At 38.1% G+C, this 67,185-nt stretch overlaps 1 protein-coding gene across 1 annotated transcript; it reads right to left on the reverse strand.

Moving 5' to 3' along the window:
- Window positions 1-31,405: 31,405 nt before the first annotated feature.
- LOC122732257 (all-trans-retinol dehydrogenase [NAD(+)] ADH7-like) lies at window positions 31,406-60,660 on the reverse strand. Its single transcript, XM_043972342.1, has 9 exons — window positions 60,562-60,660; window positions 56,812-56,913; window positions 46,004-46,142; window positions 44,920-45,007; window positions 44,608-44,824; window positions 42,396-42,656; window positions 40,480-40,615; window positions 32,732-32,870; window positions 31,406-31,992 (listed from the first exon to the last, which is right to left on the reverse strand). The coding sequence occupies exons 1-9, from the start codon at window positions 60,658-60,660 to the stop codon at window positions 31,968-31,970; spliced, it is 1,206 nt and encodes a 401-aa protein (XP_043828277.1). The 3' UTR covers window positions 31,406-31,967.
- Between the last annotated feature and the right edge of the window lie 6,525 nt (window positions 60,661-67,185).

Below are 67,185 nucleotides of genomic sequence, written 5' to 3' on the forward strand. Positions count from 1 at the left end.
TTTATCATTTTCCTTTTTTGTCATATTAGCCAATCTGATAGGTGTCAGCTGGTACCTCAGAGTTGTTTTAATTTTAATTTCTCTAATCAATAGTGATTTAGACCATTTTTTCATATGGAAATAGATAGCTTTGATTTCTTCATCAGAAAACTGCCTGTTCATATCCTTGGACCATTTCTCAATTGGGGAATGACTTGGATTCTTATAAATTTGATTTAGTTCCCTATATATTTTAGAAATGAGGCCTTTATCAGGAGTACTGGCCATAAAAATTGTTTCCCAGCTTTCTGCATCCCTTCTAATTTTGGCTGCATTGCTTCTGTTTGTACAAAAACTTTATAATTTAATGTAATCAGAATCATCCATTTTGCATTTCATAATATTCTCTATCTCTTGTTTGGTCATAAACTGCTCTCCTTTCCAAAGACCTGAAAGGTAGACTATTCCTTCTTCTCCTAATTTACCTATGGTATCACCTCTTATGTCTAAATCATGTACCCATTTGGGCCTTATTTTAGTATAAGGTGTCAGATGTTAGTCTATGCCTAATTTCTGCCATACTATCTTCCAGTTTTCCCAGCAGTTTTTGTCAAATACTGAATTCCTATTTGAGAAGCTGGAGTCTTTGGGTTTATCAAACAGTACATTACTAAAGTCATTTACTACTGTGTCTCCCGTGCCTAGCCTATTCCATTGGTCCTCCACTCTCTTTTTTAGCCAGTACCAGATAGTTTTGATGACTGCTGCTTTATAGTAGAGCTCCAGATTTGATACAGCTAACCCACCTTCCTATGCATTTTTTTCATTATTTCCCTTGATATTCTTGACTTTTTGTTTTTCCAGATGAATTTTGTTATTATTTTTTTCTAGCTGTATAAAATAATTTTTAGGTAGTCTGATTGGTATGGCACTGAATAAGTAAATTAATTTAGGCAGTATTGTCATTTTTACTATATTAGCTCTGCCTATCCATGAGCAATTGATATCTTTCCAATTTTTTAGATCTGATTTGATTTATGTGAAAAGTGTTTGGTAATTGTGTTCATAGAGTTCCTAGGTTTGTCTTGGCAAGTAGACTCCCAAGTACATAATATTATCTACCATTACTTTAAATGGAATTTCTCTTTCTATCTCTTGCTGCTGGACTTTATTAGTCATGTATTGAAATGCTGATAATTTATGTGGATTTTGTTTTATATCCTGCTACTTTGCTAAAGTTGTTAATTGTTTCAAGTAATTTTTTAGTTGATTCTCTAGGATTCTTTAAGTATAATATATCATCTGCAAAGAGTGATAGTTTTGTTTCCTCCTTGCCTATTCTAATTCCTTTAATTCCCTTTTCTTCTCTGATTGCTAAAGCTAACATTTCTAGGACAATATTAAATAATAGAGGTGATAATGGACATCCCTGTTTCACCCCTGATCTTATTGGGAAGGCCTCTAATTTATCTCCATTACATATAATGCTTACTGATGGTTTTAGGTAGAGACTGCTTATTATTTTAAGGAAAGCTCCACTTATTCCTAAGCTCTCTAGTGTTTTTATTAGGAATGGGTGCTGTATTTTGTCAAAAGCTTTCTCTGCATCTATTGAGATAATCATATGATTTTGGGTGGTTTTCTTATTGATGTGGTTGATTATGTTAATAGTTTTCCTAATGTTGAACCAGTCCTGCATTCCTGGCATAAATCCCACCTGGTCATAGAGTATTATCCTGGTGATCACTTGCTGTAATATCCTTGCTATTATCTTATTTAAGATTTTAGCATCAATATTAATTAGGGAAATTGGTGTATAATTTTCTTTCTCTGTTTTTGCTTTGCCTGGTTTTGGTATCACCACCATATTTGTGTCATAAAACAAATTTCGTAGAACTCCTTCTTCACCTATTTTTCCAAATAATTTATATAATATTGGAATTAATTGTTCTTTAAATATTTGGTAGAATTCACCTGTAAACCCATCTGGCCCTGGGGATTTTTTCTTAGGGAGTTCATTGATGGCTTGCTCAATTTCTTTTTGTAATATGGGCTTATTTAAGGATTTTATTTCCTCTTCAGTTAACCTGGGCAGTTTCTATTTTTGTAAATATTTATCTATTTCATTTAGATTGTCAAATTTATTGGTATACAGTTGGGCAAAATAGTTCCTAATTATTGATTTAATTTTCACTTCATTGGTGGTAAGATCACCCCTTTCATTTTTGATACTGGTAATTTGTTTTTCTTCTTTCTTTTTTTTTTTTAATCGAATTAACCAGTGATTTATCTATTTTATTGGTTTTTTTTATAAAACCAGCTCTTAGTTTTACTGATTAATTCTATAATTTTCTTCCTCTCAGTTTTGTTAATTTCTACTTTAATTTTCAGGACTTCTAATTTAGTATTTAATTGGGGATTTCTAATTTGTTCTTTTTCTAGCTTTTTAAGTTGCATGCCCAATTCACTGATCTCCTCTTTCTCTTTTTTATTCATGTAAGCAGTAGTGTTATAAAATTTCCCCTAAGCACTGTTTTGGCTGCATCCCATAGATTTTGGTATGTTGTCTCTTTATTTTCATTCTCTTGGATAAAGTTATTGATTATTTCTGTGATTTGTTGTTTGACCCACTCATTCTTTAGAATGAAATTATTTAGTTCCTAATTGATTTTCAGTCTACCTTTCCATGGTTCTTTATTACATGTAATTTTTATTGCATCATAATCTGAGAAGAATGCATTTACTATTTCTGCCTTTCTGCATTTGACTCTGATGTTTTTGTGCCCTAATACATAGTCAATTTTTGAAAATGTGCCATGTACTGCTGAGAAAAAGGTATATTCCTTTCTATCCCCATTCAGTTTTCTCCAGACATCTATCATGTCTAACTTTTCTAGGATTCTATCCACCTCTTTCACTTCTTTCTTATTTATTTTATGGCTAGGTTTATCTAATTCTGAGAGGGGAAGATTCAGATCCCCCACTAGTATAATATTACTATTTCCTCTTGTAACTCATTTAACTTCTCCTCTAAGAATTTGGATGCTATACCACTTGGCGCACACATGTTTAATATTGATATTACTTCATTATCTATAGTACCTTTTTAGCAAGATGTAGTTTCCTTCCTTATCTCTTTTAATTAGATCTATTTTTGCCTTTGCTTTGTCTGAGATAAGGATTGCTACCCCTGCTTTTTTTTACTTTAGCTGAAGCATAATATATTCTGCTCCAGCCTTTTATCTTTACTCTGTGTGTTTCTCTCTGCTTCAAATGTCTTTCTTGGAAACAGCATATTGTAGGAATCTGGTTTTTAATCCACTCTGTAATTCACTTCCATTTTATGGGATAGTTCATCCAATTCACATTCACAGTTAAAATTATTAACTGTTTATTTCCCTCCATCTTCTTTTCCCCTTTGTACTCTTTTCCCCCCTTCTTTCCCCCTATTCCACTTAACCAGTGTTTTGCTTCTGACCACTGCCTCCCTCAATCTGCCTTCCCTTTTATCAGCTGTCCTTCTTTTCTTGCCCCTTTTCCCCCCCTTTTGCCCTCCCTTCTATCAATACCACCCTGTTTCCCCTTCCCCTTTTGTTTCCTTAAAGAGTAAGCTAAGTTTCTTTATACAAATGGGAGTGTATTTTATTTCCTCCCTGAACCAAATCTGATGAGAGTAAGGTTGCAACAATGCCCACCCCTTCCTTTTTCCCTCTGTTGTAATAGGTTCATTTTGTGCTTCTTCATATGATATAATTAACCCCATTCCACCTCCCTCTTCCTCTCCTCCCCCTAGTCTTCTTTTATTCTGCCCCTTAAGTTTCTTTATATCATCAAGTCAAAGTTGATTTAATAACAATACCTTTATAGAGATACAGATCTCAAGGGTTAAAAGTATTATCCTCCCTCATATGGACTCAAGCAGTTTAACATCATTGAACAACCTTTTCTCCCTTTGTTTACCTCTTTATATTTCTCTAAAGTCTTGTATTTGGAGATCAAATTTTCTATTCAGTTCTGATCTTTTTCTCAGGAAGCCTTTGAAGTCCCCTAGTTCATTAAATGTCCATCTTTTCCTCTGAAAGAGAATGATCAGTTTTGCTGGGTAGTTGATCATGGGTTGTAATCCAAGCTCCTTTGCCTTCCTGTATATCATATTCCAAGCCCTGCGATCCTTTAATATTGAAACTGCCAGGTCTTGTGGAATCCCGACTGTGGCTCCATGGTATTTAAATGGTTTCTTTCTGGCTGCTTGGAGTATTTTCTCCTTCACCTGATAATTCTGTAATTTGGCTACTATATTCCTTGAAGTGTTCCTTTTGGGGTCTCTTTCATGAGGTGTTCAGTGGATTCTTTCAATGATCATTTTATCCTCTGATTCTACAATTTCAGGGTAGTTCTCCATAATAATTTCCTGGAATATGGTGTCTAGACTCTTTTCTTGATCATGGCTTTCAGGTAGTCCAATAATTCTCAGATTATCTCTCCTGGACCTATTTTCCAGGTCAGTCATTTTTTCCAATGAGGTATTTCACATTTTCTTCTATTTTTTTAGTCTTTTGTTTCTGCTCATCGGATTCTTGTTGTCTCGTGAAGTTATCAGCTTCCATCTGCTCAATTTTAATTTTTAAAGCCTTATTTTCCACAGTAAGCTTTTGCACTTCTCTTTCTGTTTGGCCAATTTTTTTTTTTTTTTTTTTTTGGTGAGGCAATTGGGGTTAAGTGACTTGCCCAGGGTCACACAGCCAGTAAGTGTTAAGTGTCCTGAGGCGGATCCAACTCAGTCCTCCTGAATCCAGGGCTGGCGCTCTACTCACTGCGCCACCCTAGCTGCCCCTCTTATTTGGTTTTTAAAGCCTTTTTGAGCTCTTCACAGAAGGCTTTTTTGGTCTTGATACAAGATCATCTCCCTCTTGAGTCTTCACTTGTGGGTGTTTTGAGCAACTCATCTGCATTTGAATTTTGGTCTTCCACTTTCACCATAGAAGTGTCAATGGTAAGTGTCCTTTTTTGTTTCTTGCTCATGTTGTAGGCTATTTTTAAACTTATCAAGTTGAAGTCTGATCCTGGGGCACAGGGTTCACGGTTGCAAGCTTTTTACTGCTCTCAGCTGCCCCACTCTTGACTGCCCAACTCTCAGCTGCTCCACTCTCAGCTGTGTCAAGTTGCAACAGTGTTGAAGCTGCCCACTGAGCTGACCTATGCTGAGAGAGCTGCCCACTGAGCCCAGCTTTGCTGAGGTGAGCTGCCAGCTGGGATGAGTAGTGCTGAGCTACCCTCCCCTTTCACCCAGGTGAGACAGACCTTTTCTGAAGTCTTCTAAATTATCTCACGTAGCAGGATTTTGTCTCTCTTTTTGTAGGTTATGTAGTTCCAGAATCTGTTTAGAGGCTTGATTTAATGTTGTTTTTGAGGGAAATACAGGAAAGCTCAAAAAGTTCCTAGCTTCTCTCTGCCATCTTGGCTCTGCCCTCAGAAGTTCGCTCATCATTTCTTACAGTACAATAATATTCCATTATATCATATACCACAACTTGTTCAGCCATTGCTCAATTGATGGGCAACCCCCTCAATTTCTAATTCCTTGCCACCACAAAAAGAGCAGCTATAAATATTTTTGTACATTGTGGGTCCTTTTCCCTTTTTTATGATCTCTTTGGGAAAAAGGCCCTAAAGTGGTATTGCTGGGTCAAAGGGTATGCACAGCTTTAATAGCCCTTTGGGCATAGTTCTAAACTGCTCTCCAGAATGGTTGATCAGTTCACAGCTCCACCAACAATGCATTAGTGTTCCAATTTTTCCACAGCTTCTACATTCATTTATCATTTTCCTTTTTTGTCATATTAGCCAATCTGATAGGTGTCAGGTGGTACCTCAGAGTTGTTTTTAATTTCATTTCTTAATCAATAGTGATTTAGACCATTTTTTCATATGGAAATAGATAGCTTTGATTTCTTCCTCAGAAAACTGCCAGAACAGGCGATATTGTAAAGCCCTTAGGTTCCTGATCTCTGTTACGAACATTTAAAAAAGTACCCGTTATCACCTACACCTATCAGAGTGGCAAATATAACAAAAAAAGGAAATATTGCATGTTGGAGGGGATGTGGGAAAGCTGGGATACTAATACACTGTTGTAGAGTTGTGAAAAGATCAACAACCATTCTGGAGGGCAATTTGGAACTATTGCCAAAGGGCTATAGACTTGTGTGTACCCTTTGATCCAGCACTACCACTGCTAGGTTTATATTGCAAAGATATCCCCCAAAAGAGAAAAAGACAGATTTCTACAAAAATGTCTATAGCAGCTCTTTTTGGGGTGGCTAAGAATTGGAAATCAAAGGAATGCCTATCAATTGGGTAATGGCTAAACAAGCTGTGGTATATGATGGTGATGGAATATTATGCCATAAGAAATGACAAGCAGGATGATTTCAGAAAGATCTATCTACCTCCAAAGAAAGAACTGATATTGATTGAACACAGACTGAAGTGTTCTATTTTTCACTTTCTTTCATTTTTCTATTCAAATTTTCTCATACAAAATGACTAATATGGTAAGGTTTTACATAATTGCATATGTATAACCTATATCTGATTGCTTACCACCTTGGGGAGGGGGGAAGGGAAGGAGGGAAAGAGCAATAAAATTCAGAACTCAAAACTTTAAATAAAAATGTTTATTATATAAAAAAGTGCCTGTGGCCCATTATCTCCCCATTCAAATGTACTAACCTCTCCAATCTTCTCTATTTCTTTTACCTAAATATTTCTGTTTCTATTTAATAATCCACACTTGAAGTCTCAGAGAGGCCCCCAGCATGATATCTAATGATTAGTCAAGTTATTTTTCACTTTTACCCGATGGGCTCTTTTATCCTTGTCTGTAAATGAAGAGATGACCTCTTCATTTTGTTTTAACTCTAAAAATTCTGTGAATCTAGTCAATACTTTGTAACAAACATCAAAAAACCCAAACCGTTTCCAGGGCAAACAACAAAAAAACAACTATACTTTGAAATCCATGACAGAATGGGAGAAAAGGCAAAGTAAAGTAAGTGAAAATTTAGCCAACAATATTCTCCTAATTGTCTGTCCTCATTATCGAACCTCTGACATTCTTTGAGTTCAGTATATGGCAAAGTGAAGAATTTATGGCACCCTTGGCCTTGAGAAACTTACAAATTCAAATGTGTCAGAATTGCCCTCTTGACAGAAGGGTCCTGGTTACACTTCAGGAATCTCTGAGACTTAAATCTCCACCTAGATAATCTGGGAAATTGAGTATATAATATGCCCCAAGGGTAATCATCAGCTACTCCTTAGAGCCACATAGGCTTACCAACTTCAAAAACATAAATGGTTTTATTTCTTTTTACAAATCAATGAAATTTAAAGACTTGTATCAGAGCCCAAAGAATAAAAGCGAACTCAGGAACCTTCTCCTCTAAGAGACTTATATTGTCCTGTAACTCAGTCACTATCACCAGAAACTTCTTATCAGTGCTTCAGTTGCTGTCTTTCCTCATAGGTCTCCTGCAGCTCTCCTAAGCTTCCAGCAGATAAGGCCATTTCTTTACTGGTGAACAGTCCCCTGCTCCGAGTGCTTGGTTTTCATTTTATTCATTCATTAGCCTCTCTAGTTTGCCAGCTCTGTTGTCTTCCAGCAGATGGCACTGGTGTGACCAAATCTCTAACACTGGGTTGCACAAAAAGTTTTAAAATTTGACTTAACAGTCCAAAACCCTCTCACCCCCTTCATTATTCTGAAGTTTTCATTTTTACACAAGTTCCCGCAGTGCCAAACTTCAATAAGAAGGCTCTGGTGATTAGAATGATATAAGAGCTCTTATTCTTTTTGTGGTTGCTAAGATTGAAAATCAAAGCAATATCATCAAATGGGGAATGGCCTAAACAAGCTGTGGTATATGGTGGTGATGGAATATTATCTGTGCTATAAGAAATGACAAGGAGGATGATTTCAGAAAGGCCCTGGAAAGATTGTATGAACTAATGTATAGTGAAGTGAGCAGAACCAGGAGAATATTGTTTCAAGTGACAGCAATATTATTTGATAAAAGAATGTGAATGACAACTATTCTCAGCAACACAATGATCCAAGACAATCCCTAAGGACTAATGATGACGCATGCCTCTAAAGAAAGAACTTGTATTGATTGAATACACATTGAAGCATGCTATTTTTTTTTTTTTTTGGTGAAGCAGTGGGTTTAAGTGACTTGCCCAGGGTCACACAGACTAGTGTCACATGTCTGAGGCCAGATTTGAACTCAGGTCCTCCTGAATCCAAGGCGGTGCTTTATGCATTGGGCCCCTAGCTGCTCCCCAAGCATGCTATTTTTTACTTTCTCTTTCATTTTTTTTCTTTTATTCAAGTTTTCTCATATAAAATGGAATAATATGGTAATGTTGAACAGGTATAACCTATATGATTGCTTACTGCTCAGGGCAGGGGCTGGCGGGGAGGCAGGGAAGAAGGGATAGTATTTGGAAACTCAAAACTTTAAATAAAAATGTTTATTATTATAAAAATAAAAATAAAATAATGGTAAATTTAAAAAACCCAACTCTTTACATGTGTTTCATGGGTGAGTCTCTGCCTTTGACCCCCAGGTAGGTTTATAGTCAGTTATTACTTTTTGCTTCCTTTCTCCTTGAGCATCCAGGCAGTGTCTATCTTTATCTTGTTTGCACTTCTTCCTTTATTTCAAGGTTTCTGATACTCTCCCACTTTCTCCCCAATTGTCCTTATATCTTCCTACTTTTCAGATTATCTGGTAGCACAGTGAATTAAAACACTGGACCTGGAGACAAAAGACCTGAGTTCAAATATGGCCTCAGACACTTACTCTATGAACCCTGGGTGAAACACTTAACTTCTGTCGACTCAGTTCCTTCAACTATAAAATGAGGATCACAATAGCACCTATCTCACAGAGTTATTTTGAGGATCAAATGATGTTTTACTTCAAAAAGGCATCATACAAAATAAAGGTTGTCATATTGAAGCCTAAAGGGAAATCCACTTCAATGTTCAATAGTTTGTGAATTTCATTCATTTGGGTAGGAAACCAGTGCAGATGGCAACTCCTCCCCACCCATTTACGCATTCTCATCCTGTCTACTTCTCATTCCTTTAATTCTGTGAGTCCTGTCTACCCAATCCAGTCTACCTACTTGGTGCTCTGAAGGACCACGGAAATGTGAAATCTTTGTGCAGAGATGCATTGCTTTCCTTTGTGCCCCTCCATGGTTTGCACATAGTAAACACTTAATAAACGTTTGTTTACTTAGTTGAGTTAATAAGTTAATGTTTTATAAGTTTATAAGTTAATGTTTTAAAGAATTAAAAAACAACTATTTACTTGATTTAGCAGATGATGAGGAAATGGGAACTTAGCTCTGCTAGCAACTCGTCAATTTGAACTTGGCAGGATACTATATTTACATAAAGTTGGGACAGATGCTACATGCATGCCTATCCATGCTGTAGGACTTCACAATGGAAGGCAATGAGAGACACTGTGGTTCACTTAACTAGAGTGCTGGCCTCTCAGTCAAGAAGATTGGAGTTCAAATCCTACATCGGAAACATATGTTACCTGTGTGACTCCAGGCAAGTCACTTAACCCTCTTTGCCTCAGTTTCCTCATCTGTAAAAATAAATTGTAGAAGAAATAGCAAACTTCCCCAGTATCTTTGCCAAGAAAACCTCATATGGTGTCACAAAGATTTGGACACAACTGAACCAACTGAACACAACAATAACATGAGCTGGCTCCAGCATACTGGATATACCCCCCTCTTCTGATGACCCCCACTCTCATTTCATTCAGTTGGCTTCCAGTGTCAAGTCTTTGCTCAGAAAACAATGCAGAGACATTCTGAATAAAAAGGTGATGAATTTGATAATCTCTGTCAGTACATTTGAATCCATTAATTCAACAGATCTTAGCATTTGATATGTGGGAATACTTCAGTCACCTTTCCACGAATTTGTGACTATGGTAAAAATCTTTCATTTCTCTATTGCTGAGGATTCCTATATCTGTATCTCTATAATCCAGCCACCCAAGGGCATTCTGGACATTTCCACTTAGATATCCTGATGTCATCCAACCACAGGACAAAAACTAAGCAACAACAATAAAAGGAGCAACAACAACAAGGTATAAATAGAAAGAGCCCTAGAATAAATAGGACTTAGAAGACCTTGTTCCTAGTCTGATTATATTGCTAATTCACTTGGGTAAGAGTTTGGTGAAGAGTGATCTCTTTTTACTATCCCTCTCCTGTATATAACCTTTGTGTGAGAAGCTCCCTCCTGACACAAAAGATTCAGGTATACTTCTGTGACCTAACTCAGTCCTTTAAGTATTTAAGAAATAAAGCCTTCATCAGAGATACTTGTTGTGAAGATTATTTCTTAGCTTTCTGCTTTCCTTCTAATTTTGGTTGCATTGGTTTTGTTTGTGCAAAAGCTCTTTAATTTAAAATAATCAAAATTATCTATTTTACATTTTGTAATATTCTTTATGTCTTGTTCAGTGATGAAACTGTAACTCAATTAACTTCTTTAAGAATTTGGATGCTAGGGGCAGCTAGGTAGCACAGTGGACAAAGCACCAGCCCCGATTCAGGAGGACCTGAGTTCAAATCCAGCCTCAGACACTTGACACTTACTAGCTATGTGACCCTGGACAAATCACTTGACCTTCATTGCCCCACCAAAAAAAAAAAAATAATTTGGATGCTATACTACTCGGTGCATGTATGTTTAGTATTGATAATACTTCATTGTCTAGGGTACATTTTAGCAAGATGGAATTTCCTTCCTTATCTCTGTTAGTTAGGTCTATTTTTGCTTTTGCTTTGTCTGAGATCAGGATTGCTACCTCTGCTTTTTTTTTTTTAAACTTCAGCTGAGGGGCAGCTAGGTGGTGCAGTGGATAGAGCACCGGCCCTGGAGTCAGGAGTACCTGAGTTCAAATCCGGCCTCAGACACTTAACACTTACTAGCTGTGTGACCCTGGGCAAGTCACTTAACCCCAATTGCCTCACTAAATAAAACAAACAAATGAACAAACAAAAACAAAAAAAACTTTAGCTGAAACATAGTAGATTCTGCCCCAGCCCCTTCGTCTTCATTCTCTCTGTGTGTTCCTGCTTCACATGTGTTTCTTGTAAACAACATCATGTAGGATTCTGGGTTTTGTTCCCCTTCTGCTTTCTGCTTCCATTTTATGGGAGAGTTCATCCCATTCACATTCACAGTTATGATTACTAACCATGTATTTCCTTCCATCCTCTTAATCCTTCTTTTGTTTGTCCTCTCTCTACTTTCACTCTTTCCCTCCTTGACAGTGTTTGGCTTCTGTCTATCACCTCCCCAGATCTGCCCTCTCTTCTGTCATCTCCCCCACCACCACCTTTACTTAATCTTCTCCCCTTCTGCTTTCCTGTAGGGTAAGATATATTTCTACATTCAACTGATTGTGTATATTCTTCCCTCTTTGGGTCAATACTGATGAGAGTAAGATTCAAGTGATATCCATCCCCCCTCCTCCACTGTAATAGGTTTTTCACACTTCTTCATGTAAAATAATTTACCCCATTCTACCTCTCCCATCCTTCTGCACCCAGTGTGCAGTCTCATCCCTTATTTTTATGTTATTCCCTCAAATTCACCTTATACCAGTACCCTCTATCTATATTCTTTCTAGCTCTAGTATTAGTGATACAATTTTTAAGAATTACAAGTATGATCTTCCCATATAGGGATTTAAACCGTTCAACTCCATTGAGTACCTTAAGTTTTCTTTTTCCATTTTTACCTTTTTAGGTTTCTTTTGGTTCCTGACATTGGAGATCAATTTTTTTTTATTATTCAGTTCTGGTCTTCTCCTTATGAAAATTTGAAATCCTTCTATTTCAGTGAATGATTACTTTCTCCCATGAAGTAATATGGTTAATTTTGCTGGGGAGCTGATTCTTGGTTTTAGTCCTAGCTTCTTTGCCTTCTGGAACATCATGTTCCATGACCTCTGACCTTTAATGTTGTACCTGCTAAGTATTGTATAATTCTGATTGTGACTCCCTAATATGTAAATGGTTTCCATGAACTCAACGAATGAGTCCTCCAACTCATTGACTTTTTTGTGTGTGTGTGAGGCAATTGGGATTAAGTGACTTGCCCAGGGTCACACAGCAAGTTAGTGTTAAGTGTCTGAGGCTGGATTTGAACTCAGGTCCTCCTGAATCCAGGGCCAGTGCTCTATCTACTGCACCACCTAGCTGCCCAACTCATTGACTTTTAACTGGGAAAAGATCAATAACCTTTCACAATTCTTATCCCCCTCAACCTTGCAACATATTATGAGGCCATCAGTTCTTTATAATGAATAAAAGGGGACACAAGGTCAGAAAATAAGATAGCAAATAAGATGCAATTATACCCTATCCTTGAACCAAAATGTGACTATTGAGTTCATAAAGGGTCTTCTGATAATTTTTTTAATGCTTGGTGGTCTGGCACACATGGGCAGATTTTTATTTTTTGTTTTATTTTATTTTATTTTTTGTGTAAGGATATCCCTACAGGAATTTTATTTCCTCTGTAACAAAAATGCATATTATTGGCTCCTCAGGCAGGTGAATTGGATTTAAGTGAGGAAGGACTATGCAAAGTCACCAGCCTCACCTTCTTCTCCAGAGCCATCTGGATTCAGAGGCAAGATATATATCAGGATGACTGGAGATGGCCTCTGATCTTTGAGGCGATCAGGGTTAAGTGACTTTCCCAGGGTCACAAAGCTAGTAAGTGTCAAGTGCCTGAGGTTAGATTTGAATTCACTTCTTCCTCACATAAGGGCCAGTGCTCTATCCACTATGCCACCTAAATACCCTTATCTGTATAGTAAGGTAACTGATGGAAAACAGACATGTTAGATTTAGGCATATTTTCATGGGAGTAGAAGAATTCCATAGTGCTCATTCTTCTTTGGATACAGCAGATGGACCTTAAAGATGGAATCCTTTGTCTTTTCTTTAGTTTATTCATCTTGTCTTGAGCAAAATTTCTTCATGTGGTCCCTTTTTCACCCGTTCAAGAATTGACTGAAAATATCAATATGTAGTATAGGTGTCACCATGAGATGATCACTAAAGCAGAAAAAAGAGAAAATAAAAATTGTACTCACTATCTGATGCCTAAAAAAAAGTGTTAAAAGAAAATGCAGGGATAAAAATGTTCTAGATGTAGTCTGAACAGTTTTGGCATCATGTAGCTACAAAGATAAAAAGCATGATTTGTCATTCTTCAATATCATTTGGCTATGCTCTCAGTTAAGACAGATAGGTGTTGAAGTATATAGAGTGCTGGGCCTGGAGCCAGAAATACTCATGGGCCTAGAGTCAAGGGGCAGAGCCAAGATGGTGGAGGAAAGGTTGTGACTCTCTGTGTTCCTGACATATCTCGAAAAAAATGTCATAAGACAACTCCTAGAGCAGCATAACCCACAAAAGAACAGAGTGAGACTATTTTCCAGCCAAAGATGGCTTAAATAGGTGCCAGTGATTGTCTGCTGTACCAGGTGATAGAGGAGCTCAGCATATGGCGCAGATCCAATCCTAGGTAGATCATGCCTCCAGAGCCCCATAATCTTCAGTGTCAGCAGCTTCTTCTGAAACTTGGCACATGGACTGATGAGGGAGTCCAGCAGGTAATTGGAGTGAAATAACTGTGGTTTCTGCTGAAGCTAAGGGAGAGCGCCCATATTCTGAACCAGGAAGCAGACTCGAGCAATAGCAGCCCAGTGGGGGAAGGACATAACACCAAGCTTCTGACCATAGAGAATCAGATTTAAATCAGATTTCTGATTCCAGGTTAAAGAGAAAGCAGACTGTGGTTACTTACAGGCCAGGCAGGCTGAGAACAAGCCTATTCTTAACACCTGGGACCCCCTGTAGCCTCAGACAGTGCATCCTGGAAGCAACACTCCATGTTAAGAAGGAGTTTAAAGCTAAGAAATAGGTGGGCAAGATGAGCAGGCAGAGAAAGAAGCAGATCATCAAAAGCTTCTTTGGTGGCAAGGTAGATCACAATACAACATTAGAAGAAGATGATAACAAAGTCAAAGCTCCTATATCCAAAACTTCTAAAAATATTATGAATTGTTCTCAGGTCATGAAAGTGCTCAGGAAGGACTTTGAAGATAAAGTAAGAGAGGTAGAGAGAAAAAATGGAAAGAGAAATGAAAGTGATACAGGAGGGTCATGAAAAAAAGTCAACAAACTAAAAAGCCAGATTGGCCAAATGAAAAAGGAGGTACATAAACTCAATGAAGAAAATAATTGCTTAAGAATTAGGATAGAGCAAATAGAAGCTAATGACTTTATGAGAAATCAAGACACAATAAAACAAATCCAAATGAATAAAACAATAGAGGGCAATATGAAATATCTCCTTGGAAAACCAGTTGACCTGGAACATAAATGAAGAAGAGATAATTTGAAAATCACTGGACTACCTGAACACCATGATCAACATAAGAGATTAGACATCATCTTCCAAGAAATTGTCAGGGAAAATTGCCCTGATATTCTAGAAGCAGAAGGTAAGATAGAAATTGAAAGAATCCACCAATGACCTCCAGAAAGAGATCCCAAAAGGAAAACCTCCAGAATATTATAGCCAAATTCCAGAGATCCCAGGTCAAGGAGAAAATATTGCAAGCAGCTAGAAAAAAGGATTTCAAGTACTGTGGAGCTACAATAAGGATAAAACAATATATAGCAGCATTTACATTAAGGAACCAGAAGGCATGGAATATGATATTCTGGAGGGCAAAGGAACTGGTATTACAACCCAAAATCACCTACCCAGCAAAACTGAGTGTAATCTTTCAGGTGGAAAAATGGGACTTCAATGAAAAAGAGGATTTTCAGGCATTTGAGATGCTAAGACCTGAACTGAATAGAAAATTTGAATTTCAAATACAAGACCCCAGAGAAGCATAAAAAGGTAAACAGGAAAAAGACTTAATGAGGGATATTAAAAGATTAAACCATTTATGTTCCCACATGCAAAGATAATACTTCTAACTCATAAGAACTTTCTCAGTATTAGGACAGCTGAAAGGAATACACTTAGAGGACACAGGTCTGAACTGAATATGAAGGGATGATATCTGTAAAACATTTATTTTTTGTTTATCCTTTTTTGTGTGTGGAGGGCAGGCAGGGTGGGGTGACTTATGTCTGGGGACCGGATTTGGGCTCAGGTCCTCCTGGGTCCAGGGCTGGTGCTTTGTCCACTATGCCACCTAGCTAACCCATGATGACATCTTTAAAATAAAGTTAAGGAGTAAGAGGAATGCACTGGAAGAAAGGTAAAGGGAGAGTTAGACTGGGGAAAAGTAGCTCACATAAAAGCAATAAGAAAAAGCTTAAGGAGGGGAGGAGAAGAGGGAGAAGGAGTGGGGGAGTGAGTGAACCTTACTATCATCAGATTTGGCTCAAAGAGGGAATAACATACATACTCAAGTGGGTATAGTAACATATTGTGCCCCGAGGGGAAATGGGAGGGGAAGAGGATAAGAAGGGAGAAGTGAAGAAAGGAAGGGCAGATTGGGGAAAGGGGCAGTAAAAAGTAAAACTCTTTTAAGGAGGGATAGGGTGAAAGAAGATAGAAAATAGAGTAAATATCAAGGGGTGGGAATAGCATGGAGAGTGTAACGATTGGAATGACGCCACCTGCTGGAGAGTTACTGTAGAAAAGCTCCGCCATGAGGTGAAGGTCTCTGAGGGCAAGACCATGCGTCTTTTCTTTGGTGTCAGGAAGTGATGTTTGCTAGTGGGAGGAAGAAGGGGGAGCCTGGCGCTCTGACTCGCTTTCTTTCCTGAGGACTCAGGTGGAGAAGGGAGCTAGAAATATGCTATCCCTTTAATAGATAGATGAATGTAGGCCTTTCTCTGTCTCTTTACCAAATTCTTATTCTCCTTAATAAATGCTTAAAAGCCTAACTCTAATTGCTCTAATTCTGCATGCCTGGAGGCAAGGACCCAACCTCTAGAAGTTTTTAATCCCCTAGCACTGGGGGAAGGGGAAACCAGGCCTGAGTTCAAAATCAAGTCTGTTTCAAATTGCCCTCATCCCTCCCCTCCTCTCCAGACCCCACCTTCTACCCCTCCCTTGGCCAAGCCCCTTGATTCCCCTGCCAGGGAAGTCCAGAGATCTAATGCACATGCGCAGCTTACCTAATGCACATGCGCAGCTACCCTAGCTGAACTGTGATTCTGAGACAACCTTAGAAAACCCTTTAAATTCCAGATATGCTCATTTTGTTCATAGTTTTGCTAATCTGCTTTTGTCTTTAATTAGTAACCTTATAAAGCATTTGTATTATGAAAGAAAGGACTGACAGATAATATAGAGGGCTTAAAGAAGAAAAACTTAAGCTGAATAAGAATGACAATCATCACCATAGTTCAAGACTCTGCTTCTTTTGCCATGGAAGGGTAGATATTTTACAGAAATGTAGAAGTAAGCAGCAAGGTATTGATATGAGTATTGGGGATTTTAGATACCGGAATCAAAAGTGTTCTAAATTCACTCAGAGTAATAGTGTCAGTTCAGAGGTTACATAGGATTTCTATGCTATTACATCTACATTTTGAAATTAATGATATGGGTCTATTTTCATAGAGATTTTCATGCTTTTGAGATTGTGTTTTATACTTAGTTTTTTTAAAAAAAAAAGATTTGTAAAAGCTTTTTATAGTCATGTGATCAAGTTTATATTTTATAATACTCTCATTAATATTAAATTCATATTCATTTAGATTTTCCTAGTTTGAATTTTATTGTCTTTTATTGTTCCATGTGTATTTTCTTCTATTCATTCATCTATCTAATTTTGAAACATTGCAAGATGGTTTTGATTTCATAATACAATATTAATTCTAGGCGTATTGTGCTCAAGTATTCTGAGTTGTTTGGTTTTTTTTTTTTCCTCTCAACTGATTATTTGATCAAACTCTTTAAAGCATTTCCCTGGCAAATTGGTTGCCATGGCAAGTGTAAATTTATTCTAGAAGTATTATTTTTGATAAGCATATTCCCCCTTGAAAAATAGAGGGGAACATTTGCAAAAGTTTTCTTTTTTCAAAAACAAAAAAAGTTTTCTTTGAGATTTTGTTGTGCTTTAACTTGTATTTAAATATGTTCCAATTTTTCACAAAAGTAATTGTATACTAAGTAAAAAAAAATGTATTATTTGAAATTGTTGCATAATTGTATATTATATTCTGAATCAAGGTACATTCACATTTTTTGTGATTGTTTATTGTCCTCGATTTTTAAATCCATATGAGACTTGGATTATGGGAATTTATCATTTAAGACATTGATTGCCTTTATTCTGAGTTATCAGATGCCAGTTAGCCAAGATGCCATCCAATCAAAAGAGGAATACATGCAAGAATAGACATTGAACTGTCACATGAGGGGAGACATGCATGAAGTCAAGGTATGGCTGAGGGAACGGCTTTTGACAAATGTTGAGGTTGGATTCTCTTGGTTTAATATTTTATTTTATTTTTCCTCGCAATACTGTACAGATGGCTGGAAGTTTTGATCCCACCCATGTCACTCTTCACCTGGCTTCTATGCCCCCTCCTATATGCCTGATGACATGGACATCTTAATCCCATGCATCTGATTAAGTCTGACTCAGTTTCCTCCAATATGTTCGGTGGCATGAACATATATTCCACCCACCTATTTTAAGCCTGGCATACTGCATGGGCAGTATATATTGCTCAAGTGTGGGAATGCTCATATCCCATCATTTCTCTGTTCTTTTATGGTAACCCCCATAATTATCTCAGGTGTCATGATAAATACAGTGTTGAATTTGGCCTTGATACCTGTTACCAAATTATATTAGATTTTGAAATTTCTCATAATGGCATGAAGATAATTAGGCAGTGATGAAACAAAGATAAAAATTACTAAAAAAAATTAATATCACAGCAATTGTCTTCTCAATTTACCCTCCACAAAGGGGGAATATAGTAACATTAATCTTAAAGAATGTTTCAATTTTTGTTTTATTATATGTTTCATGTGTAACAACTAAGATTCTGAATTCCCTTAGACATGTTTTTGAGAACTTTCATTGTTTGATTTGATTATTGACAAAGCTATTTTAAAGTTGTGTTAAGCTCAATTTTGTAGGAAATGTTCCTGTCTGATTACCAGCATCCATACATCAACCCCTGAAAAGACTTCCATTCCATGACTACACCCAGAGGACATCTGAGAAAAGACTTTCAGAGACTGAAAATGAACAGTTTTGGTTTTTTTGTTTTTCCTTCTGTTATTATATACACCATCTGTAACATGGACTCTCTGCAGAGGCCCTCCCTTTGCAGGCCAGTGTCAAAGCACTGGTTCATGAGGACAAAAAACCACCCCTCTGGACAAAACTTTCCTCTCTCCCTTTTCTATATTGTTATTAACATATTGTTAGTTAGCATAGGTTATTATATTCTGTTATTTTTGATTGGTTCATCAAGGAAACTCCCTGTTTCTTGAAGAAACAAAGTGGGGACTGTAACGATTGGAATGATGCCACTTGCTGGAGACTTACTGTAGAAAAGCTCTGTCATGAGGTGAAAGTCTCTGAGGGCAAGACCAGGAGTCTTTTCTTTAGCGTCAGGAAGTGACATATGCTAGTGGGAGGAAGAAGGGGGAGCCTGGCGCTCTGACTTGCTCTCTTTCCTGAGGACTCCGGAGGAGAAGGGAGCTAGAAATGCACTCTCCCTTTAATAGATACATGAACGTATGCGTTTCTCTCTCTCTTTACCAAATTCTTATTCTCTTTAATAAATGTTTAAAAGCCTAACTCTTGCTAAAGCTTGTAATTTATTGGCGACCACTCATTAGATATTTTAGACAGACTAGCTAGAATTTTAGCCCCTCACAAGAATGATACAGTTAGCAATAGTAACTGTGAAAGAAATGATGAGCAGGATGCTATCAGAAGGACACATGAAAAATGTAAGCCATCAACAGAGAAAGAACTGCTATTTATCTCGTTTACTAGATGAGAAATCAGAAGGTCAGAGAAGTTAAGTGACTTGCCTAAAGTCACACCACTAATAAGTAAAGTCAGTTCAATCTTCTCTCTGAATTGAATTCTTGTGTTCTTTCTCCTTGATGATGTCATAGTATGTGCTGTCTAGGCTCTCTTTCTTATCATGGTCCTCAGGTAGTCCAATTATTCTTAAGTTGTCCTTCTTGGATATACTTTCCAGGTCTGTTGTTTTTCTGAAGAGATAGTATACATTTTCTTCTGCTTTTATATTTTTATTCTGCTTTACTTCTTCCTGTTTTTTCATTGACTTTCATAGCTTCCATCTATCTAATTCTGATTCTCAGGAATTATTTTCTCCAGTCAGCTTTTGCACCTCCTTTTCCATTTGGCCAATTGCATTTTTTTTTGGTGGGGCAATGAGGGTTAAGTGACTTGCCCAGGGTCACACAGCTAGTAAAGTGCCAAGTGTCTGAGGCTGGATTTGAACCCAGGTCCTCCTGAATCCAGGGCAATTGCTTTATCTACTGCACCACCTAGCTGCCCCACCAATTGAATTTTTAATGAGTCATTTTCCTCAGTCAATTTTTGTACCTTTTCCAATTTATTAACTCTCTCTTGAATAAATCTCATTTCTTTTCCCAATCCTTCTTCTCCCTCTCTTATTTGGTACATAAAATCCTTCTTGAGGTCTTCCAAGAGAGCTTTTTGGTCTCAAGACCAATTGCTCTACCCCTTTAAGGCTTCACATATAGGCATTTTGGGATTCTTGTCCTCCTCTGAGTTTATATTTTGATCCTTCCTCTTGCCATAGTAATTTTCTATGGTGAAGGTTCTTTTCTATTTCTTATTCATATTTTAGACTCTTTTGTGCCTTGTAAGGTTGAGTTCTGCTCCTGTGATACAGCATGCTCTATTTGCAGCTAGGTGGCGCAGTGGATGGAGCACCAGCCCTGGAGTCAGGAGGACCTGGGTTCAAATCCGGCCTCAGCTACTTGACATTTGTTAGCTGTGTGACCCTGGACAAGTCATTTAACCCCAATTGCCTCACCCCAAAAAAAGCAAAAAAAAGAAAGAAAGAAAAAATTTTTAAAAAAAAGATACACCATGCACTGTCCCAAGGTTCTTTTGCTGGGGGCTAAGGGTGACTGGCTTTCTGCTCTGAGGTGTCAGTAGCTTGCAACTTGCTCACTGCACTGGAGTGGTCCAGCCTATTGGGCCTATTGGGTCACAGATACCCCCATCTGGCAGACTGCCTCCTGCACTGGGGCTAGGGGCAACACAACTAGCCTGATATGCCACTAACTTGCTGAGGTTTCCTTGCTGGCCCTTTCCTTCTCTCTCTCTCTCTCTCTCTCTCTCTCTCTCTCTCTCTCTCTCTCTCTCTCTCTCTCTCTCTCTCTCTCTCTCATTTGGCAGTCTTATCAGCTCTCAAGTGTTCAATCATCACTTCTTTGCAGATCATTACCAGATTTATTTATCCAGTCCCTTCCATCATGCTGAGCTCTGCTGTTATATCAGCAAGAGCCTTTTCCACATTTCAAACAGGATATTTTTGAGTTATCTCAAACTCAACATGTCCAAAATAGAACTCATTAGTGTAACTCAAAAACACAACCCTCCTCTGGACATCTCCATTTTTATTCAGGGCATTACCATCCTCCCAGGTTGGGGTCTACGTTGCCATCCTTAACTTCTCTCTCTTGATGACTGAGTGCCAGATTGGAATTCAAGAAGAGAGGGAAGATTCTGCCTCAGACACTGCCTCAGCTGGGTGACCTAGGCAAGTCACTTAGCCTCTGTTTTCCTCAGTTTCCTTATCTGTTAAATAGGTATCATAAAAGTGCACCTTGAAGTGCAGTTGTAAGGATCAAATGAGTTGACATGTAAAGCTCTTTGCAAATATAAAGGTGCTATCTAAGTGCTTGCTCTTAAAACCAGCTTTGTATGTGAGGTGCTATTTAGCTATGAGTTATAAAAGACCAGAGCCTCAGAAAAATTTAAAATCAACATCTGATGGATGAATTCAAAATGGTTATCAATCAGTGAGCAATTTTGAGGTACATAGTGGATGTGAGCAGAAGGAATCAATTAAATAAAGGAAGATCTCACAAGAAGATTGATGATTAGAAAACTAGACCAAAGGATAGCTGGTAGACAGTCCCTGTGTGCTCCAAAAAGGAATGTGGCAAATCAATGGGGCACTTAGAGATGGACATAGACAGGAGTTATATAATAGGGTGGACAGACTTGGATGAGTTGCAATCTACACTGTTGAATGTGATATTTAATCAATGAGATTAAGATTCATTGCAAATTTTGCTAGACTATGACATCTTTCCCTTTTTAAATATTATTGAATGAAGAATGAACATGAATGATTTCTTACAACAGTTTCCTAGGACTCAAATGCAAAGCAGCTAGGAGTGTGACTCTGAGCAAGTCAGCTGTCTATCTTGAGCTCATTTGTTGTCCTGGATTCTCTGCTTCAAATACTCTCAGAATTATTCCCTGTTCAGTCCTCTTTTGTTGTGGTCCAGGGAGAGTTTGCCTTTCTCCTTGCCCATACCAACCCTGCTTCTTGAACCCTTGAGGCCAGCCTTTCTTGTCTCCTCTGAGAGCTTGCTGCTCCCATCCTCCATTATTTCTCATCTTTCATCTTTCCTCATTCACTAGCTCACACACTGATGCTCACAAATATGACTAACCCTCCCAATCCCTTAGAAACCTAACTTGAACCGGCTGTGCCCCAAGCCATTGTTTTACCTCTCTGCAATCTTTCACAAAAAGCCTCCTAGAAAAGCTTTTGATATCTATGGTCTCCACTTCTTCACATCACATGCCTGTCACAGCACCTCATAATCTGCCCCAACCACTGTAGCAATTATCTTTAAGAAAAACAAGCAAACAAAAAATAAAGGAACCTTTTTCTTTATTGACCTTATATTTGTAACATCAATTAACATTTTAAGTACCTACTGTGTGCCAGACATTGTGCTGATCAGAAGGGATGCAAAAAGAGGCAAAAGACAATCCCTGACATCAAGGAACTTACAACCTAATAGGGGAGACAATATGCAATCAAATATATACAAAGCAAGCTACCTATAGGACAAATAGGAAACAAAACAGAGGAAAGGCACTGGGATTAAGAGGACTTGGGGAAGGCTTCCCGTAGAAGGAGGGACTTTTGTAGAGACTTGAAGGGAGCCAGTGGGGTCAGTAGTCAGAGAAGGAGAGCATTCCAGGCATGGGGGACAGTCTGAGAAGATGCCTGAAAATTCAATGTGTTGTGTTATCTTCCCTCTCCCTTCTTCCTCCAAGTTCCATCCTTTCTAATGTCCTTTCTTTCTTTTTTTCTTTTTCTTTTTTTCCCTTTTTTTTTTTTGGCGGGGCAATGGGGGTTAAGTGACTTGCCCAGGGTCACACAGCTAGTAAGTGTCAAGTGTTTGAGGTCGAAATTCAACTCACGTCCTCCTGAATCCAGGGCCAGTGCTTTATCCTCTGTGCTACCTAATGTCTCCTTTTCTATCAATTTAACACCATTCTTCTAATCACCGAGGACTGCAGATTCAAAGAGATCTTCAACTGCTTATTTTTCCATTATCCCCCACGAATAAGTCTTAATCTTACATCAGCTCCCTTCACAATGGTTCTCTCCTCTCCGTTAGCATGTCCCACATCCTTGTTCAGGCCTTCCTTGGTCAATTGCTATAGTGTCATTATGGGTGCCAAGTTCTGTCTAGCCTCTAAAATGCTGCTGAATTTACATTCCTAAAACCTTGGTCTCACCAAGTCACAGTCAGAAGCAAGATGATCTAGCCTCTGATAAAATACAAAATAGTTGTGCTTGACATTTAAATTCCTTCACAATCAGGCTCCAAACAATCAATCAAAAATGATTTCACATTGTTCCCTTTAATGTATGCTACATTGTAGACATACTGTTCCACTAGCAGTTCTCTTTACACAATGTTACATCTCCCACCTCCATGCATTTGAACAGCCCCTATACCTAGAATGCCTTCCTTTCTCATTTCCTCCTCTTGGAATCTTCAACTCTCTTCAAGGCTTACTTCAAGTGCTACCTCTCCTGATCACCTCTCCTTAGTTGTTGGTCCTCTTCCCAGTACCCCAAATCAATTCATATTCATTTAGTATATATTTTGTATTTATTAATTTGTGGGCCCATTTTGATCTTTTAGTGAAATGTAAGCTCCTTGAGGACAGGAATTGTTTTGTTTTGTTTTTACATCCCTGGCACTTAGGATCATGTCTTGCATATAAGTCGGAAATTAATAAAGTCTTGTTGAATTGAATTGGGATTTATTTTTTAAAGTGATACATACTTACAATTAAATAGATTTACATATGACCATAAATATAATGAAACAAATTTGATGATATTCCTATCAATTTATTATCAGTATTTTTCATGTACATAAGTAAATAATTACTCCTAAATAAATAAATAACCTCCTAAAATCTTTCCCAGTCCCTTTCTTGGCTGCGTCCTATGGTACATCTTCAAAAAATCTTAAGCCATACCCTTTATATTTTTCTCTAGTGTGTGAACTGCCATCAATTTCAGTTTGACTTTATCATGTTACCTTTAAACGTCAAACATTTTGTAGCTCTCTCATCTTTTGGCAAAAACATCCTTTTAATGCCTGACACTGGGATTATTAATATTAGTCAGCCCTTTTGAGAAAGCCCATTTCCCTGCTAATCTTCCTCTCTGGTTCATCCCAAGGGGAAAGGGGCTTTGTCATCTGCAAAAAGATTCTTATCATATGGATCTTTGTTGACATGATCACACCTTGGTTGCTTTCACAACTTGAGCACCTCATTATATTTGACAAGCAGCTTTCACATTGGACAATATTCTCTCATAGTATAAGCTTTCTTAGGACAGGAATCCTGGGCTAAATAGTAGCAAGACCCCCAGCACAATGTAAGCACTGAGATCTTTATAAAGGGAGTTATCTTTAAAAAGAAATTGTATTTCACTCAAGAATGGTTGAAATGCTTAAAACAAATGGCCTATCACCCTAAAAATTCAGTGAGTTTGCTCTTTCTATGCAGATTTTGGCCACAGGAATCTGCCAGTCAGATAACCATGTAATCACTGGATGCCTACCTGTCACTTTTCCAATAATTATAGGACATGAAGCAACTGGGATTGTAGAGAGTATTGGAAAGGGGTAACTACAGTGAAACCAGGTGAGGCAAGGGTTTTTAACCTTGGATATATGAATTTGTTATTTTAAAAAGTGGATAATTGTATTTCAAAATAATTGACTATTTTAAAAATAATATATATATATGTATATATATATATATATATAATTTCACAAACTTAAAAATATTTTTATTTCTGAGAAGGGGTCCATGGACCTTACCAGACTTCCAAAAGTGTCCAAGAAAAAAGATTGAGAATCCCCTGTGGTATGGGGATACCGAGCAAGACACAAGTCTTACATGAAGAAAAAGGAAACAGATCACCCTTTTTTCTTGTAACAAGGATTTTCCTCATAAACATTAATTTCATTGATGACTTTTTTTTTTTTTGTTTAGTGCGGCAATTGGGGTTAAGTAACTTGCCCAGGGTCACACAGCTAGTAAGTGTTAAGTGTCTGAGGCCGGATTTGAACTCAGGTACTCCTGAATCCAGGGCCGGTGCTCTATCCACTGAGCCACCTAGCTGCCCCCAATTGATGACTTTTTACTACATTGTAGTAATTTTTGAGACACCCTTATGCCAATAGAAAAGCACTTTAAGCCAGTATGTCTGGCAAGGTGACAGCATCTGACAATGAATTCTGCCTCCATTGTCTCTGACAAGTTGAGGGAAATAGATTTTAGTCTTTATCCTCCAGGACCAGCATCATTTTTCGGTAGGTACTGACAGTCTGACTTCCTTTTACCAACATTTTCATATACATCTTATTTCCCTAGTTCTGGTTTTGTTTTGTGTTTTTTGTTTGTTTTCACTCTGTTTCTGCTCACGCAAATGGAATGCTGACCTCTGGTGTATTCCCAAAGGTTGGCTGATACTGTGGGTTCTAGAGTAGGCCTCTATCATAGGCCTTCCCATTAAGCATTGGCTTACAGACAAAATTGGCAGACTCCTCCATACCATGTACCCCACTAATACACACAGTGTCCATGGGAAGAATGGTTTCATATGTAGAATATAACAGCAATGAAATACACATCTAGGTTGGGGCAGCTAGGTGGCGCAGTGGATAGAGCACTGGCCCTGGATTCAGGAGGACCTGAGTTCAAATCCGGCCTCAGACATTTAACATGGACTGGCTGTGTGACCCTGGGCAAGTCACTTAACCCCAATTGCCTCACAAAAAAAAAAAATACGCATCTAGGTTATGTATCTGGTAGAGGTAATTTTTAACTCCTGGCTCTGTAGGGCCTGGAAGTCCTTTATCTTTTCCTCATGTAGTATTCTCTGAGTTCAGCATTTTTGTGGGGGTAGATTTTTCATCTGGTTGTTTCCAGGCAATATTTTGCATCATGATCTTTTCTCTTTTAGGAGATAAGGTCATCCCACTCTGCAAGGTACAGTGTGGAAAGTGCTCTTCCTGGGGGTGGCTAGGTGGTGCAGTGGATAGAGCACCGACCCTGGAGTCAGGAGTACCTGAGTTCAAATCCGGCCTCAGACACTTAACAGTTACTAGCTGTGTGACCCTGGGCAAGTCACTTAACCCCAACTGCCTCACTAAAACAAACAAACAAAAAAACACGAAAGTGCTCTTCCTGCATAGAACCTAGAGCCAATTCCTGTGCGAAATTTATGTAAGTGGGGGGCAGCTAGGTGGCATAGTAGATAAAGCACTGGCCCTGAGTTCAGGAAGACCTGAGTTCAAATCTGGACTCAGACATTTGACACTAGCTGTGTGACCCTGGGCAAATCACTTAACCCTCAATGTCCCATGCGAAAACAAACAAACAAAAAAACTTGTTAGAAATTTACATGTCATGTTTCCTGAAATTTCATTTTAATCAGAACATAGGCTCTGATTTAATTTACTGTTGCCTTTTATGTGACTAGATTTTCAGATCTACTAGTAATGTCTGATGGCACCACCAGATTTGCCTGCAAAGGAAAACCCATCTACCACTTTTTGAAAAATGGTACTTTCACTGAGTACACAGTGGCAGAAGAAATTTCGGTAGCTAAAATCGATGCTGCTGCTCCTCCTGAGAAGGTGTGCTTAATTGGCTGTGGATTCTCCACTGGTTATGGGGCTGCCATCAACACTGCTAAGGTAAGATTTTCAGTGGCTTCATTTTTTGTGAAATATTCCTTTCTCAGTATACTAGGAAGTTGTGTAAAAGTTTAAAAAAATTCTAGAACATGCTCTCCATTCATTTGCTCTTTGCACCATATCAACCACCCAGATGAATAATGAAATGACCAGTTAATCACCCAGATTGCTTTGTTTCCACCAATATATAATAATCTGAGACTAAAACATTCAGACAATCTGAAATTCTTGTTTGTCATCAAGACATTTTTGGTATCATGGAGACACAAGCACGATTTCTAATATATTATCAAGCTATCAAGAAACATTTATTAAACAAATACTATGTGGAAGGCATTGTGACAAGCATGGTGGCTACCAAAAGAGGCAAAAGGAGCTTGTAATTTAATGTTATATCAGTGATTTTGAAGAATTTCCATGTGTCATGGGAATGAATTGCATTAAGTGACTGAGTAAATAAGAAATAATTCCATAAAGACTTACTATGTGCAAAGTATGGGAGAAACAAATAGAAAAGATAGATAATCCTTGCTCTTCAAAAGTTCATGTTCTAATGGGAGAAGATAACACCTCTGAATTTTCTGCTAAAATCAGAAATATGATAGAGAAAATAAATAGAAAATGCAATGACATTTTATTAGTTTTGGCCCAACTGGGTGAAATTGGATTTGGTGTGGATTAACAGTGGAAAACTGGTGAGTTGTAAGGCAGAGAGTACTAAGAATCTACAGTTTTTAGTTCCACTATTAACTCTAGTTTGGCTATTGATGTGTGACATCCATGTCTAATAATCAATAAGTGGATATTCTAGTGGACTTCTTGTATTATACTAATCTGGACATTCTTTGTATCAGGAAAACTCAGAGAACAAAAGGAAGTTACCTCTAAATGGAAGGATGAATATCAGGTCTTCCCTGAAGAGACAAATGAAGGGGCTGGTGCAATTGTTTCTGTAGTGAACACAAGACAAGATTGGCAGTAAGACTGCTTACTTGTGTCCTGAGGATAGAATGCTTTTCTGTTTGCCTCAGTGGATACTCATAGTCTAATGTAAAGAATGGAAGGAAGAAACCTGTATCATTATTAGCAGGATTCAAATGTAAGGAGGAAGTATGCCATTCAGAGCCCTGCAAAATGGGATTGGCCAAACTTCAGAGTAAAGTAGCAGCAGTAGCTCACATTGGCATAGCACTCACTGTGGGCCACGTATCCTTGAGGTGGAAAGACTGAGCCTGGCTTTTCAAAGCCTATGCACAGTGGCCCACATACACTGGTAGGATGAAGTGGTCCAGTCCTGCCCAAGATTGGAATGAAATGAGACTGCTATATAATGTCTGATAGGAATAAAGGAAAGTTTACTTTGCCATAGCAGAAAAAGGTTATTTGGCCATGATACAACATTGGTTGACCTACCAATCAGAAACCTAAGAGAGGAGCTGGTATATTCTCATGCCACATCTATTTTGGGTCTATTATTGTTGTTGTTCAGTCATTTCAGTCATGACCAACTCTTTGTGATCCCATTTTGGGTTTTCTTGGCAAAGGTATTGGAGTGGTTTGCCATTCCTTTATCCAGCTCATTTTACTGATGAGGAAACTGAGGGAAAGAGGGTTAAGAGACTTGCCCAGGATCACATAACTAGTAAGTATCTGAGGTCAGATTTGAACTCAAGTCTTCTTGACTGCAGGCCTGATGCTCTGTCCACTGTGCCACTTGGCTACATCCTGTGTCTGTTGTAGGATAGCAAGAATTTCTGTCAATTGTTCTAGGCTTAATTCACTGAGTTAATTATGTCATGAAAATGGTTTCAGTATCTTTAAATAAAGACTAGACTGGTCTGTATTGGGTAGGGATTTCTCTTACCATACAGGTCCTACCAGTGAAATGCTATACTTTAATGATATCTTTTTTTTTTTTTTTTGGTGAGGCAATTGGGGTTAAGTGACTTGCCCAGGGTCACACAGCTAGTAAGTATTAAGTGTCTGAGGCCAGATTTGAACTCAGGTCCTCCTGAATCCAGGGGAAGTTCTCTATCCACTGTACCACTTAGCTGCCCCATGCTATTCTTTAAAAAATGTTCTGCAATTGTTAATTTTTTGTTCCTGATTAAAGCAGGCTCGTGGAGGAAGACTTGAGGAAGAACCCAACCAGGCTGGAACTCTAGGCTAGATTTTAAACATCACAGGGTCACAAAGAGTCAGACACAACTGAATATCAACATATTCTCTCTCCTCTTTGATTGTAACCTCCTTAAGTACAGGGCTTGGTATAGTGCCTGACACATAGTAGGCCCTTAATAAATGTTCATTTATTGATTGATATTAAGCACATGGGACACTGAATTAAATGATAGTACAAAGTATATAACCAGCTCAACTGAGGTCTTGACCCGTGTAACGATTGGAATGATGCCACCTGCTTGAGACTTACTGTAGGAAAGCTCCAACATGAGGAGAGGGCCTCTGAGGGCAGGACCATGCGGCTTTTCTTGGGCATCAGGAAGTGACGTTGGCTAGTGGGGGGAAGGAGGGGGAGGCTGGCGCGCTGGCTCCCTCTCTTTCCTGGGGACTCTGGTGGAGAAGGGAGAAAGGAATGCTCTCTCCCTTTAATAGATACATGAATCTAGGCCTTTTTCTCTCTCTTTACCAAATTCTTATTCTCCTTAATAAAGCTTAAAAGCCTAACTCTTGCTAAAGCTTACAATTTATTGGTGACCACTCATTAGATATTTTAGGCAGTATAGCTAGAATTTTAGCCCTTACACCTGGTTAGTGTTTGGGAAACAAGTACAAAGCAATTTTTTTTTATGGGTTTCTAGGGTAACACATCTCCTATAAGCAGTGATCCAATTAGGCCTAGACAGGCCCAGGACACAATACCTCCCTACAGGTAATTGGAGTTCAAAACTTTCTATGGTGTATTCTAATGTACAAAAAAATAATTGTTAATCACTATGACTAACCTGGGAAAATTATATATAACTGTACTTATGAAAAAATTATGATTCTATGAAAAATGATCAATTTAGAGAAATTATAATTGGGCCGTAAATCCTTCGTGGTCACCATTCCAATGTAAAATATTTTAAAATTGACTAGCCTAATTTGGGGGGAAACTGATCTATGGATGACTAGAGGACTCATCTGGGGACTTTTGACTATTTGGCTATCTGACTGCGTTTAATTTAATGTGGGCCGTTTATAAAGTTCCACCACACTGCTCCCAAACTGATAAACTAAAGATTAAGAAGGCTCTTAACTAAATAATCAAAGCAGAGTTTATTTATGAGATTCTGTTGAAATTTAAGAATACAGGGAAATAAAATGTACAACCTGACTGCTTTCCTGTGGTCTCTTTCCACTGCATCTCTTTCCCACCTGTTGGGCTTCGAACTTCTTGAATACAATAAGGGCCTTAGCTGCCTCCGGCCTCAGGGCACGTTACACTTTCCCTGGTTTGTATTAAGGCCTGTAACCTTGTCAGCACTGTCTCTCATTTTCCGAACCGAACTCTCCTCCGTCCTTGTCCGCTCTCCCCTCTAGTCTGCCCCTCTCCTTAATCTTGTCTCTCTATCTAGTCCATCCCCTCGCTCCTTTAGTCAGCCCCCGAGTCCTTGCTCCTCCTCTTTTTTTTTTTCCCTAACTCCCAGGTCTATATATACCTTTTCTTCTCTCCACTCAAATCTCGGGGCTTCCTGTGCCTCCACAGACCAAGCTAATCTGCCAGCCAGAGCTGCAGCTGGTTGGGGGGCAGGGTGTGCACTCCCCCTTCACGTGCCTCAGCACAGGCTCTCTTTCAGATAGCTCCGCTCAGGTCGGAGGGAGCTGGGGGCTTTTTTTTCCCCCAGATGTCTGACCTGGCATCTTGTACAGCCCACGGGGCTTTTTCGCTCAGCTGAAGCTGAGGAGGAGGGGGAGAGACCCTGAGGGCCTAAGGCTTTCTAATCTCAGCCTAAAGGTAGGGGCCCCAAATCAAAATAAATTTCCACACCAAACAATATAATATACTTCACTTTTTAAAAAGAATTCTCATTCTTTGGATTTCTTGGAGCTATTCTGAAAAAGAATGGTCCCACATACGAACTCGTTATTTATTTCAGAACCATCTTTATGTTGATTCAATATTAATGGCTATTTACCTTTTAATTCTAGAGACCAGCATTACCGTCATCTCAGTACAATTCAATAAATAACCTATTCAGAACTTAAAAAAAGCACAACTCCCTGGCATCCCACTGTCCTAAAGTGCTTTCCAAATAGTAGATGATTAGTTACTGTTTGTTGTATTTGGACTTTGTACACTTGTATGTAATTAGTGGGATAAAAAGAGATTACCCAGAAAAGTTGATTGGCACAGGAAGTGGGGCAGTGACAATGTGGGGGAGGCGGGGAGAAAACAGCTAAAATAATGCTCTGATACCCACTGAATATTAACAGACCTATAAGAAGGCCTGGAGTGCACTGGATAGAATTTCCCGAGTCTCTATAAGAAGATGTGGGCAAGAATCCTACAGAACGATCAATTATGGGTGGGTTGTGTTCTGCACCATGGGATTACCCAAATTATTGAACTCATGGAGCCACTGACATATCATGATGAGCGGTAATCAATCAAACAAACATTTATGAAGGGCCTACCCTGTTTTATGCCATGAAATATAGACTAGAAAGAAAAGAAATTAAAACATCCCTTCTACTAGGGATAATAACCCATGCACTTTCAAGTAGGTATAAATTATATACAAAGTAAAAAGGAGGGGGGCAGCTAGATGGCACAGTGGATAAAGCACCAGCCCTGGATACAGGAGGACCTAAGTTCAAATCCGGCCTCAGACACTTGACAGTTACTAGCTGTGTGACCCTGAGCAAGTCACTTAACCCTCATTGCCGCCCCCCCCCCAAACAACAATAACAACAACAACAAAGTAAACACAAGGATTGTCCCGAAAAGAAAAATGGAGGAAAAAAAATATGTATATATTTCAAAGTGGAAAGAGATAAGCTACACCATGTGATGAGACAGACTGTTTTATTTATTTATTTTTAAGCAGTTTTAAAAGTATCCATTTCCAAACACAAAAGGGAAAAAGCAAGCAAGCATAGGTTTTCTATGGCATAAACATAAATACAAGCTTCATTATCAGTATTTCATAAAAAAAGATAATATCTGCTTTTAAGATATTACAGTAGAATCATCTTAAGCCATGCACTGCCTAGCCTAGATCTCTAGAAGCAGAGGATTGGAATCTTCTAAATATTTTTGACACAAAGATACTTTAAGAATCCACTTCAATCAAAAGTAATAAAAGCTTAAGACATTTATCTAATGGTCTTGTCCAGTGTAACCCATTTTATAAAAACGAAAACAACAACAACATTAGTACCTTCTATTACCCTAGGTAATTGAATGATGGTACTGATAACTTTAATCAGTTATTCTGGAAAGTATGGTCCAGTGTGCTTTGTTTCTCTTTGGAGCATGACCCACAGAAGACAGTCACACAAGCTCTATCATAAGTATATGAAAATGAAATCTCTGAGAAAGAGTCTAACACGTATCCATGGGTATTTCCAATTACAAAGGGACTCAAAAAGTCAGGACCGTTCGAATGCTGAAGTAGAAAACACAAGTTCCAGTTAATAGCTTGCTTCCATATCTCCCAATCAATAGTAGTTCATCAGCAGATCTTTCTTAAAACTGTTAGATACGTCTTTCTATCTAGTATGCATGTAGACAGTAATTGAAGAGATAACATTTCTTCTCCTATCATGCACTTTTCTGTGTCTGAGAGGATTCATGTGTGTTATAGAAAGTTCCTCTTGTTCTGTTTACAGGGATCGGTGAGACAGTCTTGGTTTAAGACCCAAGTCATTCAATGTTTTTTATCTATGTCTTCATCTCCCTAGAAACATCAGGGTACAATGCCAAGGGCTCTCAGGATTAGCACACATATAGGACATTATCTCATAATATCATGGCTTAGAGATCTCAAAAGCCCTCAAGTCCAGGCCCATCACCTTACAGAAGAACAAACTGAGCATCAGAGAGATGTAACTGCCCGAGGTCACATTGGTAAGAGGCAGCTAGAACTCTCTGTACCACAAAGAACCCAGGGGACATTACCAAAGTGGATTTCAATTTTGTGAGGGAAAAAGGACTACCCAATGAATGAAGACAGGTACAAAATACCTAGGAAAACATAATGTTCATCTGGGGCAAGGAAAGATTAATCCTATAATGATTTCTATTTTGTGGCAATCAGAGCTAGAAAGAAATCTCCTATCTCCAAGATAATAAGTGTCTAAATATTACATTATAGAAATTGAATCTTTAATATGGAAACTACATACCTCTCTCCTTTGTTGAGCAGATCAAATCCTTCATTGATTTTATTAAAAGGTAAAACATGGGTTATTAACTGGTCCAAGTCAAATTTCTTTGCCATGAAATTAGAGACTAATTTTGGGAAGTCCTCTTTTCCTTTCCAACCTGAAAAAGTTAAGACTATTATTTCACTATGTATAAAATGATAAAAGTCAGCCCACAAATATTTTATTAAGTGTTTACTGTGTACCAAACATGGTGGGAGGGGGATAGGGGAGAAACATGCATAAAGGAAGGCAACAACAGTTGCTACATGAATTGCTAATTAATTTATGAAATTATGAAATGGGGCAGACACATTTGGGTCTTTTTGTACTTGCTGGGAAAGACCATGTTGGAAGAGGGAAGTGAGGCAATAATTGCACTTTAGTAAGGCACAGAGGGCATAGGGGTGAATATCACTGAATACAGAGGCAAGTGGTAAAAGGAGGTGCAAAGGCAAGTGGCTTGGGGACAGAGTGGAGAAAGATAGGGCAGGGATAACAATGGGGGTGGAGGGGGGAGAAGAGGCATCAAGAACCATTCGAATAACCATGGATTAGAATTGGGAGCACTCAGCAGCAAGGACCCAGATAGAGATGGAAGAGCGCTCATGGTGCAGGAGTTTGGGGTCTTGATCTTTGGGATTGTTTTTTGTGACTTCTAGTTTCCCTTAGATTGCAAAAGGATGTTAAAATTAAATTCTAAAACTTGTGTGTATTCAGGCCTCTTAAGAAAGGAGAGTAGAAACATCTGCTGGAGGACAACAAATCTGACAAACTTCCAGGTTAATGAAGAGTATTAAAACTAAGCATCACAAAGCAGGGACTGATAAAATTACCATTATCTCCTGAGAGCCTAGGAGAGCCATGGCATGATAGAGTCAAGAGGAAAGATAGAAAATGGAAACATTAATGGGAATGGAAACATGAACTGGTGATGCTGGCTGAGTATAGGTCTAAACAAGTCTCGGAGTAGAGGGTTATATACTTTGTATTTGTTATGACATTCTTTTAATTTCTGCAAGTTTTAATAGTTTCCATTAATTTGTAAATAAAATATTAATGTATTGAAGCTTGTAAACCCATCAACTTATAAGTGAAACCTGGTGATTAATCTTTTCGAGTTCAGATACAGAATTTCTCAGATAACATAAGTGAGGCAATGAGTCACAGAGATCTCTAAAGTCCAACCAGAACCCTTCTATCAAATAAGAACCTTTGACACATTGGATTTGCTAGTTCTTAAGGGCAAGGATATTATCTTCTACCATATTCCACTTTCTTTACCTCTCTAATATATATGGTACAGTGCTATGCACATTATACATAATGACTATTCATGTTGTACATAAATACTGTGCACATTGTACATTACTTAATACTTCATTTACCATATATTGAACTAACTTGCAGAATATCAGATCCTCAATAATGAAAGCAAGTAATTGGGAATTATTGCTGGAAAAATTTTAATATTTCTTATTTTCTCTTGGTTTGCTATTTTCTTCCTTTTAATCCTATTTATTTCAAAGAAATTCTAAAATAATGAGTATGCCTGGAAACTCTTTAAAGTAGTCATGGAATGAATCAGACCTGAATCAGAATGAAGCCAGACTCTCTTATTTTATAGACAAGTAAACTGAGGCCGAGAGATTAAAGTGATCTCACTCAGGTACAAGATTAATTATTAGAAGAGCAAGAACGAGGACCTAAATCATCTCAAAACTAGTCCAGTGCTCCAACAATGCCACCATACCAACTCCCTGAGGTTTCAAGTGTGAGTGAGAGCATTAATAGGGAAAAAGATGACAGAAAGCTTAGTAGCTTTAATGGGGGGAAGATAATGTGAGTTAGGTAGTTTTAGTTAATTTTAAATTTAATTTTAATTTTCAGTTCTAAATGGTTTCCCTTCTTCCACCATCTCCCATTTAGAAAGCAAGAAATATCATGCCCTTGAAACACAGGAAGTCATGGAAAACATATTTCTGTAACAGCCATGCTTCCTACCCCCAAAAGCAATAAAAACAATGGAAAAATATGCTTTTTAAACTCTGAGAGTCCAATTGATGGACTCAGATAATTGATCTCTATCTGGAGGTAGATAATATTTTATATTGTGAGTCCTTTGGAGTTGTGGTGGATCATTTTATAGACCAGAGTTACTAATTCTATCACAATTAATTCTCTTTATAATATTGTTATTCCTGTGTACCTTGTTCTGGTTCCTCTCACTTCACTTTACATCAGTTCATATGTCTTCCCAGGTTTTTATGAAACCATCCCTTTGATAATTTCTTATAGCACAATAGTATTTCATCATATTCATATACCATAACTTGTTCAGCCATTCCCTAGTTGATAGGCATCCCTTCAATTTCTAATTCTTTCCTACCACAAAAAGAGCTACTGTAAATATGAGTCCTTTCCTCTTTTCTTTGATGTCTTTGGGGTCTGAACCTACTAGTGGAATTGCTGAGTCAACAGATAGGTACAGTTTTATTTATTTATAGTTTTATAGCCCTTTGGGCATAGTTCCAAATTGTTCTCCAGAATGGTTGTACTAATTCACAGCTCCACCAACAATTCATTGAAGTATCTAGCTTCCCACATGCCCTCCAGCATTTTATCATTTTCTTTCTCTCTCATCTGATGGATGTGAGGTGGTACCATTGAAATGGTTTGTAATAGAGATCAGGAACTTATGACTTAACTGTATTGCCTGATGCAAGTGATTAGATCTCACCTGTACCTCCACCAGGTACAGTACACTAAAACGCAGCCTGTACTGATCTATCCAGGACAACAGCATACAACAGAAATGATGCTGGTTTAGAGGATGGGAGACCTGGTTTTGACCGCAGAAACCAAAATTTATAAACTATATGATTATGGGTAATTTATTCAAGCTCCCTAAGATTTAGTTTTCTGTGTAAAATGTGAACAATACCTGTGTTACATGTCTTTTTTTTTTAATTTTTTAAATTTTTAGGCAGGGCAGTGAGGGTTAAGTGACTTGCCCAAGGTCACACAACTAGTAAGTGTCAAGTGTCAGAGGCTGGATTTGAACTCAGGTCCTCCTGAATCCAGGGCCAGTGCTTTATCCACTGCTCCACCTAGCTGCCTCTGTGTTACATATCTTAAAGACGATTTGAAAAGTGTTTAAACTTTTATTTTTTTAAACTTTATTTCATTTTTAATTTATGGAATAAAACAAGCAATTCCATTAAAAAGCAAAATAAAAAAATTGCACATGAAACTGCAAATCTGTATATAGTGACGTTATCATGTAAATTTCTTTTCTTAAACTTTTAAACATTTTAAAAAATTATATAAAGGAGAGGAATGGTTATTAGGTTCACTCCTCTGTTGTGGTATGAATCTACAGCCTTCTGTAATTAATCATTTACTCCAATTTTGGAATTGAAAGTGCTGTTTATCAGTCTAGGAAATGTGTGTGAAAGGTCCTATAGACATTTCAGGGAGTGATAAAGCAAGTCAGAAATTCTAGCCACATACATGAATGTAATTGAATATTATTGTACTGCAAGAAATAATCATTATGAAGACTATAGACAATCATGTTTAGACATATAAACTAATGAAATTTAAGTAAAAACATCAAGAAAATTATATTCAACGATGATACAAATGGAAAGAACACACACAAACACGCTGAATGCTATGTAATAAAAATACTTAAGCTTCATCCCCAAGAAGAAGTGTGAAAAAAACACTCCCTATCCCTTCATTGTGAGGTTGGGAATTGGGGGCAAAAGACAGCAACAGATGTGGAATACTGACTATGCTGTTATATTGGATTGATGGTTTAGTTTTGTTCAACTATCTCCCCACTTCTTCTCCCCTGCTCCTTTCTTGTTTTTTGTTAAACTTAAAGCATTTGCCTGGCACATAGTAAATACCATATAAATGTTATTTATTTATTATTGTTATTATTAACAATATATATTATCATAAGGTGGAGGTATATATTTGAAAATGAAGTTATATAAAACAATATCAACACATTAAAATTTTTAAAAATTAGCTACAGAAATGCATTCTAGGAAAATTATTGCTATGGACTCAGAGTGAATGAAACTCTTTGAAAACTTGAAAGATATGGGTATTGAGATATTAGTATAAGAACTGGATATTCACATTTTTAATTTTTTTAACTATAGAATATAATCAATTTAATTTTTGGTGATATTGCTTCCATTACCTTCTGGTTCACTTCTTTTTTTCTCCCTCATTTAGAATTTTATTTTTCCTAAATTATATGTAAAAACAAATTTTAACATAGAATTTTAAAACTTTATGTTCCAAGTTCTCTTCCTCCCTCCCCATTCCCCCTTAAGAATTCAAGCAACTCAACTCAGGTTGTGAAAGAAAACAGAAAAAAAAAACTTTAGAAAAAGGAACTAACAAAAAAATTGTGCTTCAATCTCTATTCAGATACCATCAGTTCTTTCTCTATAGATGGATTGCATTTTTCTTAAATCCTTCAGAGTTGTCTTTGATCATTGTATTGCTGAAAATAACTAAGTCATTCACAGCAGATCATCTTACAATATTGCTGTTATTTTGTATACAGCACATTTCACATTTCATCAGCTCATGTAAGTCTTTCTAGGTTTTTCTGATTGAATCCTGCTCATCATTTTTTTTTATAGTAAACTACATTTATATAGTAGTTTAAATATATATTTCCTTAAAATAAACCCATGATGTTGATTATTGCAACAACATTTATATAGTACCTTTTAGCTGACAAAGAATTTTCTTCACAATAACCTAGCAAAGTACCATATATTTTGTCATCCTCCTCCTCTTTCTCATCATCATCTTAGATTGCTCTTGCCTCTGCTTCAAATCTTTTTTTTTAACATTTACTATTGCTAATTGCTAACTTTCCCTCCATCCCTATGATATTTACTCTATTTTCTATCTTCTTTCACCCTTTCCCTTTTCAAAAGTGTTTTGCTTCTGACTTCCCCCTTCCCCAATCTGCCCTCCCTTCTTTCAACCATGTCCCACCTTATCACCTTCCCCTCCTACTTTCCTGCAGGGTAAGATAGATTATTAAACCCAATTGAGTGTGTATGTCATTCCCTCTTTGAGTCAGTTCTGATGAGAGTAAGTCTCACTCACTCCCCCACACCTGCCCCATCTTCCCCTCCACTCCATAAGCTTTTTCTTGTTTCTTTTATGTGAGATACTTTACCCCATTCCACCTTTCCCTTTCCTGGTCTCCCAGTGCATTCATCTCACTCCTTAATTTTATCTTTTTAAAGATATCATCCCTTCATATTCAACTCACACCTGTGCCCTCTGTCCAAATATTCAGCTGCCCTAATAATGAGAAGGTTCTCATGAGTTACAAGTATCATCTTCTCATGTATGAATGTAAACAGTTAAACCTTTTAATATCCCTTATGATTTCTTTTTCCTGTTTACCTTTTTATGTTTCTCTAGGGTCTTGTATCAAATTTTCTATGCAGCTCAGGTCTTTTCATCAAAAACGCCTGAAAGTCCTCTTTTTCATTGAGTTCCCATTTTTTCCCCTGAAAGATTATACTCAGCTTTTCTGGGTAGGTGATTCTTGGTTGTAATCCCAGTTCCTTTGCCCTCTGGAATATCATATTCCAAGCCCTCTGAACCTTTAATGTAGAAGCCGCTTGATCTTGTGTTATCCTGCCTGGTTCCACAATATTTTAATTGTTTGTTTCTTTCTGGCTGCTTGCAATATTTTCTCCTTGAAATGGGAGTTCTGGAATTTGGCTATAATATTCTTGGAAGTTTTCATTTTGCGATCTCTTTCAGGAGATGATCAGTGGATTCTTTCAATTTCCATTTTATCTTCTGTTTCTAGAATATCAGGGCAATTTTCCCTGACAATTTCTTGGAAGATGATGTCTAAGTTCATTTTTTGTTTTGTTTTGTTTTGTTATGGCTTTCAGGTAGTCCGATAATTTTCAAATTATTTCTCCTGAGGGACAGCTAGGTGGTGCAGTGGATAAAGGACCAGCCATAGAGTCAGGAGGATCTAAGTTCAAATCCAGCCTCAGACACTTGACAACTTACTAGCTGTGTGACCCTGGGCAAGTCACTTAACCCCAATTGCCTCACCAAAAAAATATCTCTCCTGTATCTATTTTCCAGGTCAGCTGTTTTTCCAAGGAGATATTTCACATTGACCTCTATTTTTTTTCATTCTTTTGGTTTTGCTCTATTGTGTCTTGATTTCTCATGAAGTCATTAGCTTCCATTTGCTCAATCCTAATTTTTAAGGAATTATTCAGAGGACTTTTGTATCTCCTTTTCCATTTGGCCAATTTGGCTTTTCAAACTGTTGACTTTTTTTTCATGACCCTCCTGCATCACTCTCATTTCTTTCCCTTATTTCCTCTACCTCTCTTACCTTATTTTCAAAGTCTTTTTTGGCCTAAGACCAATTCATGTTTTTCTTGGAAGCTTTGGATGTAGGAGCTTTGACTTTGTTATCTTCTTCTGAGGGTGTTTTTTCATTTACCTTGTCACCAAAGAAACTTTCTAGGGTCAGCATTTATTTCTGTTTGCTCATTTCGCCAACCTATTTCTTGACTTTTAACTCCTTCTTAAAGTGGGGCACTGCTTTAAGGGAGTACTGTCCCAAGCTTCAGGGGGTTCCAGGTGGTTCAATTTAAGGAGAGTCATGTCCTCCATTCCCCTGGCCTGTACTCTGGTCTGCTAGAAACCAGAGGCTTGCTTGACCTCTGACCCAAAACAGAATACTATTCCACTGTGGCTGTAGGCTCTGGCCTGCCTGCACCCCTCCCTCCCACATATGGCCACCACTCAAGATTGCTTCCTGGGTCCAAGCACTGGCAACAGAACAGAATTCCACCTCAGCACCAGTGGAGACCCTTGTAATCTCCCTCTAGCTAAATGCTCCACCCCCTCACAGTGTATGAGCTGAGTTCCAGAAGCAGGCACCACTGGCGGCCTGCCCGGGGCCTGATCTGCACAGCTTGGTATGGAGATGAATACCTTTCTCACCCGGTACAACAGATCTTTCCTACCAACCTTCTAAACCATCTTTGGCTGGGTTCTGCTGCTTTAGGAATTGCCTTATGGCATTATTTGAAGGTATTTGGAGGGTTCTTGGGGAGAGCTCTGGGAAGTTGCTGCCTTTCTTCTGCCATCTTGGCTCCACCCCCTAGTTCACTTCTGGGTATTTGCATTTTTGCTGCATGGTATTCTCCTCAAATTCCTCCTCTAGTTTCTTCTCTAAACTTGTCAAAAAAATCATCATTTTGTCAGTGACATATTTTTAAAATATGGCAAGTTATTTTCTCTCACTTGGGAAACATTATGTCAGAATGTCTAATCTTTTCCATGCATGTGCCAACAGCACTCTCACCCAACTTCAGAAGTCTCCATCACCATTTATGCCTCTTTTGATTGGTGAACTCCTGTCTAGAAGCACTAAGAAGAGCACAGGGCATCAATACTCACTTAAATCTTGGTTCTACTTATAACTCCCTGGACTTTTCCATTTTGTCTCCTGTACTCCCACCTCTTTCAACTTCCTTTTAGGTGTTTTAATCTTCCCTTAGAGTGTACATTATTTGAGAGAAGGTGATGTACTTGTTTACCCTTGCATTGCTATTTCCAACAGAATTCCTAGCATATAGTGAGCATTTAATAAAGACTTTGTCCAGATGAAAACCCCCCATTTCTCAGTCACATACCTCCCAAAACACATCCTTTCCAGGTGCGTCCAGTGAAGAGGAGCATGGGATCATAGGTGAGCATTTTAGAATGTAAAGAAATTCCTATAGTCACACTGGTGCCATAGCTTTCATGGCAGGAAGCCAGGGCATCAATCTGAGGTTCAAATGAAAGTGAAAATATATTTACAGTATCTATCAGAATGGAATGGATGTATACCTGGGTTTATTGCTACCAGTATGCACACTTTCTCAAATTAACAAATAAAAAAAGAATCTATTCAATGTTTGCTATTTGCCAGGCACTTTTCCTTACCTCTCCTCATCTTCTTCCCTCCCTCCCTCCCTTCCTTCTTTCATTCCTTCCTCTTTTCCTTCCTTCCTTTCTTCCTTTCTGTTTTCCTTCCTCCCTACTATTTTCTCTGCCCTTCTCCTTTTTTCTCTCCATTTCTCTGTCCCTGTGAATTTATCTTTCTCTCTGTGTGTATACACACACACACATAATTATATATACATACAAACATATATAAATATGTTATATATATTTGGCTCTTTGCCCCTATGTCCCTCAGTTTTTCTCTTTTTCTATTTCTGCCTCTCTCTGTCTCTGTTTCTCTGTCTCTCTGTCTCTATCTCTCTCTGTGTCTTTCTGTCTCTTTGTGTCTCCCTATCTTTTTCTATCTGTCTCTCTCCCCTCCCCTTCATTGCATTTCTTAGCATATAGCACTAAACTACTGGCCTGGGTATAATCATTATTTCCAGACACCAGTTTTGACCAGCAATTATCTACAAATTTATTGTATTATTACCATCACCATCATCACCATCTACTATTATTGAAGTGAATAAAAATATACAGTACAAATATTGTGGTCCCATAATTACATAATTAAAATAATTCATGAAGGTATATATTACTCTTGAAGTATAGATTGTTTACGTCACTTCCAACTCATGACTGCAAGGCTATACTGGACTTTGGTAATAGAATCCTGACCTTGCACTTTAGCTCTTCTAACTACATGGCTTTGTAATTGAGTAAATAAAAACTGCCCTCCTCCAGTCTTTGGAGCCAGCCCCAGACCATAGCTCACATGACATATGGCCTCCCAGCCTTACAAAAAGGCCCATACCTTGTCACTGATCCTCACACCAAGAATCACCCCCACCCCAAGTGTGAGATTTCTTTCTTTTCCTCTGAGAACAAAAATCATATCAGTGCTACCATTGCCACTGAAAATGGTGGCTCTGTTGACCATCTCCTTACCTCATTTAACACAGATGCCTTTCTCCCACTCTCTTACATATGCTCTCTTTCCAGCAGAATATAAGCTCGTCAAGGGCAGATACTGCCTCACTTTTACATTTGGATTTCCAGAACCTAGCCCAGTGTCTGCACATAGTAGGTGCTTAGTAAATTCTTACTGGATTCTTTTTTTTGTTTTTTGTTTGTTTGTTTTTGCAGGACAATGGGGGTTAAGTGACTTGCCCAGGGTCACACAGCTAAGAAGTGTCAAGTATCTGAGGCCAAATTTGAACTCAGGTCCTCCTGACTCCAGGGCCAGTGCTTTATCCACTGTGCTACCTAGCTGCCCCCTAAAATTAAACATCAGTATTTTTTTTAATTTTTATTTTTTTGGTGAGGTAATTGGGGTTAAGTGACTTGCCCAGGGTCACACAGCTAGTAAGTGTTAAGTGTCTGAGGCCGGATTTGAACTCAGGTCCTCCTGACTCCAGAGCCAGTGCTCTATCCACTGCACTACCTAGCTGCCCCGTTACTGGATTCTTTAAAGTGGTTTGTAGAACACAACTTTTGTCTGGATCCTATCTCAGTCCCAAAGACTCTTTTAATGAATAAGCTATTGCTCAGATTAGAACTGAGGGAGAACATTTAGTCCTGGCTCTCAAATTCTTCTCTCTGCCTACTGATTATTTACCATAGTTTCAAAGTTTCCAATGGCCTCAAAGGTGTACTCCACAGAATTGCCAGTCATCTCCTTCAGCACTTCACTGATGGGCTTGGTGTAGTCCTTAGGGTTGATGCACTCAGTGGCTCCTACTGCCTTGGCCTTCTCAAATTTGCGTGGGTTGATGTCAATTGCAATGATCCGGGAAGCACCAGCTGCTTTACATCCCATAATAACTGAGAGGCCAACTCCTCCCAGCCCAAAGACAGCACAAGTAGATCCAGGGGTGACCTTTGGTGATGAAAAAATACAGGGCCTTAGTAATTAATGAAATTGAGGCTGTAGTAAGTCTAGAATCTTGGGAAACTTGAAATCTAGAGCATAACTAGCCCATTGTCTCCACTGGCAAAGTGATCTAATAGTAAAAACTATTCTTTTTTTTTGAGAGGCAATTGGGGTTAAGTGACTTGCCCAGGGTCACACAGCTAGTAAGTGTTAAGTGTCTGAGGTTGGATTTGAACTCAGGTACTCCTGAATCCAGAGCCAGTGCTCTATCCACTGCACCATCTAGCTGCCCCATAACTATTCTTTATATGGCACAATAAGGTTTATTATGTCACACTGATCATGACAACACTGCACATAAGGTAATATTATATCCATTTTGCTAAGGAAGAAACTGAGGAAGATAGAGGTGGCTAGCCAAGTTTCTGAAGCAGAATGTGAACTTGTCTTCCCGAGTCCCAGTCCAGCCATGCAGCTGACTGACATGAGGAAGGGATTGAAAACTGAGGCAGTTCAGATATCAGGGACAACATTGTCCTGTCTACTACCTCAGAGATTTCTCATTAAAGGAAACACATGTAGGTACTAGTGAAGGAAAAATGTGTTAACATTTTGGTTAGCAGCTGCTGCTGCTATTTCATTATTTCCTCTGAAGTTTATCCAATCCCATTTTGCAGGGCTCTGAATGGCATACTTCCTCCTTACATTTGAATCCTGCTAATAATGATACAGGTTTCTTCCTTCCATTCTTTACATTAGACTATGAGTATCCACTGAGGCAAACAGAAAAGCATTCTATCCTCAGGACACAAGTAAGCAGTCTTACTGCCAATCTTGTCTTGTGTTCACTATAGAAACAATTGTACCAGCCCCTTCATTTGTCTCTTAAGGGAAGACCTGATATTCATCCTTCCATTTAGAGGTAACTTCCTTTTGTTCTCTAAGTTTTCCTGATACAGAGAATTTCCAGATTAGTATAATACAAGAAGTCCACTAGAATATCCACTTATTGATTATTAGACAGGGATGTCACACATCAATAGCCAAACTAGAGTTGATAGAAAAACTGAAAATTGTATGATTCTTAGCACTCCATACCTTACTACTCACCAGTTTTCCACTGTTAATCCACACCAAATCCAATTTCACCCAGTTGGGCCAAAACTAATAAAATGTCATTGCATTTTCTATTTATTTTCTCTATCATATTTCTGATTTTAGCAGAAAATTCAGAGGTGTTATCTTCTCCCATTAGAACATGAACTTTTGAAGAGCAAGGATTATCTATCTTTTCTATTTGTTTCTCCCATACTTTGCACATAGTAAGTCTTTATGGAATTATTTCTTATTTACTCAGTCACTTAATGCAATTCATTCCCATGACACATGGAAATTCTTCAAAATTACTGATATAACATTAAATTACAGGGCAGCTATGTGGCTCAGTGGATAAAGCTCTGGCCCTGGATTCAGAAGGACCTGAGATCAAATCCGGCTTCAGACACTTTACACACTTACCAGCTGTGTGACCCTGGGCAAGTCACTTAACCCCAATTGCCTCACCAAAAAACAAAACAAAACAAAACATTAAATTACAAGCTCCTTTTGCCTCTTTTGGTAGCCGTTGTTCTTAACACAATGCCTGGCACATAATATTTATTTAATAAATGTTTCTTGATAGCTTGACAATACATTAGAAATCATGCTTGTGTCTCCATGATGCCAAAAATGTCTTCAGACTGTATGAATGTTTTAGTCTCGGGTTATTATATATTTGTGGAAACAAAGCAATCTGGGTGATTAACTGGTCATTTCATTATTCATCTGGGTGGTTGATATGGTGCAGAGAGCACATGAATGGAGAACATGTTCTAGAATTTTTTAAACTTCTACACAACTCTCTAGTATCCCGAGAAAGGAATATTTCACAAAAAAATGAAGCCACTGAAAATCTTACCTTAGCAATGTTGATGGCAGCCCCATAACCAGTGGAGAATCCACAGCCAATTAAGCACACCTTCTCAGGAGGAGCAGCAGCATCGATTTTAGCTACCGAAATTTCTTCTGCCACTGTGTACTCAGTGAAAGTACCACTTTTCAAAAAGTGGTAGATGGGTTTTCCTCTGCAGGTAAATCTGGTGGTGCCATCAGACATTACTAGTAGATCTGAAAATCTAGTCACGTCAAAGGCAACAGTAAATGAGTTCAGAGCCAATGTTCATTAGTAGAAGGCCAATTGAAATGAAATTTCAGGAAACATGACACTTACTTATATTTCATACAGGAATTGGCTCTTGGATGTATGCAGGAAGAGCACTTTCCACACCTTGAGTTGCACAGTGGGATGACCATATCTCCTAAAAGAAAAAGTCATGGTGCAAAACATTATCTGGAAACAAACAGCTGAATAATTTAACCCCCAAAATTGCTGAATTGAAGGGACACTATATGAGGGCTCAATGAAGAGAGAAAGGCCTTCCAGGCCGTCCAGAGCCAGGAGTGCCTCTATCAGACACATAACCTACATGTGTTTTTCATTACTGTTATATTCTACATATGAAGACATTCTTCCCATGGACACTGTGTGTATTGGTGGGGTTTATGGGATGGAGGGGTCTGCCAGTTGTATCTGTAGGCCAGTTCTTAATGGGAAGGCCTATAATGGGGGCTAATGAGCTATGGTGTTCAGAGCACAGATCCAAAGAGATACTCTAGAACCCAAGGTATCAGCCAACCTTTGGGAATACACCAGAAGTCAGCATTCCATTTGTGTGAGCAGAAACAGAGTGAAAACAAAACAGAACCAGAACTAGGGAAATATGATGTATATGAAAATGTTGGTAAAAGGAAGTCAGACTGTCAGTACCTACCGAAAAACGATACTGGTCCTGGAGGATAAAGGCTGAAATCTATTTCCCTCAACTTGTCAGAAGCAATGGAGGTAGAATACATTGTCAGATGTTGTCACCTTGCCAGTTATACTGGCTTAAAGTGTTTTTCTATTGGCATGAGGGTGTCTCAAAAATTACTACAATGTAGCAAAAAAGTCATCAATGAAATTAATGTTTATGAGGAAAATCCTTGTTACAAGAAAAAAGGGTGATCTGTTTCCTTTTTCTTCATGTAAGACTTGTGTCTTGCTCAGTATCCCCATACCACAGGGGATTCTCAATCTTTTTTCTTGGACACTTTTGGAAGTCTGGTAAGGTCCATGGACCCCTTCTCAGAAATAAAAATATTTTTAAGTGTGTGAAATTATATATGATTTTTAAAAGTCAATTATTTTGAAATACAATTATCCACTTTTTAAAATAACAAATTCATATATCCAAGGTTAAAAACCCTTGCCTCACCTGGTTTCACTGTAGTTACCCCTTCTCCAATACTCTCTACAATCCCAGTTGCTTCATGTCCTATAATTATTGGAAAAGTGACAGGTAGGCATCCAGTGATTACATGGTTATCTGACTGGCAGATTCCTGTGGCCAAAATCTGCATAGAAAGAGCAAACTCACTGAATTTTCAGGGTGATAGGCCATCTGTTTTAAGCATTTCAACCATTCTTGAGTGAAATACAATTTCTTTTTAAAGATAACTCCCTTTATAAAGATCTCAGTGCTTACATTGTGCTGGGGGTCTTGCTACTATTTAGCCCAGGATTCCTGTCCTAAGAAAGCTTATACTATGAGAGAATACTGTCCAATGTGAAAGCTGCTTGTCAAATATAATGAGGTGCTCAAGTTGTGAAACCAACCAAGGTGTGATCATCTCAATAATGATTCATATAATAAGAATGTCTCTTTTTTTTCTTTTTACAGAAGACATAGAACCTTTCTTCTGGCATAACCCAGACAGGAAGATAAACAGGTAGGGGGCTTTCTCAAAAGGGCAGGCTAGTATTAATAATCCCAGCATCAGGCATAAGGAACCATTTTTGCCAAAAGATGAGAGGTCCAGAAGATTTGACATTTTAAAGGTACCATGAAAAAGTCAACTTTAAATTGCTGATGATTCAGACACTAGGTAAAATATGAACGTTTATCATAGAAATGTTTTTCTATTTTTTATTTTATTTTATTTTTTCAGTAAATACTCCTTTATCTAAAGTTTTAAGTTCTAAATTTTATCTCTCCTTCCCTCTCTCAACTCCTCCATCTCTGAAGCAGTAAGCAATCAGACATAGATTATACATGTAAAACATTGCCATATTAGTCAGTTTGTATAAGAAAAATTGGATAAATTAAAAAATGAAAGAAACTGAAAAATAGCATGATTAAGAAGGCTGTGTTCAATCAATATCAGTTCTTTCTTTGGAAATGGATAGTATGCTTTATCATTAGTCCTTTGGGATCATCTTGGATCATTGCATTGCTGAGAGTAGTTGTCATTCACAATTGCTCATACAGTGATAATGCTGTCACTGTGCACAGTGTTCTCCTGGTTCTGCTCGCTTCACTTTACATCAGTTCATACAAGTCTTTCCAGAAAAGCCTTTCTGAAATAATCTTGTTTGTCTTTTCTTCTAGCACAGCAATATTCCATCACCATCATGTACCACAGCTTGTTTAGCCATTCCCCAATTGATGGGCATTCCTCTGATTTCCAATTATTAGCCACCACAAAAAGAGCTGCTAGAAATAATTTTCTACAAATAAGTCATTTTCTCTTTTCTAGGATGTCTTTGAGATATATAAACCTAGCTGTGGTATTGCTAGATAAAAGGGTATCATAGTTCTATGGCCCTTTGGGTATAGTTCCAAATTGCTCTCCAGAATGGTTAGATTGTTTCACAACTCCACCAATAGTGGATTAGCATCCCTGTTTTCCCACATCCCCTCCAACATCCAATGCTTTCCTTTTTTGTTATATTTGCCATTCTGATTGGTGTGAGGTGATACCTCAAAATTGTTTTAATTTGCATTTCTCTGATTAACAGTGATCTAAAGCATTTTATAGGATTATAAATAGCTTTGATTTCTCAATCTGAAAACTATATGTTCATATCCTCTGACCATTTATCAATTGAAGAATAACTTGTATTTTTATCAATTTGACTCATTTCTCTATAAATTGAGACATGAGGACTTTATCGGAGATACTTGTTCCAAAAATTCTTTCCCAGTTTTCTGCTTCCCTTATAATATTAGTTACATTAGTTTTGTTTGTGCAAAACCTTTTAATTTTATATAATCAAAATTGTCAAAGATAGTGGGGGAAAGCCAATGACTTGCCTGAGCTCTCCACAATATCCCTCCAATTAATTTCAAATAATGCCATAAGACAATTCCTGGAGCAGCAGTACCCACAAAAAGACAGAGTGAAATAATTTTCCAGCCAAAGATAACTTAGAGGGTTGGCAGAAAAGATCTGTTGTACTGAGATGAGAGTGGATCACAGGTCATACCAGTGCAGAAATAACCCCAGCCCAGCCCCAGCTACAGTGAACCAGGAGCAGACCTCTGGAACCTCTGACTCAGCAGTGGCAGCAACTGCTTCTGGAACTCAACGCATACATGGTAAGGGGGTCAAACGGTTGGCTAGAAGGAGATTCTAGGGGTCTCTTTGCTAGCCTGGAGGTGAAACTATGTTGTTTTGCCCAGGTCACAATCCTGGGTGGTGGTCCCAGACAGTGGGAGGACCACAAGCACACCACAGCTTGCAGCCACAGTAGAGGAGGACTCTGTTCATAGTTACAGGGAAGAAAAATCAGGCCTGTGGTTTCTTGTAGACCAGAGTACAGGCCAGGAGAGTAGTAACATAACTCTCCTTAAATCATACCACCTTGAAAGAACGAAGGACTGACAAATTCCTAGAAGTATCTTGGAGAACAGCTGCACAAACCTGCTGGAGCTTGGGACAGTGTGCCCTCCACTATGGAAGGAGTGTCCCGCCTTAACAAATAGTTCAAAGTCAAGAAATAGGCTGGCAAAATGAACAAACAGAAAAAAAAATGCCGACCCTAGAGAGTTTCTTTGGTGACAAGGAGGATCTAAAAACACCCTCAGAAGAAGATAACAACATCAAAGCTCCTACAGCCAAAGCTTCCAAGAAAAATGTGAATTGGGCTCAGGCCATAGAAGTGCTCAAAAAGGACTTTGAAAGAAAGTAAGAGAGGTAGAGGGAAAAAATGGAAAGAGAAATGCGAGTGATACACGAAAACCATGAAAAAAAAGTCAATATCTTGGTAAAGGAGACCAAAAAAAAAAAATACACAAGAAAATAACACCTTAAAAAACAGACTAAACCAAATGGTAAAAGAGGTACAAAAAAAAAAATGAGGAAAAGAAGGCCCTGAAAAGCTGAATTAGCCAAGTGAAATAGCAGGTACAAAAGCTCTCTGAAGAAAATAATTCCTTAAAAATTAGGATTGAGCAAATGGAAGCTAATGACTTTATGAGAAATCAAGAAACAATAAATCAAAAACAAAAGAATTTAAAATGAAGGCAAAGTGAAATATCTCCTTAGAAAAACAACTAACCTTGAAAATAGATCCAAGAGAGATAATTTGATAATTATTATACCTGAAAGCCATGGCCAAAAAAAGAGCCTAGACATCATCTTCCCAGAAATTGTCAGAGAAAATTGCTTTGATATTGTAGAAGCAGAAGGTAAAATAGAAATTGAAAGAATCCACTGATCACCTCCTGAAAGAGATCCCCAAATGAAAACTTCCAGGAATATTATAGCCAAATTCCAGAGATTCCCTGTCAAGGAGAAGATATTGCAAGCAGCCAGAAAGAAACAATTATAATGTTGTGTAACCTGTCAGGATAAAATCTAGCAGCTTCTACATTAAAGGTTCAGAGGGCTTGGAATATCAAATTCCAGAGGGCAAAGGAACTGGGATTATAACCAAGAATCACCTACCCAGAAAAACTGACTATAATCTTTCAGGGGGAAAATGGGAATTCAATGAAAGTCCTCTGACTTTCAGGCATTTGTGATGAAAAGACCTGAGCTGAATAGAAACTTTGACTTTCAAATACAAGACTCTAGAGAAGCATAAAAAGGTAAACAGAAAAAGAAATCATAAGGGATATTAAAAGGTTAAACTGTTTACATTCCTACATGGGAAGATGATACTTGTAACTCATAAGAACTTTCTCATTGTTAGGGCCGGTGGATGGAGTATATTTAGAGAGAGGGCACAGGTGTGAGTTGAATATGAAGGGATGATATCTTTTAAAAAATTAAATTAAGGGGTGAGAGGAATGCACTGGGATAAAGAGAAAGGGAGAGGTGAAATGAAGCAAAGTATCTCACATAAAAGAAACAAGAAAAAGCTTATACAGTGGAGGCAAATCTGGGGAAGGTGCTGGGGAGTAAATGAACCTTATTCTCATCAGAATTGGCTCAAAGAGGGAATAACATACACATTCAAATGGGCATAGTAATATATCTTGCCTTGCAGGAAAGTGGGAGTGGAAAGGGATAGTGTGGGGGCGGTGATAGAAGGGAGAGCAGATTGGGGGAGAGGGCAGTCAGAAGCAAAACACTATTGAGGATAGACAGGGTGAAAGGAGATAGAAAATTGAGTTAATATCATAGGGATAGAATTGGATGGAGGGAAATACAGTTAGCAATAGTAACTGTGAAAAAATTTTGAAGCATTTGTCTGACAGGTTTCATTTCTCAAACACATAGAGAACTGAGTCCAATTTGTTAAAATAAGAGCCATTCCCCAATTCCTAGATGATCAAAAGATATGAAGTTTTAGATGAAATAATCAAAGCTACCTATAGCCATATGAAAAAAAAATTATCTAACTCACTATTGATTGGAGAGATGCAAGTCAAAACAATTCTGGGTCCTACCTCATACCTATTGGATTGGATAATAGCACAGCAAAGGAAAATGACAAATGTTGGAGGGGATATGGGGAAAATGAGACATTAATGTATTCTTGGTGAAATTATAAACTGTTTCAAACATTCTGTAGGGCAATTTGGAACTATGGCCAAAGGGCTATAAAATGATACATACTCTTTGACCTAGTAATACTACTACTAGGTAGGTCTCCAAAAAGAGATAAAAAACAAAAAGTTGAATTTGAAATTAAGAAGATGTCCATCGGGGCAGCTAGGTGGCGCAGTGGATAGAGCACCGGCCCTGGAATCAGGAGTACCTGAGTTCAAATCTGGCCTCAGACACTTAACACTTACTAGCTGTGTGACCTTGGGCAAGTCACTTAACCCCAATTGCCTCACTAATTAAAATTTTAAAAAAATTTCAAAAAAAAAGATGTCCATCAATTGGGGAATGGCTGAACAAATTGAGGGACAAGATTATGATGGAACACTATTACAAATGATGAGCAGGATGCACTCAGAAAAAAACTGGAAAGACTTACATGAGCTGATACAAAGTGAAATGCACTATATACAAAATAATAGCAGTATTGTAAGATGATCAGCTGTGATGGATTTAGGTATTTTCAGCAATACAATGATACAAGACAACTCTGAAGGATTTGGGAAAAATACAATCCATCTTCAGAAAAATACCTTAATGTGTCTGAATACATATTGAAGCATAATTTTCTTAGTTCCTTTTTCTTAAGTTTTTTTGTCTGTTTTCTTTCACAACCTGACAAATTTGGAAATGTTTTGCATAACTACACATGTATAACATATTGAATTGCTTAAGGTCTTAAGGCAGGGTGTGAGGGGAGGAAGAAAATTTGGAACACAAAGTTTTTAAAATGGATGTTAAAATTGTTTTTACATGTAATTGTGGGAAAATAAAAATTCTAAATAAATGGAAAAATGTCTGTTTTACATTTTGTATTGCTCTTTATATTAGATTTTTTTCCCCCAAGATGTAACATGGGAGGTGGCCAGGATAGGAAAGATTTTAGGAGATTAGTCATTAATCAAGGAACTCAGAATTATTTATGTACATGAAAAATACTGATAATAAATTGATAGGAATTGGAAGTGGAAGATGTAACGCTGTATAAAGAAAACTGCTAGTGGAATAGTTTATCTGTCATACAACATACATTAATAGGAATGTGAACTCATTTTGGATTGATTGTTTAGAGCCTCAATGTGAAGGGATTTAAATGTCAGGCACATCAAAGATCTTCTTGATCTTAACTATGACTTGGTGAGACTGAGGCTTTCGGAATGTAAATTCAGCAGCTTTTTATTTTTATTTATTTATTTGTTTGTTTGTTTATTTATTTAATGAGGCAATTGGGGTTAAATAACTTGCCTAGGGTCACACAGCTAGTAAGTGTTAAGTGTCTGAGACCAGATTTGAAATCAGGTCTTCCTGAATCCAGAGCTGGTGCTTTATCCACTGTGCCATCTAGCTGCCCCCTCAGCAGCTTTTTAGAGGCTAGACAGGACAAGGCACCCATAATGAAACTGTAACAATTGACAAAGCAAGAGGGAAGGAAGGCCTGAACAAGGATGTGGGGCATGCTAAAAGAGAGGAGAGAACAATTGGGAAGGAAGTTGATGAGGTAAGAGCAAGACTTTTTCATGGAGGATAAGGGAAAAATAAACAGCTGAAGATGTCTTTGAATCTGTAAACCCCAGTGACTGGAAGGATGGCGCTGACCTTTGATAGGAATGGGGGCATTAGAAAGGATGGAACTTGGAGGAGGAAGGGAGAGTTAAGGTAACAAATTTTGGCCATCTCTCATTTGAGATGATAATAATGCTTTCAGATGAGGAGAGCTCCAGCAGATGGTTGGTAGGGGGTACCACTGGAGCTCAGAAGAGAGATGAGGGCAAGCACAGTATATGGATTTTCCAATCCTTGGCATAGATAATGGTAACTGAACACACAGGAGATGATGAGGTCGAAGGGAGAGAGACAGGGTAGCCAAAGACTGGAAGAAGGCTCAGAACAGACCACTCCCACATAGAGAGGGGGAAATAGATGATGAACTTGCAAAGGCAACCTGGAAGAGACACATAAGAGGAGAACCAGGAGAAAGCAGCTATTGTGAAAAACCAGGAGGAAAGAATATCTAGAATGAGAAAAAGTCAGCATTGTCAAATGCTCTAGAAAGGTCATGGAAGATGGGAACCAGAAAAGGCAATTGGCTGTCACAGGTAAGAGAACAGCCACCTCAGAAGAATAAAAAATTAATATTATAAAATTACACAGAATAAGCCTAGTCCCCAAAGTACAAATGGGAAAAGACAGTTGCCCTCCAGCTCCTTTGCAGAATTGTGGCACCCATGGATGTGTACTATTGCATATGTCAATTTTTTTCAATATATTGACCACTTTTGATGAATTTTCTTCTGCTTTCCTCTTTAAAAAAAAATCTTTGCAATAAGGAGTGGATGGCTCTCTTAAAGGATATGGGGAATATGAAGGTAAGGTAAAAACAACAAGACAATACCATCCCTGCATCCATCAGGCTCACAACCTAGGAATCATCATGGATTCCTCATTATCTCTCATCCCATACATCCAAAGCTGTTGTGGTTCCAAGGCCTGCTGATTTCATCTTTGTAACTTCTCTCAAATATGCCCCCTTCTCTCCTCTGGCACTACCACCACTCGAATGCAGGCCCTCATCCCCTCCTGCCTGGAATACTGAAATAGCCTGCTGGTAGGTCTCTTTCCTCCGGTCTCTCCCATCTCTAATTCATTCTTCTTCCAGCTGCTAAAGCGATTTTGCTAACATGTAGGTCTTATCATGTCATCCCTCATTCTGAGGGATGTAGGTGCCTGAGAAATCTAAAGCAATGCCATTCTGTCTGTGTGTCCTTAATCTAGCCCCTAACCCTGTTTGTCCTTCCACCCCTACCCTGTTTGTTACCTTCCTTACTGCTGGAATAATCAGGACAGTCCTAGCTATTAGAGTGGGCTTACAAGAGATAACTAACCTGAAGGAGAGCCTTTCCTGTGACTAGACTTAGCAACAGGCCCTGTCCAAACAAGGGGTGTCCCATCCCCTATGCCTAGTCTGCAAGCCTCCAAGCCATGGGCCTTGTCCAATCCTGAGGTCCCCCATATCCAATCCAACTCTTGAGTAAATGGAAACCTAGAGAGAAGCTTTGTGGGTTTTTCCATGTGGGCAGTGTGCAGGTGGGGCTCCACTGCTGGCAAATTCAGTAAACACCTTTGGTTTCTCAATGTTCTGTTTTGGTTTTGGTTCTGGTTCTGGTTTGTTCTGGCACTGACAGTTTTATACACAGCTCCTGTTGCCTCCAGCAGAAAATGTGACATTCAAAGCCCTTTCTAGCCTATCCCTCTCCTAGCTTTCCAGTCTTTTCACACACTGGCTTCCTTGCTGTTCCATGAACAAGACACTCTGCCTCTTGCCTTCAGGCATCTTCCCAGACTGTCCCCCATGCCTGGAATGCTCTCCTTCTCCTTCTCTGACTACTGCACTCCCTGGCTCCCTTCAAGTCTCTACTAAAGTCCCACCTTCTACGGGAAGCCTTCCCCAAGTCCTCTTAATCCCAGTGCCTTTCCTCTGTTTTATTCCCCATTTATCCTGTAGATAGCTTGTTTATATATATTTGATTGCATGTTGTCTCCCCTATTAGGTTGTAAGTTCCTTGATGTCAGGGATTGTCTTTTGCCTCTTTTTGCATCCCTTCTGATCAGCACAATGTCTGGCACACAGTAGGTACTTAAAATGTTAATTGATGTTACAAATATAAGGTCAATAAAGAAAAAGATTTCTTTATTTTTTTTTGTTTGCTTGTTTTTCTTAAAGATAATTGCTACAGTGGTTGGATCAGATTGTGAAGTGCTGTGACAGGCATGTGATGTGAAGAAGTGGAGACCATAGATATAAAAAGTTTTTTGTGAAAGATTGCAGAGAGGCAAAACAATGGCTTGGGGCATAGCAGGTTCAAGTTAGGTTTTTAAGGGATTGGGAGGTTAAGTCATATTTGTGAGCATCAGTGTGTGAGCTAGTGAATAAGATTAAAATGAGAAATAATGAAGGATGGGAGCAGCAAGCTCTCAGAGGAGACAAGAAGGGCTGGGCTCAAGGGTACAAGGAAAAAGGCAACCTTTTCTCCCTGGACCACAGCAAAAGAGGACTGAACAGGGAATAATTCTGAGCATATTTGAGGCATGGGATCCAGGACAACAAATGAGCTCAAGATAGACAGCTGACTTCCCCAGAGTCACACAACTAATTAATGGCTGAGGCCAGATTTGAACTCAGATTTTCCCGACCCCATGCCCAGGGGTCTATCCTCTGTTCCTCTTAGCTGCCTTGTATTTGAGTCCTAGGAGATTTTTTTATGAAATCATTTATTTTCATTATTATTATTCAATAATATTTTAAAAGGGAAAGAAAGATGTCATAGTCTAGCAAAATTTGCAATGAAACTTAATCTTATCGATTAGATGTTGTATTCAATAATGTAGATTGCAACCCATCCAAGTCTGTCCACCCCATTGTGTTACTCCTGTTTATGTCCATTTACAGGTGCCCCATTGATTTGCCACTTTTCCTTTTGGAGCACACAAGGACTGTCTACCAGCTATCCTTTGCTCTTGTTTTCTAATCAATCTTCTTGTGAGATTTTCCTTTATTTGAGTGATTCCTTCTGCTCACATCCACTATGTACCTCAAAATTGCTCACTGATCGATAACCATTTTGAATTCATCCATCAGATGTTGATTTTAAATTCTTCTGAGGCTCTGGTCTTTTATAACTCATAGCTAGATAGCACCTCACATACAATGCTGGTTTTAAGAACAAACACTTAAATAGTACCTTTAGATTTGCTAAGAGCTTTACATGTCTTTACATGTCATCCTCACAACTGCACTTCAAAGTAGATATTTTTATTATGACAACTTAACAGATGAAGTAACTGAGGCAAATAGGGGCTAAGTGACTTGGGCAGGTCACCCAGCTGAAAGAAGTTAAAAACAATAGTCTTGCCCATAAATAGGAGGATGGTGATGCCTTGAATAAAAATGGAGATGTCCAGAGAAGGGAGTTTTCGGATTACACTAATGAGTTCTATTTCAGACATGTTGAGTTTGAGATGACTCAAAAACATCCTGTTTGAAATGTGGAAAAGGCTCTTGCTGATATAAGAGTAGAGCTCAGAATGGGGGATAGGAATGGATAAATAAATCTGGGAATGATCTGCAAAGAAGTGATCATTAAACACTTGGGAGCTGATGGGACTGCCAGATGAGAGATGGAGAAGAAGAGAGAGAGAAAAAAGGAAAGGACCAAGGACAGAACCTTGAGGAGCAGGGAATACCCAGAGGTTAAGTGAGTTGCCCAGAGTCACATGCATAAGGAAGTTACTTGAGATGGGACTGGAATTGAGTAATTTCTGACTCCAGCTTCAGATATTCCTTTAATCTTTTTTTTTTTTTTTTTAGTGAGGCGATTGGGGTTAAGTGACTTGCCAAGGGTCACACAGCTAGTAACCCTTTAATCTTTTAAAAAGATTCTTTTTCTTTTCTGTAGAAATTTTGGGGTGGTCAATTAGCTTTGCGTCTTATTGAAAGCAATCCAGCCTGCTTTTCTTTTTCTGTTTAATTCTTGAATCAACTTGAGCATTCTATGTGTCTGTCCAAGAAATAGATAGAATGTAGAGAGATCTAAATATCTATAATATACATGTCTATACTATATTTGATATACCATGTCACATGTAATGTATATATCATTATTATATGTTGTGTGTATATATGCAGATATTGTTAGATACCCTCACATATGTTACCCATCTAACTGCCTATCATGATCTACACAGTTGGCATTTCTCATCAACTTGATTGTTTTGTCTGAATTGTTAGACCAAATTGAGAGACAGAGACAGAGAAAGAGAGAAAGACAAAGAGACAGAGAGCATAGTTATTTTGAATGTTCTTTAACTTAGGTGTTGCCTGAGTTCTACAATATAACTTAAGACCTGGGTTCAAGTCCCATCTCTGACACATACTGGTTATGTAATCCTGGACAAATAACCAAACTTATTAATGCCACCAGGAAATTCTGTCTCTGCCTAATCTATCATTTTTTTGGTAAACTGATTGTATTACATTTTGTTTTATGTCTTTGGGATAAATAAAAATTTGCAAAAATGCAAAGCAAGTGCCAATCTGCATTGGTAGGTAGAGCTTAATCTTTGGGAGTTCCGTATATGAAAGAAATTTCAGGTCTCTAAAGGCGGGGAAAACCCATGTTAGGAATATCAGTACCTTAATTCGAACTTCAAAGGCTTTGGGTGGGGCAACTTCCACTTCCTCAATAGATAAGGGTTGCTTCAGGCCCCACAGCACAGCAGCTTTGCATTTAATCACCTAGCAAAATAGCAAGAATGTATTCATGTGACATATTCAGGTACCCACAACTCCTGACCACCAAGAAGCATTATATGAGAGTAGGCTGTTGACTTAATATCCCATGGGGGCTAGGGCTTTTCCTATGCAAACTTAAAAATATTCAATATTGAGAGTAGGAAGGGTTAACTCTCTAGTGAAAATAAGGAAAACCACATCCTTCAGTTACTGACAAAGTACTAGACAAAGGGCCTACCTCCCATTTTCATTTTTTAAAGAATTTTATTTTCCAGAATATATGTAAAAACAAATTTTGACATCAATTTTTTAAAACTTTGTGTCCCAACTTCTCTTCCTCCCTCCCTTCCCACCCACCTCCCACAAGAACTCAAGCAATTCAAAATAAGTTATACATGAGTAGTCATGGGAAACATTCCCACATTAGCTAGGTTATGAGAGAAAACAGTTAACAAAACTTCAGATTAAGGAATTGTCAAAGAAAATAAAAATTTTTTTAAAATTTGTTTCCATCTGTTTTCAGATACCATCAGTACCATCAGTTCTTTCTCTGTAGATGGGTTGCCATTTTCATAAGTCCTTCAGGGTTATATTGGATCATTGCCTTGCTGAAAATAACCACATGCTTCCCAACAGATCATCTTGCACTATTGCTGTTATTTTGTATACAGTACATTTCACTCTGCTTCAGTTCATGTAGGTCTTTTCGGGTTTTACTGATAGTATCCTGTTCATCATAACCTGTATATAGTACCTTAAACTTAACAAAGAATTTTCTTCATAGTAACCCCGCAAATTAGGTACCATATGTTTTGCCATTATAATCAATCATCATAACTATTTCCCTCTATCTTATTCCCTCCCCATGATATTTATTCTATTTTCTATCTTCTTTTACCCTATTCCTCCTTGAAAGTGTTTTACCTCTGACTGTCCCCTCCCCCACTCTGCACTCCCTTTTTTTACCCTTCCCTCCTTATCCTCTTCCCCTCCTACTTTCCTGTAGGGTTAAATAGATTACTCCTCCCAATTGGGTGTGAATGTTATTCCCTCCTTGAGCCCACTCTGATGAGATTAAGGTCTTTGAGCTAATTCTGTGTTCTAAATTTTTCTTCCTCCCTCCCTCCTCAACCCTCGCTATGAAATCAAGCAATTCAATGTCATACTTGTGCAGTAATGAACAATCTTCACATTCCTTGAAAGTGTTTTGCTTTTTACTGCTCTCTCCCCCAATCTTCCCTTACCTCCTTCCCTTCTTCTCCCCCCCCCCACTATCTCCTTCCCCTCCCACTTTCCCTCAGGGCAAAAATATATTACTATACCCACTTGAGTATGTATGTTATTCCCTCTTTGAGCCAATTCGGATATTATGGTTCACTCACTCCCCTACTCCTTCTCCCTCTTCCCCTCCCCTCCATAAGTTTTTTTCTTATTTCTTTGATGTGAACTACCTCTCCCCAGACCATCACTCCCCTTCCCCCTCCTCCAGTCTATTCTTCCTACCCCTAAACCCTACTTTAAAGATGTTATCATGGGTTAGGTGGCACAGTGGACAAAGCACCAGCCATGGACCCAGGAGGCCCCAAGCCCAAATCTGGCCCCAGACATAAAACACCCCATCCTGTTTGCCCCACAAAAAACAAAGCATAAATGCTTTATAGATATCATCCCTTCATATTCAGTTCAGACCTGTGTCTTCTGTGAATTCCATACTGAGAAAGTCCTTATTAGTTGGAAGTATTATTTTCCCATGTAGGAATGTAAACAGTTTGATCTTTTAATATCACTCATTAAGTCTTTTTCCTGTTTACCTTTTTATGCTTCTCCAGGGTCTTGTATTTGAAAGTCAAATTTTCTATTCAGTTCAGGTCTTTTCATCACAAATGTCTGAAAGTCCTCTTTTTCATTGAAGTCCCATTTTTTTCTCTGAAAGTTTGTACACAGTTTTGCTGGGTAGGTGATTCTTGGTTGTAATCCCAGTTCCTTTTCCCTCTGGAATATCATATTCCATGCCCTCTGGTCCTTTAATGTAGATGCTGCTAGATCTTGTTTTATCCTTAATGGAGCTCCACAATATTTGAATTCCTTTTTTCTGGCTGCTTGCAATATTTTCTCCTCAACCAGGGATCTCTAAAATTTGGCTATAATATTCCTGGAGGTTTTCCTTTTGGGATCTCTTTCAGGAGGTGATTGGTGGATTCTTTCAATTCCCATTTTGCCTTCTGCTTCTAGAACATCAGGGCAATTTTGCTTGACAATTTCTTGGAAGATGCTGTCTAAACTCTTATTTTGGTCATGGTTTTCAGGTAGTCCAATGATTTTAAAATGATTTCTCCTGGATCTATTTTCCAGGTCAGTTGTTTTTCCAAGGAGATATTTCATATTGTCTTCTATTTTTTATTCATTTGGATTTGCTTTACTCTATCTTGGTTTCTCATAAAGTCACTAGCTTCCATTTGTTCAATCCTACTTCTTAAGCAATAATTTTCATCAGGCAGCTTTTTTTATCTCCTTTTCCATTTGGCTTTTCAAGCTATTGACTTTTTTTCTCATAGCTCTCCTACATTGCTCTCATTTCTCTTTCCATTCTTTACTCCACCTCTCTAAATCTTCCTTCTGTCTCTCCTACTTTCTCTTCAAAGTCCCTTTTGAGTGCTTCCATTGCCTGAGACCAATTCATATTTTTCTTGGAAGCTTTGGATGTAGGGGCCCTGAGGTTGTTATCCTCTTCTGAGGGTGCACCTCAATCTTCCTTGTTGCTAAAGAAACTTTCTATTGTTCTCAACTTTCTTTGCTTGCTCATCTTGTCCTTTTTACTTGACTTATAGCTCCCTCTTATGGTGGGGCCCTACTTGCAAGCTACACTGTGTCAAGCTTTAGGTAGTCCCAGGTGTTTCAGTTTTAGGGAGGGCAGGTTTTTCTCTTGCCTGGCCTGTTCTCTGGTCCGAAATTAGCCTCAAGCCAACTTGCTAGTTAACTAGCCAGCAGAGTGTTGTGGTGGTTTTTAGCTTTGACAAGCCTGTGCCCCTCCCCGACCTGGGCCTCCTGTTGCTCAAGATTTCTTCCTGGTTCCCTGCTTGGGTGGGATATCTGAACTCTTACTCAAGGTCCCACAGACACCCCTATGATTTCCACCCCCTGGGCTAGCCATTCAGCCCTCTCACCTGATGGTAAACTTAGTTCCAGAAGACATGGGTTCTGCAGCTGATTCAGAGGCTGGGGTTAAGTTTCCCTTGCACGGTATGTTTGAGGTCTGTGTTGGCACAGTTGGGGGTTGGATTCTGTTTGCCTCCCAGTACAGCCCCCTTTAATCTGGAAAATAATCTCAGCGTCTTTTTGTGGGTTTTACTGCTCCAGGGCTTGTTTTATTGCTGTTTGGGGGGTAATTATGTCAGGACCACTGTGTGTTTAATGTCCTTCCTCCACCATCTTGGCTCCACCCCCCTTCATTTTCATTTTTCAAAAAAATTTAAAAATAAAATTAAAAAATGCAAGCATAAAATTGCAAAACCATTATCTTTGGAGAAATGCCTGCCTCTTAGAAGACTGACGTCATGGAAACAAGAGGCATTAAAGAAAGGTAAAGTTGTACCTTTCAGTCAAGCTCTGGGTCACAAAGGAGAAAAAAGGAAGAGACTGCTGATCAGAAACCTCTAAGAAGGGCTGACTGTGGGAGCTGATTCCCAGGAGCAGCTGGTCTACCAGCTGGCAGCCTCCATGTCCAGAGGACTTCACCCACAAAGCCAACATTTCCTCCCTTTTTTGTGTCTTATTGCCTGGTATAGTATTTTACTAATTAAGGATTCAGTTGGGTTAAGGAGAATATTTTTAAAATGCAAACAATAAATGTTAGGCACTAACATGATCGTGAATTCATTCACTTAACAGCATGGGGTGGTTGAAAGAATACAAGAATTCAATTCATAAAAAAAAAACATTGAGCTGAGTCTACTTATTAGTGGTGTGGTAAAAATTATTGGAATTTAGCTGACTCAATTGGGAGGGGTCACACCTGGTCCACCCTGAAGTTACATATGCTACTGAGGTCAGAAGGAAAACTCTCCATAGGCAATTTTTGGAGGACCTCCCCTTTTGGGGGTGGGAGATTGAACACTCATTGAGAGGAAGCTAGGAGTCCCTTCGAGAATGTTCTCTCACTTGCCCACTGGCTCTCTCTCGGTTCTTCCTAGTGATGCGGAGAAAGAAACTAGCAGATATCCCAGGTGTGATGTGCTTTAAAACCCTGCATTCCTTTGAATTAGCTTAATTGGAAATGATCTGGGGATTGTATAGACTTAGGATAGAATTAGGAGGATTTATCTGTTTTTCTTTTTCCCTATTTCCTTATCTTTGATTTTTTATTAATTTCACCTTTGTTGTTTAATTAATTCCCAAGTAATAAAATCTGATCTTTTTGTGGAAAAGAAGCTGTAAGGCTCCTTTCTTATTGGCCTGGGAGAAGTATCTAAAAGGGCAGTTCAGAGAGGAGGGAGCTTTGAACCTAGAAGTCCCTCATTATTTCTGGGACCCCAATATTATGACTAATCACCCAATTAATGCTCCATATATTAAATTTGGGCTCAAAAGTGGTATGACTAGAGGCAGGTCATTTAACTTTTTTGAGCTTCTGTTATTTCATCTATTAAATGAGATAAATAGATTTTTTTTTTTGCTTTGTGCAATTTTTGTGAGAATTACATTTAATATCTGGGAAAACTTTGTAAACTATAAAGCTCTACCAAGAGTTCTTGACCTCTGGCATCTGAAGTTTTTTTTTAATTTACATTTTAATAACTGAGTTGCAATAACATTGATTTCCTCTGTTATTCTATTTATTTTATGTTATGCATTTTAAAATATTTTTTTCTGAGATGGGTTGTGGGGGCTTTACCAGACCAGAATGAAAGGGTCTATGATGCATAATAAGAGTTAAGAACTTCTGCTCTATTCACATACTCAGTTATTATATTGCTCACATGATATCCTTACTTCTTACATAGCTAAATGATAAAAATCACATGCTTAACTAACATCATTCAGTTCAGTAGTTTTTCAGATGTGTTCAACCCTTCCTGACCCCATTTGAAGTTTTCGTGGCTAAGATACTGGAGTGTTTTTCCATTTCCTTCTCCACATCCTATTACAGATGAAGAAACTGAGGCAAACAGGTAAGTGAGGCCCAAAGTCACATACCTAGTAAGTGTCAGAGGACAGATTTTTTTTTAATTTTACATATAAGGTATTTTATTTTTTCCATTACATGTAAAGATAGTTCTCAACTTTTGTTTGTATAAGCTTTACAATTTCAGATTTTTCTCCCTCCCTCCCCTCCCTCCCCCATCCCCTAGACAGCAGGTAATCTGATATAGGTTATATCTATATATCTATATACATATACATATAGATATAGATATCTATACACACACATTTATATATATATATATACACATAATAACATTAATCCTATTTCTGCATTAGTCATGTTATAAGAGAAAAAATCAGAGCAATGATGAAAAACCTCAAAATAGAAAAAAAACAACAGCACCAAAAACAAAAGAAATAGTATGGTTCATTCAGCATCTATACTCCACAGTTTGTTTTTTTTTTCTTGGATTTGGAGATCATCTTCTATCATGAGTTCCCTGGAACTCTTCTGTACCATTGCATTGGTGAGAAGAATATAGTCCATCACAGTAGATCAACACTCAATGTTGATGATACTGTGTACAATGTTCTTCTGGTTCTGCTCATCTCACTCATCATCAGCTCACGTAAGACCCTCCAGGTTTCTCTGAACTCCTCCTGCTCATCATTTCTTACAGCACAATAGTATTCCATTGTATTCATATACCACAACTTGTTCAGCCATTCCCCAATTGATGGGCACCCCCTCAACTTCCAATTCCTTGCTACCACAAAAAGAGGAGCTATAAATATTTTTGTACATGTGGGTCCCTTTCCCCTTTCCATGATTTCTTTGGGAAAAAGACCTAAAAGTGGGATTGCTGGGTCAAAGGGTATGCACAGCTTTATAGCCCTTTGGGCATAATTCCAAATTGCTCTCCAGAATGGTTGGATCAGTTCACAGCTCCACCAACAATGAATTAGTGTTCCAATTTTCCCACAGCCTCTCCAACATTTATTATTTTCCTTTTTTGTCATTTTAGCCAATCTGATAGGTGTCAGGTGGTACCTCAGAGTTGTTTTAATTTGCATCTCTCTAATCATTAGAGATTTAGAGCATTTTTTCATATGGGAATAGATAGCTTTGGTTTCTTCATCAGAAAACTGCCGATTCATATCCTTGGACCTTTCTCAATTGGGGAATGACTTGGATTCTTATAACTTGATTTAGTTCCCTATATATTTTAGAGATGGGGCCTTTATCAGAAGCACTGGCCTCAAAAAATTGTTCCCAGTTTTCTGCCTCCCTTTAAATTTTGGATGCATTGCTTCTGTTTGTACAAAAATTTTTTAAATTTAATATAATCAAAAACATCCATTTTGCATTTTATAATATACTCTAGCTCTTGTTTGGTCATAACTGTTTTCCTTTCCAAAGATCTGATAGTAGACTATTCCTTTCTCTCCTAATTTACCTATGGTATCACCTCTTATGTCTAAATTGTGTATCCATTTTGACCTTATTTAGTATAAGGTTGTCAGATGTTGGTCTATGCCTAATTTCTGCCATACATCTTCCAGTTTTCCCCAGCAATTTTTGTCAAATACTGAGTTCCTATCCCAGAAGCTAGAGTCTTTGGGTTATACAAACACTACATTACGAGTGTCATTTACTTACTGCATTTCCTGAGCTAGCCTATTCCATTGATCTACCACTCTATTTTTTAGCCAGTACAGATAGTTTTGGTGACTGCTGCTTTATAGTAGAGCTCCAGATTTGATACAGCTAAACCCACCTTCCTATGCATTTTTTTCATTATTTCCCTTGAATTTCTGACTTTTTGTTTTTCCAGAGGAATTTTGTTATTATTTTTTCTAGCTGTATAAAATAATTTGTTAGGTAGTCTGATTGGTATGGCACTGATTAAGTAAATTAATTTAGGCAGTAGTATGTCATTTTTTACCATATTAGCTCTGCCTATCCATGAGCAATTGATATCTTTCCAATTATTTAGATTTGATTTGATGTGTTGTGAAGAGTGTTTGGTAGTTGTGTTCTTAGAGTTTCCGGGTTTGTCTTGGCAAGTAGACTCCCAAGTATTTTATATTATCTACCGTTACTTTAAATGGATTTCTCTTTCTATCTCTTGCTGCTGGACTTGTTGGTCATGTATAGAAATGCTGATGATTTATGTGGATTTATTTTATATCCTGCTACTTTTGCTAAAGTTGTTTAAATTGTTTCTAGTAATTTTTGACTTGATTCTCTAGGATTCTTTAAGTTATAATATCATATCATCTGCAAAGAGTGATAGTTTGTTCCCTCCTTGCCTATTTAATTCCTTTAATTCCCTTTTCTTCTCTGATTGCTAAAGCTAACATTTCTAGGACAATTATTAAATATATAGAGGTGATAATGGACATCCCTGTTTTCACCCCTGATCTTATTGGAAGGCCTCTAATTTATCTCCATTGCATATAATACTTGCTGATGGCTTTAGGTAGATACTGTTTATTATTCTAAGGAAAGCTCCACCTCTTCCTAAACTCTCTAGTGTTTTTATAGGAATGGGTGTTGTACTTTGTCCAAAAGCTTTCTCTGCATCTATTGAAGATAATCATATGATTTTGGGTTGGTTTTCTTATTGATGTGGTGGATTATGTTAATAGTTTTCTAATGTTGAACCAGTCCTGTATTCCTGGTATAAATCCCACCTGGTCATAGAGTATTATCCTGGTGATCACTTGCTTGTAATCTCCTTGCTAATATCTTATTAAGATTTAGCATCAATATTCATTAGGGACATTGGTCTATATTTTCTTTCTCTGTTTTTGCTGTGCCGGTTTTTGGTATCACCACCATATTTGTGTCTAAAAACGAATTTGGTAGAACTCCTCACCGTCTTTTTCCAAATAATTTGTATATATTGGATTAATTGTTCTTTAAATGTTTGGTAAAATCACCGTAAACCCATCTGGCCCTGGGGATTTTGTCTTAGGGAGTTCATTGATGGCTTGTTCAATTTCTTTTTCTATATGGGTTTATTTAAAGGATTTTATTCTTCTTCAGTGTAACCTGGGCAGTTTGTATTTTTGTAAATATTCATTCCATTTCATTTAGATTGTCAAATTTATTGGCATACAGTTGGGCAAAATAATTCCTAATTATTGATTTAATTTCCACTTCATTGGTGGTAACATCACCCTTTTCATTTTTGATACTGGTAATTTGGTTTTCTTCTTTCTTTTTTTTTTAATCAAATTAACCAATATTTTATCTATTTTATTGGTGTTTTCATAAAACCAGCTCTTGGTTTTACTGATTAATTCTATAGTTTTTTTTGCTTTCAATCTTATTAATTTCTCCTTTAATTTTCAGGATCTCTAATTTAGTGTCTAATTGGGGATTTCTAATTTGTTCTTTTTCTAGCTTTTTAAGTTGCATGCCCAATTCATTAATCTCCTCTTTCTCTTTTTTATTCATGTAAGCATTTAGAGCTATAAATTTTCCCCTAAGCAGTGCTTTGGCTGCATCCCATAGATTTTGGTATGTTGTCTCATTATTGTCATTCTCTTGGATATAGTTATTGATTGTTTCTATGATTTCTTGTTTGGCCCATTCATTCTTTTTTTTTGTTTTTTTTGGGTTTTTTTTGGGGGGGGTTAGGGCAATGGGGGTTAAGTGACTTGCCCAGGGTCACACAGCTAGTAAGTGTCAAGTGTCTGAGGCTAGATTTGAACTCAGGAACTCCTGAATCCAGGGCCAGTGCTTTATCCACTATGCCACCTAGCTGCCCCCTCCATTCATTCTTTAGAATGAAATTATTTAGTTTCCAATTGATTTTTCATTCTACTTTTCCCTGGCTCTTTCTTACATGTAATTTTTATTGCATCATGATCTGAAAAGGATGCATTTACTGTTTCTGCCTTTCTACATTTGACTATGATGTTTTTGTGCCCTAATACATGGTCAATTTTTGAAAATGTGCCATGTACTGCTAAGAAAAAGGTATATTCCTTTCTATCCCCATGCACTTTTCTCCAGACATCTATCATGTCTAACTTTTCTAGTAATCTATTCACCTCTTTCACTTCTTTCTTATTTATTTTTTGGATAGTTTATCTAATTCTGAGAGGGGGAGATTCAGATCCCCCACTAGTATAGTATTACTGTCTAATTCCTCTTGTAACTCATTTAACTTCTCCAGAGGACAGATTTGAACTCAGGAATATGAGTCTTCCTGATTCCAAGCCCAGTGTTCTCTCCATTTTGTCACCTAGCTGTTCACCTCACCAACTAACATCACAGCCATGCTCAATCCTTTGATTCTAATAGAAGAAACCTTTGGTTTCTGTGCTTAGCATTCCATCAGTGAACAGTTTCAAAATTCAATATTCAGAATAGAAAGAGTTAACTTTCTAGTGAAAACAAAGAAATCTATAGTCCTTCAGTTACTGGGAAGTCCTATAGAAAGGAAGGACCTCCCTCCCATTTTTCATCCTGTAGCTGGGAAGCTTTCCACTCAACCATGTGATAAAGGCTTGCTTTGATCTAGGCAGACCTGATGATAGACTTCTCTAAATAAATAGTGAACATGCTGGAAGGTTGCAATTACAAATTAAATTAAATTAAATTAAATTACAAATATGTACTTACCTTGCCAGCAGTACCTCATCTTGCCTTCCTCTTACTTCTGTTTTTTACAATCCGATGATCAAAATCTTGAATGCCTTGTTGCACAGTTAAACAGTTGCATTTAAAAGCAATCAATACCTTTCTAAACTCGTCAGGTCCCACCCCGTTCAGTTTTTAACTGTTGAAAGGAAAGAAAAGAAAATCAGCAACCTTGTGATGTATCTAAGGGAAAGAAGAGTATATCCTTGTTCAGCAGTTTTCAGGTCATGCCTTATTCTTCATGATCTCATGGGTGGTTTTTTCTTGGCAAACATAATGAAGAGTTGTACCATTATTTCTTCAGCTCACCTTTACATGATGTGGAAACTAAGACAAAACAGGGTAAAGGGACATGCCCAGGGTCACATAGCTTGTAAGTGTCTGAGGTCAGATTTGAGCTCAGGAAGATGTCTTCTTTTTTTTTTTAATTTTTTTTATTTAGAATTTTCCCCAAGTTACATGTAAAAAAACCCCAA

This window comes from Dromiciops gliroides, chromosome 6, assembly GCF_019393635.1.
Source record: "Dromiciops gliroides isolate mDroGli1 chromosome 6, mDroGli1.pri, whole genome shotgun sequence".
Taxonomy (NCBI): Eukaryota; Metazoa; Chordata; class Mammalia; order Microbiotheria; family Microbiotheriidae; genus Dromiciops; species Dromiciops gliroides.

What these genes read in the sequence shown, in the direction of transcription:
- LOC122732257 (XM_043972342.1), bottom strand. Translation starts at nt 60,660, where the DNA reads ATGTTGGCTTTGTGGGTGAAGTCCTCTGGACATGGAGGCTGCCAGCTG. An exon ending in CCTTTGAAGTTCGAATTAAG is followed by an intron (nt 46,143 to 56,811) that starts GTACTGATATTC and finishes CTTTCTATGCAG; the next exon opens with ATTTTGGCCACAGGAATCTG. An exon ending in CTGCTCAACAAAGGAGAGAG is followed by an intron (nt 31,993 to 32,731) that starts GTATGTAGTTTC and finishes TTTCTACTTCAG; the next exon opens with CATTCGAACGGTCCTGACTT.